Here is a 71689-nt window from a genome sequence, read left to right as displayed (position 1 = left end):
CAACTTGTAGGGTAGCTGCAATGTATAAAAAAAGCGTATCTTTGTCGTTAGGCGGGGTTAGAATTAACGGAGATGATAAAAAACTTTTCAAGTCTTGAAAAGCCTTCTTTGCTTCTTCCATCCACTCGAACCGGTGGTGTTTCTTTAGCAGCTTGAAGAAAGGTATCTCTCGCTCGCCCATCCTGGAGATGAATCGACTAACGGCTGCTATGCATCATGTCAATTTGTGAACTTTCTTCAGTGCTCGAGGTGACTGCATCTGGTCGAGAGCCTCGATTTTGCCTGGATTAGCCTCAATGCCTCAACTTGACACTAGAAAATCGAGAAGCTTGCTGGATGGAACATCGAACATGCACTTCTAGAGGTTAAGCATCATACTTCCTGAGGTTGTCGAATGTTTCCTTGAGGTCATCAATCAATACATCTTTGTTTCTAGACTTGACTACAATATCATCAAGATAAGCTTCAATATTGCACCTAATCTGGGGCTGTAAATAATTTTGAATACACCATTGATAAATAGCGCTAGCACCAAAAGGTATCTTTACATAGCAAAATACACCAAAGAGAGTAATAAAGCCATTTTTTTCCCCATCCTCTATCCCCATGCTTATTTGGTGATACCTCGAATAGGCATCTAGAAAATATAGGAATGCACAACCTGTCATAGAGTCAACAATATGGTCGATGCGAGAAAGAGAAAAAGAATCCTTGAGACTTGAGGTCGGTAAAGTCGACACACATCCTCCACTTGCCGTTGGTTTTCTTCACGATGACAAGATTCGCGAGCCATGTAGGATGATGAAGCTCTCGAATGAAGTTCGACTTTAGGAGTTTGCCGACCTCCTCCTGGATGGCTTGCTTTCTGTCCTCTATGAATCTTCGCTGCTTTTGCACCACAGGTTTGACACTGGGTTCCATAGCTAGTCGATTCTCGATCACCTCCCTAAGGACTCTGGGCGTACCGGACGATTGTCATGCAAACACATCTTGGTTCACCCGGAGGAAAGTGATGAGTTTAAGTTCCTATTTGGGGTCAAGGTCAGCCCCTATCTTGACCATCTTAGCTGGCCCAAACATGTCGAGGGGTACTGCCTTGATACCACCAACAGCTTTCTTATCCCTGGCGTCGTCGTTGGTCTCACCCTTGGCGGCGAAGACAGACTTGGAAGTATCAGCGAAAATCACGAGGTTAGAGTCCTTAGCACCATACTTGCTCTTGCCAATGGCTTGACGCCTCTGACGTTTAGACTCTATGTCTTTTGTTGTAGCCACCGTGCGACAGAAGTTCTCGACCATCTTCAGGCTTTGCTTGTCGCAAATGATCGCTGCACGTTGATCTCCCTTGATAGTTATGGCCCCTTTGGGACCTGAGATCTTGAGCGTCTGGTACGTATAATGTACCACAGTCATGAACTTGCCCAGCATTGGGCGGCTTAGGATCACATTGTATGTCGTCTCGAAATCCGTAATATCGAAGGTTAGCTTCTCCGTGTAGAAGTTGTTAAACGTGCCAAACATGACTAGTAACTCGATCTGACCAAAGGGCATGGTCGATGAGTTTGGAGTTATACTCCCTCCATTTACTTTTACTTGTCACTGCCTTTTTACTGTAGCAAATTTAACCGTACATTTTTTTTCTAAAAAAATTTATAGATACTTCAAATTTTTGTATTATTAGATTTATCATGCAACAAACTTTACTGGTATTATATATTTTTAAGTATTTATAAATCTTTTTTAGAAAAAAATGCATGGTCAAATTTGCTATAGTAAATACAGAGTTACAAGTAAAAGTAAATGGAGGGAGTACCATGGAAAGGCTCAGCTCTTGCCTTGAGCTTCGACCTTGGGATTCCCATCCTGTCTAATGTCTTACCGAAGATGAGATTGAGTAAGCTACCTTCATCAACCAAGGTTCAAGAGACCTTGATGTTAAGGATGGTAGGCTGTCCCACGACCAGGTACCAACCCTTATGTGAAAATGCAACTAGGTGGTTAGCTTGATCGAAGGTGATCAGAACCTCTGACCCCTTGAGGTATCAGGGATGCCTAGTCAGAGCCAGGGTAACCTCCCTTTTGACTGTCTTGTACTGCCTCTTGGACTCGTACGTGGCGGATCCTCCAAAGATGTGTGCCAAGTTATGATCGACCTCGGAATTCAGGCTCGTCATCGTCAGCATATGGCTTGACTTGTTTGCTATGGTAGTCAGCAATAGCAGCCTTGAGCTTCTCTTCATGCTTTTTGTTGATAACTTGACACTCATCGAAGTCGTGCTGGTTGGACCGATAAACGGGACACCACTTCCCACCACCACAGCTTTTACCCTTGTTGTCTTTGGTGTTGCATGACTTGCACCCCTTGACCACGGCTATGGTCTTGTCCGGATCCTTATGCTTGTCGCCGGATTTGCTCTTCCTCCCCTTGTTCTTTGAAGACTCGAGCTTGTCTTTGCCAGATTGAAGGTTTTTGTCGTGTGCTTGGGCTTCAGCGCGCTTCGCACACTTATCGTCCAGTTTGAAGAGTTCTTTGACCGTATGGATTTTTTGGGTAGCCAGTTTCCCAACCAGATCTCTGTCCTTGACGCCTCTCTTGAAGGCGATGATGATCGACCCATCGGAGATATCCGGGATCTTATTACGCCTGTCGCTAAACCACTGGATGAAGTCCCGAATTGATTCGTCCTTGCCTTGGTTCAGTTGATGGAGATCATCGTTGGTTCCTGGGCGCTCGAACGTGCCCTGAAAATTGGTGATGAACTAAGCCTTCAACTTGGTTGGTATATTGGGTGGTGGTCGCCGCTGCTAGATCCTCAAAGATTCCTACACCATTATTTATCATGGCATTCGAATCTCTCGCGTTCTAGTCAACAGGTGTGTCGTCGACTCCTCTGGCCATGAACACGAAATGATTTGTTCAGCTAGTTTGGCCGTTGATGGAATTGTCATCGATACTCTTGTGACCTTCACCATCGCTATTGGTGTCTATGAACCGAAGAATGTTGGGCTCCTCAGGATCCCAGTCAAGGTGTCCCACTTCGTGGTATGTGTCCAATAGGCTGGACTCAACGATATTGATATGGATCAATTTGCATTGATCGCCCCATCAGTATGCAATAGTTCCAATGATCTCGGACCCGGCCGGAGGCGATGCGAAGGTGACTGCCGCCGACATGAAGTGGTCGTAGAAGCCGACGTCAGAGAATCCAACACGGATGCGTAATTGAGACATGATTGACCATGAAAAACAGATGAAGACCTCTAACTGGCGCCCCAACTGTCGAACATGAATGCCTGACAATATATATGTAATTAAATAGGGGTATCTTCGAGATCAGGTTTCGAGCAGAAAATAAGACACACAATGTATATAGGTTTGGGCCCCCTATTGGAGTAATGTCATATGTCTTGTGTGGATGCTGTTGCATATTGATTATCTAGAGTACGAGCAATGCGCTAGACCTATTACCATGGAGCTGATTGGATCAAGGCTAATCTAAAGTTGAAGTCACCGAGTATCTCCAATTGCTAGGGTCTTGATGTCGCTTGCCACAAGTTGCCTCTCTCCTTCCGGGGGGTCTGGGTCTACACTTTATATGAGAGTCGAGACACCGCCTCGAATCCGGTCGTAGTCTGTAAGGAGTTCTTCATCTTATCAGCCAAGGCAAAACAGATGAATCTGATTTGGATACTAATTGTACTTGATCGGGTTACCTTCATGATATATATCTTCGTGATCTCCGAGTATATAGGGTCCCACAGCTTCGGATCAGTAATATCTAGAGTTATTAAATATTTCTACGATATACCTTATCTGTATACGATGTACTCTTTATATATATACCTTATAGTTAGATATTCGATACGACTTCAAACCCGCCTTTCAGTGACAGGAGTGGTACCCAAAATTCTCATTGGCATGCAAGGAAATTGTCAACAAAATTAACCTCAAACAAAATTGTACAGCTAAGTTGAATACTTGACTTGACTTTTCTACGTGCAAATGCATGCATCCATCATTACTGACGTTAGCACACGCACAAAGCCAGGAGCCAGACTTGATTCAAATTCCAAATGAACCCCCCACAACGCGGAATTGTTGATGAAGAAATAGATATTCCCTTTCCTTCCTTGCTTCGTCCCCAAGCACATCCCGCTAATCAACCCACGTGGAACTCATCCCCGTAGAGCAGCTCTAGCGTATATTCGTTTCAAGAATTGTCACTACGGCTCAGATCGTTGCAGCGTATAAACATAGAAAAGTCAACGTGAAACTTTCTCTCTTCCCTATCAGCACCCTGAAAAAATCAACCCTGAAGCTGCTCTTATAAAGATACGCCCAAACCCATCCAGTGATCCACACCACACGGTACGACCACCAAAATACAAAAATCGAATCACCAGTACTCTGATCCGACTAGGGGAAAAGCACCACACGTGCGTTCGGATGGACGCGCCGCAGCTCCTCCTCGCAGCGCTCCTCCTCCTCTTCTCTGCCGCGCTCCTCCTACTCTCCGCGCCGGGCAAGCGCCTCCCGCCGGGCCCGCCGTCCGTGCCGTTGCTCGGCAGCGTGGTGTGGCTGACCAACTCGCCCGCCGACGTGGAGCCCCTGCTGCGGCGCCTCTTCGAGCGCCACGGCCCCGTCGTGTCGCTGCGCTTTGGGGCGCGGCTGTTCGTCTTCGTCGCCGACCGCCGCCTCGCGCACGTGGCGCTCGTGGAGCGCGGGGCGGCCCTGGCGGACCGCCCGGCGCTCGCGTCGGTCAGGCTCCTCGGCGACAACGACAACACCATCACGCGCGCCAGCTACGGCGCCGTGTGGCGGCTCTTGCGCCGCAACCTCGTCGCCGAGACGCTGCACCCGTCGCGCATGAAGCTGTTCGCGCCCGCGCGCGCGTGGGTGCGCAGCGTGCTCGTCGAGAAGCTGGGGGAGTCCGGGCCCGAGGCGCCGCCCCGGGTCGTGGAGACGTTCCACTACGCCATGTTCTGCCTCCTCGTGCTCATGTGCTTCGGCGAGCGCCTCGAGGAGCCCGCGGTGAGCGCGGTCGCCGCCGCGCAGCGCGAGGAACTCATCTACTTCGCCAAGGACATGTCCATCTTCGCCTTCTTCCCGGCGGTCACCAAGCACCTCTTCCGTGGGCGGCTCGATAAGGCGCGGGCCCTGCGGCGGCGTCTAAAGGAGCTCTTCCTGCCCCTCATCAACGCGCGCCGCGAGTACAAGAAGCGGGGCGGCGAGCCGAGGAAAGAGACAACGTTCGAGCACTCATACGTGGACACCCTGCTCGACATCAAGCTCCCCGAGGACGGCGACCGCCCGCTCACCGACGACGAGATCATCCACCTCTGCTCCGAGTTCCTCAACGCCGGGACGGACACCACATCCACCGGGCTGCAGTGGATCATGGCCGAGCTTGTCAAGAACCCGGCCATCCAGGAGAAGCTCTACAACGAGATCAAGACCACCACCGGCGACAACAAAGAAGAGATCTCCGAGGAGGACGTCCACAACATGCCGTACCTCAAGGCGGTGATCCTCGAAGGCCTCCGCAAGCACCCGCCGGCGCACTTCGTGCTGCCGCACATGGCGGCGGAGGACATGGAACTCGGCGGGTACCTGATCCCCAAAGGCGCAACGGTGAACTTCATGGTGGCCGAGATGGGCCGGGACGAGCGGGAGTGGAAGAACCCGATGCAGTTCTCTCCGGAGCGGTTCCTCCCCGGCGGCGACGGCGAGGGCGTGGACGTGACGGGCACCAAGGGGATCAGGATGATGCCTTTCGGAGTCGGACGCAGGATCTGCTCGGGGATCGACATCGCCATGCTCCACCTGGAGTACTTCGTGGCCAACATGGTGCGGGAGTTCGAGTGGAAGGAGGTGGCCGGAGACGAGGTGGACTTCGCCGAGAAGAGCGAGTTCACCACCGTCATGAAGAAGCCGCTTCGCCCGCGCCTCGTGCCCAGGAGGACTCAAAGTACCAGTACTACTCGCAGCAATGGCGAACGCTGGACAAAAATCTAGCGGCCGCACGATGATGGATCTGACTACAGACTACGACAGGATAAACTATGTCTCCCACGTATAAACGGGTTGTACAAATAAGATTCGTTCGACCGAATTTTAGCTCCGACATTTATATAGGATTTAAAATTTATATAATAAAATAAAATACTTTAAATATTTATTTTTAGTATAAGATAAAAATAAGATATCTTAGTCAAAGATATTTAAACTGTCTACAGCTCTAGCTTAAAAATTAGCTTTAAGTGATCAGATTTAAAAATAATTAGAGCTAGAACATTATCAAATAGAATCTAAAGTTATACATAAATAATTGAAAAAATATGCTGAGTACATAGAAGAAAGTATCGAACATGGCACTTCACGGATACACTAAGATCATATTTGTTTGTTGCTTCTGTTTCTAGTTTTTCCAGTACGAGAAGCTCAAACAAACGTGGTTGCAAAAAAGTAGTTTATAGAGAAGCCAGAAGATTTTTCTGAGAAATTTATATACTAAGAAGTTAGCTGAGAATAGATTTTTTAAAAAGTTATACGCTAAAAAATTAAAAAATTATTATAAAAAAACAGAAGCAACAAACAAACCAACCTTTAGAACACGATACACAAAAATTTGCACGGGCGCCATCTGCGCATGAAAAACAAGTAGGAATGCAAGTTTTAGTTTTTTTTTCGATCGACCCTAAAACTCATTTAATTAAATTGAAAATTTATCCTATCTAATTATTATTTTTTAAATGAACTAAATAACGGCTCAGTACTACCCATGAGTGGTAACACTTGCTCGTCTACAAAGTACCCGTACGGGCCATGCTGGGCTCGGTCATCCTCAACAAATCTCAACCGAGGCCAGCTTCGTTTGGATCAGCCCAAATCAGACACATCCCGGCTAGCCGAGCACATGGTTGGCCCTGCAACGCGTGGGCTGAACCAACCACTCCGACCCGATCGTGGTAGCTTAAGGAGTTTTTTTAATATATTTTTTAACATAAATAATTAAATAAATAGATGTATAATAAAAAGATTTATAAAAATAAACGACAAACCGTCTTCTCATATACTTACCGCCCCTGAGAGAACGGTAAGCTCTCACCTGTACGTGCTGACGCTTACCGCTCTCTAATTGGACGGCTAACCCTTACCGCCTCTTTAGAGGGCTGTAAGCCCTCTATGAAATGTCTCTAATTCTCCTCTTATATTCTCTATTTAAATTAGTGGTATTCTATTACTCTAAAAATTATATAACTTTTTATACATATTTCATAATATATATATACAACCTATTTTAATTGGATACGTCCAAAAAAAACCTGTGTAGAATTTAAATTAAAATTCTCCAAAAAAATACTACTTTAATAACTTCTAATGATGGTTAGGCCTCAAATAAATTTCCAAAAAAAATTAAAAAAATTCACTAATATTCTTCTTATGTGATAGACTAATTTCTAAAATTATTTTCAGCCCTAGTTTATATAGTGGAAAAGTGAGTTCCTTTGTAATACTGTATGTATATGTGTTTTATCATTTCATATGAAATTCTTCTTTTAATTCAATTTGAATTCAAACATATGAATACATAAGATGATAAAAATACATATAAATAGAGTATTACAAAGGAATTTACTTTTTCACCATATAACCTAGGGTTGTAAATAATTTTAAAAATTAGTCCATCACATAAGAAGAATATTAGTGATTTTTTTTTCCAGAGTTTTGGAAATTTATTTAAGGCTTGTTAGAAGTTACAAAAGTATCTTTTTTTTGAGAATTTTAGTTTAAATTCTACACAGACTTTTTTAGTAAATCCAATTAAAATAGGTTGCACATGGATTATGAAACACGTAAAAAAGTTATATAATTTTTAAAACAATAGAATACCACTGATTTAAATAGAGAAGATGAGAGAGGAATTGGAGACATAAATAGTACTCATGCCGAGTACTATTTATATGGGGGCTTACCGCCCCGTAAGAGGGGGTAAGGGCCTAGCCATCTAATCAGAGTGCGGTAAGGGTCACCATGTATGAGTGGAGTGCTTACGGTCCTTAGGGGGCGGTAAGGGCTTAACCACCCTTTAAGAGGACGGTGGACATTTATTCTGGTAAATCTTTTCATCATGCATCTATTTATTTAATTATTTTTGTTAGAAAATATAAAAAAACTCATAGCTTAAGCTGATCTTATATATATATATATATAAACTAGTCTGTACTCCCGAAAGTACATATTCTCTACTATGATATACTACATAAATAAACTAGAAATATTTCTTTATCACTATGAGTATACTTATATACTCATTCTAAGATACTCCAATTTGAATTAATGAAAAAATTGAAAAAAAAATCTAGCAATTTTAATAGATTTTGATAATACTTGAATGATCTTATATACTCATATGTTCTATATACATACCACTTATCACATAAGATACCCCTATATTATGAAATAGATATGTAAAAGTATATACTCGTAAGAATACCAAATATGCTTCCTGTATTTATCAGCTTAAGCTCGTGTAAGACACCGTCAGCTCATGGCCCATATACATGTCGGGCTTATGAGTATGTAAATGTCGGGCTCGTGTGCGACGCCGTCAGCTCATGGCCCATATACATGTCGGGCTTATGAGCGTGGCGTGCCATCAGCAGTGCGGTTTCACGTTGACCGCTCCTGGTTCCGTGTAGAGGCTGCCGCTGTACATCGGACCGGGACGCCTGAGACGCTGCCTTCCCTAACTCCACGCTCTGCAAGTGCAGCCAATGGTTGCGTCCGGTCACGGACAAACATGTCGGTCCTGTACTCCTGTCCCTACATCGCGACACGTGCTGCTGTGTTGCGGATTAATATTTCACTCAAATTTTTACTCAAATTTCGAGAATTCTATAGGGAAACGAAATATTTAATTTCCAAAAATTTCTTTTACTAATCCGTAAGATTCACAGATAAAAATTAATTAAAATTTCAAAATTTTGGTCTTCTCGAGGATGAACGAAAAAATTGCTATGTTGCGTCATCCATTTCAGAAGCATGCATATGCGGCGCGAGGATGCATGGCCGTGCCTGTGAAAGACGCCGCTAGGATTAAAATTTAAACAAACGCTGCGCCTTCGTTTTCGCGTCTGAAAAGCTTGCACGCTCCTGCTGTAAAGAGGGCCATACAGCCTGACTGCATCATCCATCCTTTTTGTTTCGGTTCGTGTGTTGTGCTGCGTGAACCGAGTTCGAACGATCACCACATCAATTCGCAGTGGCAGCGCTCAGCCGATCGGCATCCACGAGAAGCTCATATCCCATCAGTCTTCATCACGTGAAGAAGAGCCACATGAAGGCTCCTGTGCTCGGTTTGTGTCGTACACCAGAAGAGAATCAATAGATCAGACTGAAAATAAAAAAAGATGAGTTGACTAATAATTATAGTCGAATAGATGAAAATACAGCAAGTATGTTTATGCCTCCATACAATATTGTAACATAAAGCACACCTTCTATGCCACTTTAGGGCTCGGAAACTTTTTATAGTCCATTACCAGAAAATAATTTTAATGCTTCTCAACAACTTATACCATACATGCAACTACGTATGGGTTCGTATCCTTATGATTCATCACAATCCTACGTTGCTAGACCGTAACAACCAGTTAATGTGACACTTAATAGGTCTATGGTCGAGCTATATACATGACGTGAAGATTTTAGAAAACAACTGGTTAATATTTTCAGAGCCTATAGGATCATCTTCTTATGACACATCACAACTACATGCTTTTAGGCCACAACAAATTAGTGTTACACGAACTTAGCCTACGAGCGAGCAACATACAAGGTCTGAAAGTAATAGAGAGCATTCTAATTTCCATAGTGTAAATAAAAATTTAGATTTAGGTTCAAAGGAACAAAGGTTTGCCGCCGTTGAAAATGTGTCGGGTAACACTAGTTATCTATATAATAGAGAGGTGGTTTTGGTTGAAAAGCAAACTAATGTTGATACGGGTCATATTGTTTCTAACATTGGTTTGGCCAAACACATACATGCTTTGGGTACAGGCACTAGTACGTCCATAGATGAACGAATTGATGAGAAGAAGAGAGATGGCATGACCACATTAGCTATGGCCAAATAGCGTATATGCAGTTCGGACAAGGCAAAAACAACATAAATAGTAAAAAATGCTAGAATTACTGATATTAGAACTACACAAGAAGCAAAAACGAAGTTGACATTCAAACAACTTTTGGCTAAATATGTGCATAAAAGGCCAACCAACGTAGTTGTGGTCGGACGTGGGGATCCCATAAACAATCACAATATCACCGGTGTGCATCTGGTCATCAAAACCATTGACCATCATATCATCGATTCTTATCATCTATCCCGCCAATGCATGTGCCATGGGCATCGCCTCCAGATATGCTTGATTATCATTTATAGTTTTGGTATGTTCCTTGGTTGCCATCCTGTGAGTCTTTACATGCTAACTTGATGTTGCCAAAGTAACATATAGGTGATCGGCTATCACAGCCGTATCGCAGATATCATTATTAAACAATGTATTTAAAAAGGCCGAAATTGACAGGGGGAAGAACAACATCAAGTGTTTGAAAAGTTGAACTTATGTATATATATTCATGCTGTTTGCTATAGATTGTATTTCGGCTATATATGTTCGACAATATTTTGTTCATGCATATTGATAGGAGCTCATACGCGCTACTCAGGAAGCAAGGAGAAAAAAAGAAGCAAAGAAGCTTCATGTATGGGACATGCACATACACATGCTAAATAGAGCTAGAGTGCATGCATGTACATGCACTCACGGGGAACTCTCCAAAATACGTATCCACATATACAGCTTGGCAAGGATTGAAAGGCAGTCGTTCTTTACCCACCAGTCAGTTGGCATCTACGTATGCGTCCAATACCAGATGAGCATCGAGAAGCCACCGAGCTTATTGACTCGCTACGCCATACGGATCTCTCGACGCATCAATCCGATTGACTCACTCGCACGCCATCAAACGGAGCAGCTCAACCACCTCAGAGAATCGCGCTTCTGCTGAACAGAATAGCGGCGACGCTCCCTCACGATGCCCTCTCCCCACTGGCTGCCCTAGCTGCTGCCTATAAAAGGACCTCTTCTCTCCACGTCCTAGTGGGGAGATCCACTTTCGTTCACACCTGTCTCCATTCACGTCTACGCGCACACAACATCTTGCTATCACCACTTCACACGTCGCGGGAGCCTGTTAATCTTCGATTAGCCGACGTCCCAGATGGTCGACCGACGACTGCACATGCGTGCGGATCATCGGCCGGAGCTTGGAGGTCAATTTGTCAGGGACCGGAAGGTAGAGAAACCATCTGCTAGTAACTAGACGTGAAGAGAAGCAAGAAAGCAAGAAGCAGAGAAGGCTAGAAAGATGAAGATGTCGCTGGATCCACCATGACCGAGCTCAAATCCACCACACCGCCGCAGGTCCTGTCAAGCCCAAACCCCAAAAAGTGCTGAGGAGGGTAGCACAGAGCTTCTCCACGTAGAACTTGTCGTCTCCCTGTCGGATCGAGTGCGTCGTCTTCTTCTTCCCCAGCTCCGTCTAGCTTTCCGCCACCCCATCACTGAGCTGCTGCATTGTAGCTCCTCCCTCCGTTCGAGTCCACGGTGAGCTCCACCTCGATCGGTGCATGCGCGAGTGCGTGCCCGTTTTGTCTTGGCCTATCACCGGCGCCTCCCTCCTCATGGGCCGAGTGTCGCCGCGCTAAGGTTCACGCCGCCGGCCGAGCTCAGGCTGTGCCCGTCGGCCAAGAACCCCTCAGGTAGTTTTCCATCCTGTGTTGTTGCTCCAGATCTCTCCACTGGAGTAATTGTAATGTTTTAATCTCATTTTTGTCCGTATACCTGCGATTGTTAGTTTTGGACTTGTGATTATGCAATGTTTAGATTAACCTATGATGGACTAGTTCTGGACCTGTGATTACGCAATGCTTAGATATGTTAATTGGCATGTTTGAAGATCCGTATGCAATGTTTAGAGAAGTCAACCTAAAAGCTAGGTTGCCAAGGGTATTTTGGACAATTCACATAAAGGCTAGCTTCTCGAACAGCGCTGAGCTGGTTTATTTCTTTCGTGTGAACGCTCACGCACATCGAAGCTCATCAACTCACGTGTGCTGGTGGGAACCGGTTCCTCTGACATTGGTGTTTTTACGTCAGAGGGACGTTGAACTCGGCTGGAACGTTCGACGGGAATCGAACGGTGGGATAGCTCCTGCGCTCGCTCGCTCGGTTTGCTCGACCCACGAACGTCCTCGCTGCTCGGTTTGCTCGGCCCAGTCAGAGACGAGGCAAAAAAATGGGCGCGAGACGCCGTGGGTTCCCTCGCTCGTGCCTCTGCTCACTCGCTCGCCCGGGAAAAAAAGGTCTGACTACTCTGTTGGTGTGAGGAGACGATCGCTGGACGGCTACGAGCAACGAGCTTCGCTGCGCTCAAATATCTGTTAGCGTGGGTAAGTCTCAACAGTGTGCCTCTCTTCTGCTGTCTTCCACACCGATGACTATTAATCGAACACACCTCATGAGGTTGGCTTGGACTTGATCAAACTTGCCCCTTTTCTTATGGAAGAATCAATGGATTGAAGATCCGGGTCATTTGTACCATCAAAACGAATTGAACAGTGCTCAGATGGAAGTAGATAGGTGTGTAATACAATTTCATACTTGTTCTTTATGAATATGTTTGGTAATATTTAATTGGTCATCGTAGCATGTGTATGCAAGTTTTCGGTCAGCATGTCTATGCAATAATCTTATACTTGGTGGCATTTTTTTTTTTACAGAGAGAGCCTTGTGTCTAATTTGGTACCTCACGTTGGTATGGAATTCGGAAATTCAGATGAGGCTTGGATGTTTTGGCTTAGCTATGGAGGTCAGAAGGGCTTTGAGGTCAGAAAAAGGTACACAAACAGAAGAAAGCCCGATGGCAAGGTTACATCATGTAGATATGTTTGTGGAAATGAGGGTCATCGAGGAAAAGACCAAAGAGATCATTTAACAAAGTGTCCTCGAGCTGAAACAAGAACCGACTGTCAAGTCCGTATGGGTCTTGCAATGGACCGAAAGAAGGGAAATTATAAAGTGACAGAACTGGTTCTGGAACACAATCACGCCCTGCACTTGCCACAAACCTTACACTTGATGGTGTCACAAAGAAAAATTTCAGATTTACAAGCTTTTGAGATTGAAACAGCCAACGATGCCGGAATTGGGCCAAAGGCAGCACATGAGTTGGCAAGTCGCCAAGTTGGTGGATCAATTAATCTTACCTACACCCTTCGTGATCACAAGAACTATTTACGGAGCAAGCGCCAACAAGAGATGGCATATGGTCAAGCAGGTAGCATGCTTATGTTTTTTCAAGACAAAATTGCCGAGAACCCATCTTTCCAATATGCATTGCAAATGGATTGTGAAGAACAAATAGCAAACATATTTTGGGCTGATGCTAAAATGATCACTGACTATGCACATTTTGGTGATGTTGTTAGTTTTGACACTACATTTGGAACAAACAAAGAGAGCAGGCCTTTTGGTGTGTTTGTTGGATTCAATAATTTTAGAGAAACAATAGTTTTTGGTGCGGCTCTTATGTATGATGAAACATTTGAGTCCTTCAAGTGGCTCTTTGAGACCTTTCTAAAAGCACATAATGGGCGGCAACCTAAAACAATGTATACAGATCAAGATTTTGCAATGGGAAAAGCAGTTGGGGAAGTTTTTCTAGAAACATGGCATGGACTGTGCACCTTTCACATTATGCAAAATGCTATCAAACATCTAACTCAAGAGAAGAATGAAGAATCAAGTATTCTCTCATATTTTAGTGCATGCATGTATGAGTACGAGGATGAGGCAAAATTTGAAGAGGCATTTGACATGATGAGGAAAAAGGTGAGCAAGCAAACTTGGTTGGACAGTATATACAAGTTGAAAGAAAAATGGGCTGAATGTTATATGAAGGATGTTTTCACACTAGGAATGAGAAGTACACAATTGAGTGAGAGTCTGAACAATGACCTGAAAATTCATTTCAAATCAAATTTTGATATCATTCGATTTCTTAAGCATTTTGAAAGGGTGGTGCAAGGAAAAAAAATAATGAACTGAATTCGGAATTTGATTCAAGGAAAAAATTACCTAGAATTAAAATGAGGACACCTATGTTGTTGCAAGCTAGCAAGCTTTACACACTTGTTATATTCGAAGCTTTTCAAGGTGAATATGAAAGATCCATGGCAGCATGCACCAAGGCATTGGATGGAAATGATGAATATCTTGTAGCAATTGCGAGTCTTGAGGGAGATTTGACCTTTGAGGAGGAGTATAAAGTTATTGGTGATCCTTTGGAGCAAACAGTTGTATGCAGCTGTGGGCAATTCAGCAAAATTGGGATATTGTGTGCCCATGCTCTGAAAGTTCTTGATTTGATCAACATCAAGTCACTGCCGACTCAATATATATTAACGAGATGGACACGGGAAGCGCGGAATGGAACAATACAAGACAACCAAGGAAGAAACATAATTGAGAATCCACGATTGGATGTTATGCTTCGCTATAAATTTCTATCCCACAAATTTCTCAATTTGGCACATCGAGCTGCCAGCTATCCAGAATGCAGCTTGTTAGTAAACAATGCACTTGACTTGCTTAGCAAGCAAGTTGAAGAACAAATCAATGCATGTACTAGTACTGTTGATCCATGTACAGTTTGCACAGATGTTATGCCCCCAAATGACTTGTTGAGTAATGCACGCCTAAAGAAAAAGGAGGTCCGCGTAAGAGTTTCAAAGCGAAAAAGAACTTGGCTTGATAAGAAGCGCAAGACTAGAAAAAAAGGACAAAGTAAAAAGAGAAAAAGTTCAATGGTATTATTTCAAAAAAAAAATCTGCATTTCAATGTTATTATTTAGTCATATGTTTTTTTCTTCATCTTTTGATATTATTTTCCTGGAAGGAACAAGAGGCTGGGGAAGAAGCACTCTATGTTGGTACAACAGCACAAGTGGCAAATGATAGTGCTTCTAAGGTTAAGGAGGAGTCTGGAGAATACACAGTCCTTAATAGCTTTACTCAACTCTTGACGGGACCAATCAATGATAATCTTCTTACCGAAGAATTATTTTAGCAATGGAGTTGTGTTCTGGACAACAACTCAAGATTTGGTGCAAACAGTTCTGGAAAACTTTTGTTGGATATATGGTTCTTTTTTTTTTTTTTTAGATGCTGCAATAACCTTTTGTATAGTTTGCTTAGTCCTATATATAGATGTGGACTGCTTGCAGCACTGAAGTTGCTTTTGGTTTGATACTAGCAGCACTGAATTCCCTTTTGTAAGTATGTATTCCTCACTGTCTCTTTTAACTATTTGTTTGCTATTATGGTGTAGAGAGAATTCATGACAAAATCTGGATTGATCAATGATAGAAAGCAAAATTAGTTGAATTATGTAATTCTTTAAGAATTCTGCACAATTCAAGATAAGTATAACAGAAACAGTCATGCACTGTGAGTTTATTGGAAAATAAGTTCTTGCAAAATATCATAAAACAAAGTTCTCCTATCACACAATGCAATGTGAGTGTATTGTTTTCTCTCCTCCTGTATGAACTTGTTGAAGTGGAAAATTAGTTGCATCAATTTGCAGCAGCAAAATGTTTGCAAGTGTTAAGTGTTCACTGTCCAGACATTGCACATCTCAATTGACAACTTGAAGTCATCGCACTTCTCAATTGACAACATTCAGTTATTACTGAATCAATTCAAAAAACATTCAATCATGAGATTCTCAATTCACAAAACATTCGGCCACTACATTTCTCAATTCACAACATTCAGTCACTACATTCTTAATTTACAAAAAAAAAATCACAAAACAAATATTCAGACAACATTCAGACACAATGTTTCTATAAGCAGAACTGATGCAAATGCTCCAGGTCGTCGTCGCGTCTGATGCAAATGCTTAATGTCGCTGCTGCATCTGAAACTCGGCGCTTGAAGCTGCTACTGATGCAGGTTGCGTCCTCTTGCGTCGGATCGGGCTTGAGGGCACGGCGGCTCGCGACAGTGTAGGCTCAGTGGATCAATGGTGACGGTCGGCGGTGCGACGGTCGGCAGACCTCCCGTGGCGGCGCCCCTGCAGCCACCGCAACTCGTCCCGCGGCAGCGCCAGCTCCGCCGTGGACGGTGGCGCCGAAGTAGACTTGGTATCCCTCCCACGCCTCCTCCGCCGTCACGCCGCGGAGTCGGCCTCGCCGTCGCCCGTGGCCCAGCTCGGGTCTAGGGTGAAGCCGACACGGTGGCGCGGGAGATGGGCCGGGGTGGGCATCCGCCGAGCTCGCGCTTAGGATCAGGGCCGGAGAGGGGTTCTCGGGGGCAGCCTCGAGGTAACCGAGGCTGCGGAGCTTCTCGGAGATGCGGTGGAGCGTGGATTTGCCGAGAAGCTCCAGCGAGAGGGAGGCAGAGGCGTGGACTGGACTTGAGCGGCGCGTGCGGTTTGGAGGTGGAGGAGGAGGAGAGGGAGAGGATAAGTCACCGTTCGTGGGCCGAGCAAACCGAGCAGCGAGGACGTTCGTGGGCCGAGCAAACCGAGCGAGCGAGCGCAGGAGCTATCCCACCGTTCGATTCCCGTCGGACGTCCCAGCCGAGTTCGACGTCCCTCTAACGTAAAAACACCAACGTCAGAGGAACCGGTTCCGTGCTGGTGCCATCTACTCCTCTTCTCCGAGCAAACAGGGATGTCCAGCAAGCAGCCATAGTGTAATTTTTTGGTTGTATCGCTACGTGCGGTTTCGCACCTAGGAAAAATCAATAATTCAAGTGTTGCGCAAAATTTGTGCCAACAGCGAGCTCGTGGCTGCCCGCGGCCGGTCCGCCAGCGCAGTGCCGGCACCCACGAGCGCGGCGTGCGCGAGGCGCCGGTCCGCCACGAAGATGGTCAACCGCGACCTAATCTGGAGCGTGGCGATTGGGCCGTACTTCTTGAACAGCCGCAGGAGGAGTGGCTCGACGTCAGCCGCCGAGTGACGCAGCCACAACAGGTCGCCGAACAGCGGCACGGCTGGCGGGCCAGGCGGCAGGGTAGAAACAAAGATTTGAACGATTTGATGTCTATTTTGCAAGATAGAAACAAAGATTTGAACGATTTTATCTATAGATTTGTCTCTTTATTTTTGGGATTCACCAAGGTATATATATTTTCCTAGCTTTGAAAATGTTTTATCTTTTTGTTTGTAGGTTCCCATAACATGATCTATTCCTCGAAAGAGCACCACTTTTTTGACACGACAGAACACCCACAGATATTCGAAAGTACATGACTGAACTCTACAAACGACCTGAATATACTGACAGACAACGATCGCAAACAATGCTCATGACTACAGAAGAATACAACAATTGGTGGACTAATCCCAAACGATCTAAGAATCTTTGCAGATTTCAGATAAAGCAGAAAAATGACATACGACTAACAAGTGAATTGTCAGATGAAAGCATGCGTTATGTCTACGCTAGTAATGTCTATATAGCACAGAAGTTCAGGGTTAACCAATGTGAGCTTTGGACAAAAAAGATATCTATCACATTAATACACCACAAAATCAATCGAACACTTGTTCTGACTCTACATCTTCGCCTCCAGAAGTTATCGCCACGGTTTCTTGATTCTTAAGGATAAAATTCCCAGGCAGTTTGAATCGTGAACCGTCTCTATCCAATTCACCCTGGTAGGCCATTCGAACACGAAGATTCTACTATGGCATGCAGACGCATTACTTATCAAGATCGTTCATTTATATTAACTTTCGTGCTGGAGGGATATGTGCAAAAAAAAATTATACGGTAGATGAGAGAATCAACGAATGGATAAGTACTAAGTAGGAGAGATGGATGGCCATCGGCCGAGATAAGCCATGCGTACGCAAGAGTATGCGGAGTTGCATTTCCCTACGTGATTCCAAGAGAATATCCTAGAGCTCGAGTTATCATAACAGTAACCGCATTGCCAACCTATGTATATCTACATCCGACAAGAATCCACAATCAGACCGGCTTCATAGCGTAGCTAACGAACAACCCCATATGTTCAGACGAGCTGATGTGAACATGTTACAGAAACTTCTGTTTTATAGTGCAAAAAACTGTGTAATAGTCAGAAAAACCTTGCAATCCTGCATTCTCCAGGACTGTCAAAACTTGGGTCTGGTTGGGAAGCAAAATGAACTGCGAAAGTTCATCCACGTTCAATTGGTTGCGATGATAGCAGGTACATTATCATAGAAACACAAACGATTTTTCCTCTTATCAATATAATAAGTAGCTCTCCTTTCGGTTCGTTTAAAAATAAATAAATGCAAACGATTTGTTAAAGCCCTAACCTGATTGTGAGGCTCAGCTCTGGTAATAACAGTGGGAACTGCTTCATTCCACTATAGATGTCCGAACGGTCTGCAAAGTATTAACAAAGATAATCGATCAAGTTATACATAGAGTAAAAATGATTTTATTTTCAGTGCACGCTAACTTTGTAGACTTTCCTTTGATAAAGGACATAGCATAGTCAGATCCTTAAAATACAATAAATGATAAGCGAGTACATGATAGAGCAAAGATAAATGTCTAAAGTAGAGTCTGTTTAGTAAGTAGTATGTGGAGGTAAATCGAGCATTCGACGTTCTTGGGCGCCCGATTTGATTGACAAATTTGGCGAGCTGATATGCATTGATCTAGGAGAAAGTCTAGTCAGCCACCTTTTCGATGCAGATCACGTGACCTACAGCTTGGCCTCGAGAATCCATACATCCCTTATCAGTGTATGGAGAGCTATCTATCGAGGGTCTTTGAAATAGTTCGAATTATTTCGATAATAATCCCCACATCTCGGCAATGAAGAGAATGGATTCAACTTTCTTGATGCCTTGCTAGCTTGTATTTGTGAAGGATATGTTAATCTAGGTCAAAGATACTTGTTAGAATACCTTTGAGAGAAGAATGCAGGAACAAAGCCTCCCAGAGTCCTTTTCCTCCATGAACAAACCAGATTTCGACATGATACTCATTAGCATTAGTTAACCTTTCTCATAAAAATATGCTTCACACGCTCATAATCATCATTGTTCAGTCTAAAGGTTCGTGATCAAACAGTTTACCTTCGTTAGAAGCAACCTCTCCATCAAAAGAGTAGTCATCAAGGTTGATCCTGATACAGATCTTAGAATCTTACAACCCTACGATACTACGAAGTCAAAATAATACGGATCTCATCATATATCCTAAATTCATAGTATCATGACCCTAGATAAGAGTTCTATATAATCCTACAAAATCGCTAAGATCCTACATAGGATCCTGATCCTAACAACTAACTTTGTCAACATCTAAAATTAGATAACATCAATGCATAATTAAGTTTGATTAGTTTAATCTGATATGTTTTATTAGTTTGTATCTTCAGAACCTATGTTTAATGATGTTTCATGCTTGTTAAATACTTTTTTAATATAAAAAATAAATTAAACTTTAAAAATAAAAATCACATAGGATCGTGATCCTACGACCCGATCCTGCTTGGCAAAAAAAATGATCCTACCTAGGATCCCGATCCTTTCTTCATGGCTTAGAATAAAAAACAGAACAAAGTTAGAGTAGCAACATAATAATCAAGAAAGTATACACAAGAGATGAAATGAAATGCCAGGGGCAGCCTCAATACCACCCACCAAATGAAAATTCAACACATAAACATTGCTTCACAAATACAAAGACCAAGGGCGTCATAAATAAAAGAAGATTGCATACATTTACTTTTTAATGTTTAGTTTGCAAGTTAAATTGGTAAAACTTGGTTGGCTACCTTTACGGTTGAGCCGGATGTAGCGTTGGAATTCTGTTTTAGGGCCAACAATGTAATCCATTATATCTTTAGATTGATATTTTCCTACCTGAAAGATAAGGATATAATGCATGCAGAAAAACATCAACACAAATGTTGAAGCATGACTCAACAAAGTGAACACAGGAAAACAGGAAGTCACCAACCTTTGGTAAATTGGATACTGCATTTGCAAGGAGAAGAGCTTTCCTCAAGCGTAGATATTGTGTTTTATCATATGCTTCAACACTATGCTGTAAAAAAGACATAGTAGTTATTAGAAAATATAATAAAAAAAGTTGGTGGTTGTTCATTCTATCTCTTATCAAAAATGCATTTGGCACTACTACTCGCATAATAACATCATGAATAGGAAGTGGAAAAAATGAAATTACCTTCATTGCCAAAATATACATCCTTATTGAGCATGACAATGTTATATCGGAAAGTAATGACATAGCTAAACAGAGTTTTACCATTGAAGGAATGGCTCCCAGAGAAATAAGGATGGTAGGCCATAGCATCCTGCAGCCATCATCCCAAACCTAGCTTTATGGCATCCATAAAAACAACCCAGGAATCCATCAACAAATAAGGATGCATAACGACACAACAATCCATCAACTAATTTCAATATATCCGCAAAATTTCCAATGAGAACATATTTGGGCCTCAAATACTCCACAATATCCATAAAAACAACCATTTGTTTTTTCCTCCTTCAGCGGATCATCATGCTTTCTAAATTGGTTAGATCCACTGATGCCTTGGCATGGAGCCCCCACATATAGCATCCACCGAGTCGTTTGGAATTAGATAAACAAAATGAAATGGCACATCAACAAAAACTCAAAAGGAACCACAAAAACAGTACATACTTACAGGCAAGGGCAAAATATTATCCCTACATCCTCTTTCTACAAATTCTTTAATACACTCTGGGCAGTCCTTGAAATATATATTAAGGATATGGCACTGTAGAAAAAACATAACATAACATAAATATGGTAAATAACAACAACCGAAGACCATCCATTGGCTCCCATGTATCATAAATCGAATTATATCTTTTTCAACACACCTATAAATAGTTACAATCTTCAAACAAGGTTTGCATGGACATTCATTTCCTTTCAGATTGTATGCACATGATTGAAGTAACCAGTGTAGAATAATAAAAATCAGATAAATCTAAAAGAAAATTCAAATATCAAAAGAAAATATTTACCAAAAATATGGAATGTCCTGAGAGTAGAGTACCATCGTATATGTATATGTTACTTTGTACAGTAGGTTTAATAACCTTCATAAGGTAAATAAGGCATGCGACAGATATTCTAGGTAGTTCATCGTGTTCTACACATAAACTGTTTCTAGATTAGGAAAGAATCATCCAGATAACACAATCCGAGAAGGTTACGGTCGAGACTTCGAGTATGGTATTCCTTTCTGACCCAACTATATAAAGGGGGATGGGTGCGTCGAAAAAAGAGAAGCGAAGAGGAGCCATAAAAAACAAGATAGAAAGAGAGCCAAACAGAAACGATACGAGGTCAGACCCACAACAGATTCAAGCCACCATCAGATTAATTCGACAAGAGCTTTAGAATTTAGAATACAAGAGGACTCGCCGAGAATCATAAGAGTAGATCTAGACACACCTCTATTTCAATTGTCTTCTCCTGAGATTAAATAATGTAGCACATGACGTAGAATTATTATCCTGAGATTAATCTCATGTCCTCCTTTTCAATATGCCCAATTGACGATCATTGGATAATTGACTTTATTTATCATTGACACCTTCCCAACCAGTTGTTCTCCACCATCCGTGGCAAAACAGCGTGTCAACCACATATGGGTTCAGACCTGCCTTTTAGTGACAGGCGTGATATCCAAAATTCTCATTGGCAGGTAAGGATGTCAGTGGGCCATGTTGGATCGGCACCCCGTGGGTTTCAGACCTAGCAAGGGCGGTTTCATGTGTATAAATTACCCCGCGGGACCATCGGGTCAATGCCTCGATTTGGGTTGGTGTGAGGAACCGTCCAAATAGTATTCTAATTAATCATCAGGAGGATCATTATTCATAATCACAACCTCGACGATTAACCAGAATACCATTCCGGTAGTCCCGGCACGTGTTTTGTGCCCAGGATCGGAACACATGCCTTCCAACTCAAATATCACAACACAGTTTAATATAGAGCAAATAATTAAACTGGATTACCATTATTAAACAAGCAACTGCTTCCACAATTTACAACAAAAGAGGAACAACAACAACTATGCAGCGGAAGAAAAAACCTATACAACAAAAGAGTATGGAGCCGTATGCCCTTAGGCTCCATACCCAAAAGCGCCGGAGTTCGGAGTAGAAGGTGCTACTCCTGCCCGCCACCCTGATCGGCAGGCACAAAGTAGCCGAACACTGCCTCTTCTTCGCCGACCTGCGAACCTGAAAGCAACTTAAGGGCAGCACCCTTAGTACGAAGGTACTAGCAAGTCTTACACAGTATGAGTATATATATATTCTCGACTCCAAGGATCATGCATTTAAAGCTGTAGCAAGGATTAAGACATGTTTAAGTTCATTAAGCGGTAAGCAACCTAGACTCTAGGTGTAAGCAACTGACTTAACCAACCACCGACTCAAACCCTGCCAACCAACTGATCAAAACAGATATATAACAACAAGTGTATAAAAATAAACCATTCCCACAAAACCACCAACCACATACCGACCAAGCCACCCCAATCCAACCATGCCACAACCCACATCGAAACTCTACGACCAAAACATGGTCGCTCGGTGGAGATAAGCGATAGCGATGCTCATGACCGAGAGCGCGGCAGCTCGAACTGATTATACACCCTGCAGGGGATACTCCTGGACCCACACGACACAGGGACCATACGGCTTGTGCCACCCGCTAAGATGCGCACAAGGGGGTACCCGTGACAACCTTTCCCAACCAGGCCCAACCATGTGGATCAACCATAGCTCGGCGAGGCGGTATTAGAACTACTCCCCGAGCAAACTAATACCGCTAAAAGCCCGGACTCAAACCGGACTCACACCGTCTATGACGAGGCCCACATGACCACGTCTGCGAAGGTAATCAGCTCGCCTACCATTATATCAGCATGTGGTGAGTAAGGTATGTGCTAAAGCCGACTACACCGATGATCGGTGCTTAACCGGTGCAAGCGGTCTACGGTGTCCGGGTTCCCTCCCCGAACTGCCTGAGGACTCCTCGTGAGCAGATGACACCCCTACCACCGCCCACACCTCGTCTCAACTCACCACTCACCAAACCGACTCATCATCAACACAACCATAAGTGTGAACAAGTAATAAGTCCTAGGCTCGCGACAACGGTGGACGCCGTCGTCGACTTCTACCGGAAAGCCTAAGTACCACTAAGCATAGCGAACTAAAATTAGACCTCGATGACACCACTAGGCTCCTAGGAACAACACATGACACGTGACCGAAATGGGATAATGCATCGGCATAGGTTCTACCCAACTCAGTACCCGACACATGCAATGTATACATAAGCGTAGATAACATATTAAATTTTTAAGTAGACACGGTGCAATATGAACGATGCTTGCCTTGCTGCCCTGGATCAGAAAGGTGGGACGCCTCACGATCGCCCACGGCCTCCGGGATCGACGGATCGGCGTTCACTACAGAGAGCAACGCGTGCAATGTAATGAGCATGTATGAAATGCGACCATGTAAGAAACATATGCTCCACAATACATGACAACATTATTCCAAGATCGTACTGTCCAAACCAGAATTTTCCAAGTGGTCTCAAAAAGTTTGAAGTTCCTACGAATTAACTACGAATTTTACAAGCTATCAGCTATCAGGAAAGCCTGATAAACCGTGCTCGGGGTGCTCGGGTGAACAGTACCCGGGGGTGCTCGGGGTGAACAGTACCCGGGGGTCCTCGGGATCGACCGCGCTCGGGTGCTCGGGTGAACAGTATCCGGGGTCCTCGGGATCGACCGTGCTCGGGTGCTCGGGGTGAACAGTACAGGGGTGCTCGGGTGCTCGGTGAACAGTACCCGGGGTGCTCGGGTGAACAGTACTCGGCGCTACAGTAAAATCAGCCTCGCGCAGCTCCAGAACAGCAGCCATTACGAAGGGAAAAACTGGGCTAAACTAACCTAGGAGTCTCTCTAAATCAAAAGTAAAAATGCCTAGAAGGGTGTACAGGGTCTAGACTTTGCTCAACTGCCTAGCAACATGATTCCTAACTCAAATCCACATAAATCCTCATTTGTTCCCAGACTGTAGAACTTTAAGAACTTTGCAACCCTAGTTCCAGATTCAAGATCTATCCAACCAAAAATGAGCATACTTGCCATGGGAGCCTAGCAGACTCACCCAAGGTCCTTTGCTGAGGTTGGTGACCGTCAGTTGAAGGAGGAAACGACGGAAAATGGCTTGGAGAAGAGAGGAAAAACTGCTGCTTCCTTGCTTCTCCCAAAGAACACCAAACAAGTTCAGAACCAGCTCGAATTCTTTCGGGGAAACTGAAAATGAATTGGATGGACGAGTAGTCCTTGAGCTGGTGGTCACGTGAGTACCACATACGTACCTTGATCTTGCTCCCAGAGGTAGGGATCCAAAGGGGGGAAAAGGGAGCCTAAGAGAGAGAGTGAGAGAGACAGCCAACTCCAACTTGCTTCCTCAAAAAGCCTTATATGGTGGAGTGGGTGAGGAGTACGTATGGGCAAGTTTGAGGGGAGAGAGAGCTGTTGCCCACTTATAGAGAGATATTTTCCACCCAAGTGGGCCCCATTTACCTAGAGGAAAGTCCAGACTTGCTTCCAGCTCCTTTATTTCTCTTAGTTTTTCCTTCTCCCACCTCATTGACTCAAAGTGAAGTGCTCCAGTGACCCCAAACTGGAACATGAAGCTGAAATTGCATGTTTTAGGATTAAAACACACAATTATGGATTTCGGGACGTGACAGTTGGGTCTGAGGCCGGGGCTTAATTTGCACCCACGAGTGCCCTACGGGCCCTGAAATCCGTCGAAATCTAGTCATCCAGTGGGCATGTGGTCGGACCTAGGCTCTCCCCCATGAAGGCCCCTCGTTGATCGTCGTCGTTGCGACCCAGATCCGACCCTTGTCGCTCTTGGTGGCAAGCAGGTTTGCAGCGTTGAAGGCGTCGATGTGCAACTTTGCCGAGTCGCCTGAGCTCTGCGAGGAAGCACTTGGAGATGGAGGAAGGCGGGGGTCTTGGATGCGGAGAGGAGGGAGCAGAGGGCATCGTCTGTGGGGAGAAGGTGTTCGAAGAGGAGGTGGTGGACGAATGTGCCGTCGAGGAGGACCTTGTAGGGCTCGCGGAAGCCAAAGCAGGTTGCATAGAACTTCACCGCCTTATGGTGCGTCAACTGCTTCTTCACCCTCATCTTGACCGCTCAGTTGGGAGAAGGAGGTGGCGGCGAGGAGGAGCAGCAGCGCTGGATGGCGGAGTCACGTTGAGTGGGGGCGGTAGGGAAGGAGAGCGAGCTGAGCTAGGGTTTTGTGGTTTGGGACATTGCGCGATGCTAGGTTGAGCAAAGTTGGACCTTGAGGGAATCACTTATAGGCTGCGGTTGAGCCCATTTTGAGTCTAATTTTTGCCAAAATCGTAGCCTTCCTCTCTTTGAGATGGGCTGCAAAGTTTCAATTGTTGGAAGTGAGCCAGTGTTCATCGAATTTTGAGTCTCCGTCAGGACTAAGAGTGATTTTGCACCCAATAAAATTTTTGAGACTAGGTTAGATTCGCTCCACCCAACCTGACCCGGCCTAATTGTCACCCTTATTGGCATGCAAGGAAATTGTCAACAAAATTAATCTCAAACAAAATTGTACAGCTAAGTTGAATACTTGAGTTGACTTTTCTACGTGCAAATGCATGCATCCATCATTGCTGACGTTAGCACACACACAAAGCCAGGAGCCAGACTTGATTCAAATTCCAAATGAACCCCTCACAACGCGGAGTTTGTTGATGAAGAAATAGATATTCCCTTTCCTTGCTTGGCTTCGTCCCCAAGCACATCCCGCTAATCAACCCACGTGGAACTCATCCCCTTAGAGCAGCTCCAGCGTATATTCGTTCCAAGAATAATCAAGAAGACTCCGGCTCAGATCGTTCAGCGAATAAACTCATTTCCACCACGGCCAGTTGAAACAACTAATAAATGATGGCATGTAGATTGTTTTTTTATTCTTAGCACCGCGTGCAAAACCTTAAAATTATCAATTATTTATAAACGATTAAAGTGATCCATTATTCGTAAACGGAGGGAGTACGTTGCTTCTCAGCACCGTATGCTGCATTGTGACCTGCTCTTATAAAGCGACGCCCACACCCATCCTGTCATCCACACCACACGGTCCGACCACCAAAATACCAAATCGAATCACCCGTACTCTGATCCGAAAAGCACCACACGCACGTGGGGATCGACACGACGCCATGGACGCGCCGCAGCTCCTCCTCGGCGCGCTCCTCCTCGTCCTCTTCCCCGCCGCGCTCCTCCTCCTCCGCGCGCGGGGCAAGCGCCTCCCGCCGGGTCCGCCGTCCGTGCCGCTGCTCGGCAGCGTGGTGTGGCTGACCAACTCGCCCGCCGACGTGGAGCCCCTGCTGCAGCGCCTCTTCGAGCGGCACGGCCCCGTCGTGTCGCTGCGCATGGGGGCGCGGCTGTTCGTCTTCGTCGCCGACCGCCGCCTCGCGCACGTGGCGCTCGTGGAGCGCGGGGCGGCCCTGGCGGACCGCCCGACGCTCGCGTCGGTCAGGCTCCTCGGCGACAACAACAACACCATCACGCGCGCCAGCTACGGCGCCGTGTGGCGGCTCCTGCGCCGCAACCTCGTCGCCGAGACGCTGCACCCGTCGCGCGTGAAGCTGTTCGCGCCCGCGCGCGCGTGGGTGCGCAGCGTGCTCGTCGAGAAGCTGGGGGAGTCCGGGCCCGAGGCGCCGCCCCGGGTCGTGGAGACGTTCCACTACGCCATGTTCTGCCTCCTCGTGCTCATGTGCTTCGGCGAGCGCCTCGACGAGCCCGCGGTGAGCGCGGTCGCCGCCGCGCAGCGCGAGCAACTCATCTACTTCTCCAAGAACATGTCCATCTTCGCCTTCTTCCCGGCGGTCACCAAGCACCTCTTCAGCGGGCGGCTCGATAAGGCGCGGGCCCTGCGGCGGCGCCTGAAGGAGCTCTTCCTGCCACTCATCAACGCGCGCCGCGAGTACAAGAAGCGGGGCGGCGAGCCGAGGAAAGAGACAACGTTCGAGCACTCATACGTGGACACCCTGCTCGACATCAAGCTCCCTGAGGACGGCGACCGCCCGCTCACCGACGACGAGATCATCCACCTCTGCTCCGAGTTCCTCAACGCCGGGACGGACACCACATCCACCGGGCTGCAGTGGATCATGGCCGAGCTTGTCAAGAACCCGGCCATCCAGGAGAAGCTCTACAACGAGATCAAGGCCACCACCGGCGACAACAAAGAAGAGGTCTCCGAGGAGGACGTCCACAACATGCCGTACCTCAAGGCGGTGATCCTCGAAGGCCTCCGCAAGCACCCGCCGGCGCACTTCGTGCTGCCGCACAAGGCGGCGGAGGACATGGAACTCGGCGGGTACCTGATCCCCAAAGGCGCAACGGTGAACTTCATGGTGGCCGAGATGGGCCGGGACGAGCGGGAGTGGAAGAACCCGATGCAGTTCTCTCCGGAGCGGTTCCTCCCCGGTGGCGACGGCGAGGGCGCGGACGTGACGGGCACCAAGGGGATCAGGATGATGCCTTTCGGAGTCGGGCGCAGGATCTGCTCGGGGATCGGCATCGCCATGCTCCACCTGGAGTACTTCGTGGCCAACATGGTGCGGGAGTTCGAGTGGAAGGAGGTGGCCGGAGACGAGGTGGACTTCGCCGAGAAGAGCGAGTTCACCACCGTCATGAAGAAGCCGCTTCGCCCGCGCCTCGTGCCCAGGAGGACTCAAAGTACCAGTACTACTCGCAGCAATGGCGAACGCTGGACAAAAATCTAGCGGCCGCACGATGATGGATCTGACTACAGACTACAACAGGATAAACTATGTCTCCTACGTATAAACGGGTGTGCAAATAAGATTCGTTTGACCGAATTTTAGCTCCGACATTTATATAGAATTTAAAATTTATATAATAAAATAAAATAGTTTAAATATTTATTTTTAGTTTAAGATAAAAATAAGATATCTTAGTCAAATATATTTAAACTGTCTACAGCTCTAGCTTAAAAATTAGCTTTAAGTGATCAGATTTAAAAATAAGTAGAGCTAGAACTTTAGCAAATAAAATCTAAAGTTATACATAAATAATTGAAAAAATATGCAGAGTACATAGAAGAAAGTATGGAACATGGCACAATTGAAAAAATATGCAGAGTACATAGAAGAAAGTATGAACATGGCACTTCACCAGATACACTAAGATCATGTTTATTTGTTGTTTCTGTTTCTAGTTTTTCTAGTACTAGAAACTCAAACAAACGTGGTTAAAAAAAGTAATTTATAAGAAGCTAGAAGATTTCTTCTAAGAAAAATAAACTAGAAATTAAGAAGTTAGCTGAGAATAGATTTTCTGAGAAGTTATACGCCAAAAAATTAAAAAATTATTAAAAAAACAAAAACAGAAGCAGCAAACAAACCAACCTTTAGAACACGATGCACAAAAATTTGCACGGGCGCCATCTGCGCATGAAAAACAAGTAGGAATGCAAGTTTTAGTTTTTTTATCGATTGACCTAAAAACTCATTTAATTAAATTAAAGATTTATCCTATCTAATTATTTTTTTTAAAATGAACTAAATAACGGCTCAGTAGTACCCATGAGTGGTACACTTGCACGGCTACAAAGTACCCGTACGGGCCATGCTGGGCTCGGCCATCCTCAACAAATCTCAACCGAGGCCGGCTACGTTTGGATCAGCCCAAAGCAGACACATCCCGGCTAGCCGAGCACATGGTTGGCCCTGCAACGCGTGGGCTGAACCAACCACTCCGACCCGATCGTGGTAGCTTAAGCTGATCTTTTATTTATTTATATATATATATATATATATATATATATATATATGCGTTCGTTTTAAAATTTTGCTATTCTACACTCATTTTATCTTTTCAACAAGTGATATGTTTTTTAAAACTAAAAATACAGCGTTCCAATACTTTAAAATTCAAAACACTACCAAAATGGTTATAAATTGTTTTTAAAAAATTGTGTGTATAGAATGCTATATATATATATATATATATATATATATATATATATATATATATATATATATATATATATATATATATATCTGAACTAAAAATGCTATTTAACACTCTGGCCACACGCGCCCTCCGACCCTAACCCCTGAACCACCCCGCCAACCAGACCCAGCTCATAACCGTAATTCATTTGTTATTATAATCATATATTTGTTCATTATTTTATGGTTGGACGTTACCATTAAATGCATCGTTTCCTATAAGTAAATTCTTATTCATTACGACCGTACATATGTAACCTCCCCATTAACAGACACGTTGCTCCCCAGCCTAGCTTGCAACTATAATACATTAGTTATTGTAACCGTATATAGGTTCATTTTTTTACCGCTAGACGTTACCACCATCCGCAACCGTAAAAAACACAGAGACGCTTCCCACAACCATAAAATCTCGACCATCGTGAATAAAAAAATGAAACCACCCCCTCTTTCCTCCTATTTCATTCCAGTTTCTATCCCATGTCTCTCTCCTATCCAACTCTCTCTTATACCCATGGCTCAGATCTTGATCTAGATCGGCGGCGGCGGCAGTAACGATGGATGCCAAGAAGGCTATGATGCACGCAGATGTGGATGCTGGATGCACTGGTGGCAGCCCCCATGGGAGGTCGCATCCGGCCTCCCTCCCTCGTCGAGTGTTGCCCGCGCATAGGGGAGTGGCAGGCATGACAAGATCGGGCATGAGGCGTCTTCCTCTTCTTCCAACTAGTAGGACAAGCACCGTGCAGGCCTTGCTGGCTACCCTCACAATGCGAAGCACTGGCAAACGTCCTTGATCCAGTAGCCATCAGTGCGAATCTGAGTGAAGGGCATGGATATGAGTGGAAGTGGCTCGCCCATGTAATGGATCTGAGTAGAGGTGACTAATTAGGTCTATTGTTTTTGTTAGTTTTCTGTAAATCAGGCATGGTTTCTTGATCGATCCATTACATGTAGTTGTTGGCTAGATTAGTCAATTTTGGGCTTCTTTATTGGAGCAGATTCTAATGTTGTATTTTATCTCTGTTTTGATCTATGCAGTAACTGCAAATGTATAATCCAGTGGGTCGGATCTTCTCAGCACAATCCCCAACACTGCAGGCTTTGTTGCACACCTATCCTCTTCTCTTCCTCAGGCAGTCATGGTGACAGGGACACCCACGACAAGGGTGATGATGGCGGCGACAATATACTACAGTCATACATAAAGATATTAGCGTAGAATTTAGTAGTGCTAACTATAGAATCCAATATATGTACTAATATCATCTATTAGTAGGTATTATGTAATATTCATTATTATTATAATACAGAATTTAGTAGTACAATTCCTGAAATCATGTATTTGAAGGAACAGAATCAGGTGCAGGAACCATGCAATATTTCACTGTTATGCGACATGGATAGCATTCTTTGTTTGAAGCAGTATGTTCTCTGATGTAACCATAAAAGGCTTGTCATTATACGGCTTGCAATACGGAATTATATGGTTAAATTCATAAAGTTTACGGTTACGAATACTGGGTTTTTACGGTTGCGAGCTCATCATATTGTGTTTTACGTTTGAGAGGTGCTCGCCAGAATTCAATACTTTAAAAATCTGGGACTAACACTGTGTTTTACGGTTATGAATATCAATTTTACGGTTGTGGATAATAATTTTACGGTTACGGGTGATCGCTGGAGCCTTGCTACGATCGGGGCGCGGTAAGGTCGGGACGCTAAATAACTATTCTTAGCGCAACGCTAAGAATAGCAACGCCATATATATATATATATATTGTATGTACTATTTTGCAGGTATGCTCACTGTAGTTTATGTCTACGCACACCCCATAAGTTGTAACTCACAGTGTTTAGAGTTGTAACTGGGGAATGTGTGTAGTGCGCATAACAAGTTGTAACTCACAGTGTTAGCTTCTCGTGTTGCAATTATACATTTATGGACGTGAAATTGTAACTGGTCTACCTAGTAAGTTGTAACTCACAGTGTTTCGAATTGTAACTAGGGGATGTACGCAGTGCGAATAACAAGTTGTAACTCACAGTATTAACTTCTCGTGTTGCAATTACTACTTGTATTTCTAGACGTAAAGTTATAACTGGTCTACCTAATAAATTTTAACTCACAATATTTAAAATTGTTACTAAACGATGTGTACAGTGCGAATAGAAAAACTTCGTGTGCGGCGCTATTAGCTCATGGCCCATATACATGTCGGGCTTATGGCCCTTTTCGTCCGTTCAACGATTGAATTTCTGCGGATCTCATGGCACGTGAAACTGGGAAACGAATTCTACGAGACCCGGTCTGATACTAATCTGAGAGACCTTCACTCTTTATGTGACATGTGGCTAGTCACAATCTCAAAGCGATGTGCTCCTAATTCTATCTCAATCCTGCTAAACGACGTCGTTTCTCCGTTAGAGCCTTACGGCGTGAGTTGAGCGCGGCGGCGAGAGGATTTCCTCGATCGTGTCGATCGCGTCGCTCACGGCGACGGGAGGATTTCCTCGCTCGCGTCGCTCGTGGCCGGAGGGAGCGCTTCGTCGATCGCGTCGATCGAGTCGCGCGCTGCGGCGGGAGGCAGCAGCATCTCATCTTCGATCGAGTCGAGCGAGCTGCTTCAGCCCATCCTCGCGGCCACAGGAGGCAGCAGCATCTCATGTAACTGTCAGTGGTAGTGTCTAAAAGTTTTGTCTAGCTCTTCAGGTTATTTGATTAGCTTGGTGCTAACTCCTAATGAATCAATTACTTGTGACGCCTATCAATGCAATGTGAGGTGTATTTTGGTTGCTGTTCTCGAGCTACACCAGTGGGGTATACACAAGAACTTTGTGGCAGATCTTCAAAATGTACATGATGGTGTAGGGCCTAGTTCAAAATGGGTTGATTTTCAGTTGTCAGATATGTTTCTTGCCTGCCTTAATACAGCAGGTTTTGTTGCCATTTGAAATGTGAAAACTGGAGGTGCCTTTGAGGAGCACTATGCCCATTGTAACAAATTCTGTATAACTGAAGATTTGTTTTTTAATGTATAAGTAAAGATAGTTGTCTCGTACTTAGCATATAGAACATAAAGGAAACGTCTGCTAGCAGTTTACAATAACCAAAAACGAAAAAGGTACAAGCAAAGATGCTCAAATAATTTGACCATGTAGCTTTAGCAATGAACCAGCACACAAAGCTCCTTGCTTCCATCGAGCTGCAAAGTGCAGGGACCATTTCATTCATCAAAATGTAAGCGTCGAGAAGCGGGCACTTCATGTTGAGCTTGAAGTAAGAGATTTGTAAATTCTCCTCCGATTGGTGGAACAAACATCATAGAATTATCTCCAAATGGCATCATATTATTTATCATTAGTGGAGCAGCAGTAGCAGTAGCATTTGAGTTGAATGGTCCCTGAACCAATTCAGATTGCTGTGAAGTTCCAGATAAATTTTTGTTTGATGATTGCCTTGGATCCTCTGCTGTATACATGTGAAGGAAATCAATTGGACATAGCAGAAGATGGAATATGCCAAACAATTAAGCATACATACCTTTCTTTCTTGTGTTTTTAGCAGCATTTTTCTTTCCACCTTCGAGTACATTTTTCTTTCTTTTAAGGGTCGGACCTCCTTTATGTGGAGGCACTTTAAATGATATGCGCGCTTCAGCAACCTCTTTTGTACACTCCAGAAAATATTGTGGAGCTTCTTTTTCATTCAAGTTTACCTGGCTCAATAAATTTTCGACTTCTACAGTCAACTTATCAAAACCATCATCCAAATGTTGAAGAACCTTTTTCGAAACCGCACATTTTAATGCAACCGATATCATTTTTCGAGATAGAAGTGCACTCTGAGATGATAAATTATCACTCTGACATTGTTTGTGACAAGAAAAAATCCCTCTTTTTGCGTACTTTGTCCATCTGCTCGATATGTACCCAGGAGGCAAAGTGATAATATCGTTGTGGTTGAAGACTTTTAGTACATGCTTGCATAACATACCTGCATAGTTAAAAAACTATAAGAGATAAATAAATATAATTAGATTTGGGAACTTCTCCAACAGATGCACATACCAAAACAATTGTACTTCTTGCAAGAACACAACACTTGCATATCATCTGAATTAAATATAACTGTAGCTTCATCCTCGCTTCGATCCATAGACATTATCTTGTACGTGCTTGTTGTCCCTTCACTATTTTGCAATGTGCATGATAGAACAAATTGCTTTTTAAATTCCTCCTCAAAAATAGTATACATATTTCTTGTATATGATTCAGCAGCCGTCTTCAACAAAGGCAAGTTACTAATACAAAGAACCGGATCTGAATTCCGTGATTTGTAGTCTTCATATAACTCATTTCCACGGAGACGTGCAGCACACTTATCATATTCTACCAAGAGTTCTGAAATGGAAAGTTTCCTACGGAAAGTTTTCTTGAACACATTATTCATACCTTCACTCCTTTGAGTGGATGTCATGTCTGCACAAAATGAATCATGGCGGTAGACAGTGGCCCATTTCTCATGCAATGCATATAAATTTTCCAACCATGAATTATTTTCAAGGTTGTAAGTAGTCAATAACTCTTGCCACTTCATGTTAAAATGTGCAACTGATCTTTCTTCATATATGCAACTCTTAAAGTCCTTGAGAAAATCATGATTGTTGGAGATTACATGACTGAGATGTTTTGCAGCATTCTGGTATATGTGCCACAGGCAAAGACGGTGGCTTGAGTTTGGTAATACAATCTTAATTGCTTTTGCCATTGCAGCACATTGATATGTGAAAATTGTTTCAGGTTGCTTCCCAGACATTACTTTCAAAAAGGTACTAAATAGCCAAATGAACGACTCGGCACTTTCATTGAATAACAGTGCAGCTCCAAAAACAATAGTCTGCCTGTGATGATTTGTTCCAAGAATTGGAGCAAATGGCATCTCAGACTTATTTGTTTGAAATGTAGTGTCAACGCACATGACATCCCCGAAACAAGCATAATCTATAATTGCATGACCATCGGCCCAAAAGAAATTAGATATTCGACCATCCTCTTTATCTAATTCCACGGCATAGTAAAAAGAAGGATCTTCAGCTTGTTTATTCTCCAGGTATTCCAATAGGGTTTGTGCATCTTGTGTTTCCAAGTATTTTTTGCGCTCACGACCGATGAAGTTATTGCAATCCATTTTTAAGAAATTCACATTCTCTGCTCTACCGGACCACCGTTGAAAAAAATCATATATTTCAGTTGGCCTAACTCCTGCTTCACGCATCTTGCTAATGATATGTTCATCGGCATTTGACATACGTCGTTGTGATCTAAGCATATGTGCCTTGTTTGGACTGACAAAACTGTGATTATGAGCAAGGAAGACTTTTTGCATCATCCAAATACCATCCCGGGAAATATAGAAATGAACACGAGCATTACAAGATGACCTTGTTGTAGCACGTTCTTTCTTTGGTTGATATATCTGACTAGTGTTCTTCTGACCTTCGTTACTGCAAACAAAGTACTTGGAAGATAATGTGCCATCTACACGATGTTTAGTATGGCTCTTCCTAATACTGAACCCGATCTTTCTGGCATATGCATTATAGAACTTGTATGCATCATCCTCTGAATTAAAGGTCAAGCCAACTTTTGGCACAAGTTCACTAGAAACATTTTGATCATTAACCTACACCAAAGGTATATATCAAATCAAGTGTTACCGTGGTTCATAGCAAAGTACTTCATTTTATATAAATCACTTACCTCCAAATTTGCAGGAGCAACTTTTTCAGATTTATCATCATCAGAGTTGAAATCGCCATCACCAACCTCAAAATTGGGACATGAGCTTTCGCCCACATCACCATGGATAGGCAGCTGTGACATACGAGCACACCTGCCCACGACAGTATAGCAGTTAAACTGGAGAGAAACAAAGCAGTCGCCAAAGCAGTACCAATTCATTCATCACAACAGAGCAAATGTGCAAAGGGAAGGGTCCAACGAAGCGCTCAAGAACAGCAACCAAAATACACCTCACGTTGCATTGATGGGCCTCACAAGTAATTGATTCATTAGGGGTTAACACCAAGCTAATCAAATAACCTGAAAAGCTAGACAAAACTTTTAGACACTACCACTGACAGTTACATGAGATGCTGCTGCCTCCTGTGGCCGCGAGGATGGGCTGAAGCAGCTCGCTCGACTCGATCGAAGATGAGATGCTGCTGCCTCCCGCCGCAGCGCGCGACTCGATCGACGCGATCGACGAAGCGCTCCCTCCGGCCACGAGCGACGCGAGCGAGGAAATCCTCCCGTCGCCGTGAGCGACGCGATCGACACGATCGAGGAAATCCTCTCGCCGCCGCGCTCAACTCACGCCGTAAGGCTCTAACGGAGAAACGACGTCGTTTAGCAGGATTGAGATAGAATTAGGAGCACATCGCTTTGAGATTGTGACTAGCCACATGTCACATAAAGAGTGAAGGTCTCTCAGATTAGTATCAGACCGGGTCTCGTAGAATTCGTTTCGTGAAACTGCAGGTGCGCAGCCCATCCACCTCTGCTGCAGCACCCCCCATCGAAAGCTGTGTGGCGTGCCATCAGCAGTGCGGTGCACGTTGATCGCTCCTGGTTCCGTGTAGAGGCTGCCGCTGTACATCGGACCGGGACGCCTGAGACGCTGCCTTCCCCAACTCCCGAGGCAGGCAGAGGCAGGGCACGCTCTGCTCTGTGCAGTGCAGCCAATGATTGCGTCCGGCCACGGATAAAAATATCGGTCCCGTCCCTACATCGCGACACGTGCTGCTGTGTTGCAAATTTCAGTTTTTAGTGGATAAACGAAAAAAATTATAAAATAAAATTGAAATCCCTATGTTACGTCATCCACATCCGAACAATGCAAATGCGGGATTGCATGGCCGTGCCTGTAAAAGACGTTGCTGGGATTAAACAAACGCTGCGCCCTCGTTTTCGCGTCTGAAAAGCTTGCACGCTCCTGCTGTAAAGAAAGCCATACAGCCTGACTTGCATCATCCATCCTTTTCGGTTCGGTAGCTCTCGTTGCTTTCCTTAGAAAAAAAAAACATGTGCCGACCTCTGAAACATGCGGTAGAAAAATGGCTACCACTCCGTACGGCGTCACGCTGATCGGATATGGAGCAACATGCTGCACTTGCATGACGTCATCCGCCTTCTCCGTAAAATGGCCCTGTGACTGCGTAAGAACTCAAAAGTGTTCTCCGTCCGGCGGTCGCTCGGCCCTATCCAGTACCCAGTCGACACATCCCTTCTCTTCTCGCCATAAACAACACCCGAAACGCAGCCAAAACCCAGATCGGAGCAGGTGCGCCTAAAGCAGCCAGGCAAAGGGCAAAGGTGGAACCTGTTAAGAATTTTGATCAAATTAGCATAACTGTTAATAATAGTTATTTGTTCGTGTCCGTTAGAGAGATGTTTCCCCAATAACACCTGTTTATCTCTCTCTCTCACACACATATGTATATATATATATATATATCATTAATCAATGAAACAGTGATCGATTTTCATTCTTCCAATTCGAGTCCTGCTCTATACAATCTAGCTAATTCAACACCTTATCAGTCACTTGACCTACACGACTGCTAATCAATCGGCCACACACACAAAGCGAGGCAAAAGCAAAGCGGACGCAAAGGCGCGCCCCCTTTAGTTTGTGCAGCCTTGAAGCCGTGGCAAGCCAATGAGCCCATCGCATCGCATGTGCGCCTCGCCATCCACCGGGGCGCGGCGTGGCACGCACACCCGCGCCTAGCATCCACCGCGGTGGCCCGGCCCGGCAGGCCGGCCGGCCGGCCACATGGACGGAGGCGGGCGCGGCGCGCCATCATTGACACGCGGGTCCCGGTGGTGGGATGATTGGGCGATCGATAGGCAGTTGGGCCGGGAGTTATTTTGCTGTATGGAAGACGCATGCATGGGCCCTTGTATTCCCGTATTAATTTATGCTCGTATTTTGCTGTTGTAGTTTTTTTAAGGAAATATTTTGCTGTATTAGTCGTTGTACAGCTTTTGTGTCCTCAGTGCAACAACTCTTTCTCTCTCTCGCCTTTTCTTTGAAATTTAGCAGCGAACCGCAACAACTCACGAACATGTACGCCATATGTACAGAGTCAGGTTCGCATTGTGACAGTGCATAAATACATAATGGAACCTATATACTACTCGCATTATGGGGAGTGGTTGGATACGTGCGAATAATCCTCGCTGCAATTCCTTGAGCATTTTCTCCCGTTCCAGGTGGATGGATGGATGCACGAGTGCTGGACTGGTCGCGCGTTCCCAAGATCCAGCTCGGTCCGTGGAGTGGTGTCGGAGCTAGGAGCGCAAGCGAGCGATGCGTCGGAGCACGTGACGGCACGGGTGGCACGTGCTTGCGAGCCCAGCGCGCCTCGTCCCCGAGGCAGTAACGGATCCAAAGTTCAGGTGTCTTATTTAGTGTGTGTTTGTTTAATTTTTGGATTGTGGTTTTTAGTATTTACAATTTGAAACTGAAATAAATAGATATTTTTTATAATTCGTTTGTTGAATTGTGAGAATATGATAAGCTAGTTTTTCTTAATTTTTTTAATTATGAAAGTCTATTTTACTAACTTGTCTATAGAAGTTTTTTAACAACCTACAATTTAAAAACTTTTTATAATTCAATTTTTTAAAATTCAGCTTTTTATAATCTATAATCTACCCACTGAAACAAACATAGCCTTATTAGATGAGTGAGTGTCATATAAATTATTATATATACTAAATTATTTTATTAAAAAAATAAAAATTTAACGTTCTGTGCACACAGTAGATATAAGCGGATCCGCTGCTGCGAGGCAGGTCCGGTCCGACGGGCCTGGGGAGCTCGGCGAGGTGGCATTCCGGGGAGGCACGCGGACGTCAGCCGAAACCCAGCAGCACGATCGGCTCGGAGATCCAGTCCAAAGGGGCGAGGACCGAGGAGTGTTGTGCCAGGCTGCCGGTCCAACCCGGCGGCAGGTGCGGGCCCACCTGCCATAAATCGCCTCGTCACTCCTACCATGGAGTCAGAGGTCCAGCGCGGTGACAGGGAAGAGTGCACGCTTTGTACAGGATACATCCGTCAGGCAGCATGCATCACTCACTAGCAGTACTATCCTGGAGCAGCAGGAATCCTCTCTTTTTTTTTATACCGCTGTAGTTGGAGAGTAGCAGCACTCCAGTAACTCTGGAAAATCTGATCGTTCACTGAATCACTGGCGGTAAACCCACATGATTATGCCGCAGTAAACTATGGCTAATGTTAGCCATGTTTTTTATACAAGATTGGACGCACATATGCACATATATCACACTTACGCGCACACACTTATATGGGTGTCCTAACTCATGACTAAACAAAATTGTAGATATAATTTTATATAACGCTAACACGCGTTTTGACCACTGGATACATCAACATATACATGTATTATTCCTTTATGTGAATTAATCCTAAGAAAAATATAAGCACTTATGCTAAATCTAAAATTTAAATTCGGATGAACTGTTCCACTACGAGAACCCTAACCAATGAAGATATAGTCAGTTATTAGCCATGTTTGGTAAGATAAATGAAGGCTACTTAATTAAGACAATGTCCGCCTCCGCGGCCCCGCTCACGGTCACCAACCTATCCTTCAGCTTGCACTAGCACGCACAGCAAATAGAAATAGGACTGTGCGAGTAACGAGACGAGCCTGGCTTCGTCTTCGTAAACAAACACTGCATAAAAAATAGATATAAAAAGAGTAACAGGGTGTAATATAATCTGTTATTTACGATACTAGTGACGGTCATAGGATTGTAGTTGTTATCTGTCACTAATAAAGATTCAGCAGTGACGAATTATTTTACACTGTTCACAGAGAATAAGTCACGATTATAACTCGTCACTTACCATGACTCATTATTGATAGATCATTCTAACCAATCATTAGTGTCAAATCAAATTGTGACCTGTAAATAATGATCAACTTATGAGTGACAGGTCATCTTAAGCATTAGTGACAGGTCAAGTTATGACACGTTATTAATAATGACTTTATTTTTTTAGATAATAAAATAAAAGCTATCTCGCAGCTAGCTCTGTAAAAACAATAACTCATCACCTATCATAGAGTTACAGTTAATATCATACAAACCTGTAATAGGAATAACCAAATAATAAAAAGCCACCATAATTATAGTCTTAAGAGCGTGGTATACCGTATCATCTCTTTATCATGCCTCCTCACTTCAGTGCAACGGTGCCCAAAAGTGGAGGTAATATATTCATTGTACTAAAAATCAAAAACAGAATGACTGTTAACAAAGTATTTTAACTAAGTATAACGATTAAAGAAGTCAGAATACCAAGGGCGAAGTACTTTGTGTACAAATTGAATAGGGCTTCTGACTTATGAATAGGAATAATAAGCATGATACTATATTTTTTATATATTTTTTATTTTTCTCACCTTAGCAACATTAGAATATAAATTATTATACATTTATGCTCAAATTTGATATAAGACATGACGGCTATGGACACAAATGCGCTTGCCAAAAATAATGTAGAAACTTCAGGGACGCGAGAAATTAATCTTTCAAGTTATTTTTGGCCTCAAAAAATTCGCTGAACCCATCCAAATCAGGGAGAAATAGATATAACTTTTTTTTAGATATCTATGGTAAAAAAAATAAAATTGAAGTCTATACGTAAAAATTATGTCTGTTTTACCAAAGGTATTCCGAGTCACCTATTTGAAAGTATAGTTATATTACTTACTTTAATTTTGTAGCTAATTTGGGTCAAAATGAACTGCCCAATTGAAATTTAATTGCACTCCGTGATTCCAAAACCTCGAATCGAACTATTAAAAATATTTTTTATTAAACTCTGAAGCAAACTGTAATTCAAATTAGTAACATGATCATTAAGTGATGGGTCACTCTTTTGACCCGTCACTGTTCTAACCCGTCACCTACAATATTCAGCAACAAAAGTTAAAATGATAAAATATCCACTTCATATTACAACGACACGATACCTAAGGTTTTAAGAGTGGCTCGTGCGCGAGGGAAGATCGTGGATTCAATTCAAACGGGACGCAAAGACTGAAAACCATTTAAAAAATAGCATGGCATGTGTGGCATATGCAATGTGCCCTTGTGTTAGGGTGGCTTGTGAGGCATATGCTCGGGTGATTTTTTTTTTGATTTTTTATATTAAAAAACATGAAAAACATTAATTAATTATAAGTGATAAAGTCATAATAGTGATACGTCACTTATATTCAGTCATTAATGATAGGTCACTATTACGACTTGTCATCTATGATTTTTATTAGTAACAAGTTAAATTGCCACCCATCATTTATGATTTTATTAATATCGAATCATTAATAATCACTCATCAATAATATGTTCAAAGTAATAGATACATAACCCGTTACTAATAACGAATTCATCTATTACTTTTTTTTTCAAGTAGTGAATCATCAGAGAATCGACACGCATTGACGGGGCCATCGCCCCTGTGGCCTGTACTCCCTCTCTCTTCTGAAGCCGTTTCTATCATCGTCGACGTGATGTGTTCTCTTCTCCTCCATCGGCCGCCGGCCGTCTCACATGGCATGCGCCCGCGCCCTCGAGAGCAAGGTCCGGATTGATCAAATAGTATAGTGATCGCAGAATGTTATTGGTGGACGGGAGGGGACCCTTCTCATGGCCACAATGATCGGTGCACTGGCCGGGAGCCATGAATAAGGTGAGGTCCAGAGCATATGAGCTACGACGCATATGCTATCATCCTTCGCCCAACGCGACCCATATGGCTGGGACGTGAATCATTCATTCATAGGCGATGTGGTCATCAAGGCTTGCATATGCATATGTTTTGTTCTTGGTTTCTCCTTAATTAACTGAGATGATTGTGTGTATCTTAGCTACGCAGAGATTATAAGCGAATTTTTATATAGCTATATTTTTTTAATTTAACGATGAGAGTCAATAAAACTTGTATTATCGAAAAGTTGTGCATATGCATATGCAGCTTTCCTTGTGCCTGGAGAAACGCATACATGCAGGCGACAATGGAGCTCATGCATTATCTGGAGCACGTTAGCTCTCGAGTGTTAGGCCTGTGCAGCAATTATATATGCTCTCTGGGAAATGCAGTGCCCACTGGTTGATCAATATATTTAGCTAGTATCTACTCGCTCTAAATGAAATAAATATATGTCTAGCACTTGATTATCGTTAACGTCCATGATTAAACCAACGTGATTGTTGTTTAACTAGCTGTTGAGAGGTAGCTTGATTGTTAATGTCTTGGCTGATCTCTGAGAGTGACTGATCTTTGAGAAGATAGTTAATAATCTGCAATGTTGGTTTGTTCTTCACATGCAAGAGTACCATATCTATGTGGTCCTATATGCTGATGGGTTGACCTATGATCAAGCGACCAATGCAAGATATGCAAAGAATGTAGGATGTTGCCTAGGTCTTCCTCTGTCTCCCGTTTGGCTGTCCACAACCATCTCCAACTGTTCATGCCAACCACAGCGTTGCATGTGCCATGCTCCTTCTTGGTTAATCTCCATCATGCATGCACATATCAGTGTGTCTCGCATGTTAGGGGAAGATGGTTCGATCAAAGATTGGAGGAATTATAAGTTTGTTGATCAAAGATTGAAAGGGGTTGATGATAGCTAGCTCCTTTAAGGCCATCAGAAAACTTTTTTTATGTTTTTTCTTCTGTGCATTACATGAGGATATATATAATCTACTCCACATGTGAATTATTTGCTTGGTAAGTAGCAGTTGTTTTAGTACTCTGTTTTCTGGTGCCGCTGGTTCTGGCTTTTTGCTTTTGTTGTTGTTGCTGTTGCTGTTGCTGTTGCAATGGCAGCTAGTTAACCTCGGCACATACATGTCAACCTCATGCTGCTGGCAATGGCATTTGGCATGTGCTATGCAAACTCCATGGATGAGTGACGCAAGCTAGTAGGCAGATGTGACATAGTAGTAGTTTGTTTAGTTGGTTGATTAACCAGCTGATCTTTTCAAGTACTGCATGCATGCAAAAGGCCTCATCCTTTTTCTTCGATGCAATCCGTGAACCGGTAGTACAATCTGGATTAGGATAGTTGGTGTTCCTGCTGCTTTTCGTGGACAACCTGTACTTTGAGCTGATGATACCATGCACGTCTGCCTATTGTTTTCTTGAAAAATGATGCATGTTGTTTGTTCACTGGCGCTGCTTTCTTCATATATCTGTTGGTAGGATGTACCGGTCTTTGTAGGAGAGTTAACAGCTTAAGGTCCCCTACTCTCTGGTAGAGGAATGAGAGATAGGAGAGAAAAGGATGGAGAGGAATGAGATAAAAGGCCCTAATATTTCATTCTGCGTCCGCCACTGGATATATATAAGATTCACTAACTTCACATTATAAGAGCACGTGCATCGGTTACTGCTAAGAGGTAGCCATAGGAGAGACAAACTCGATTCCGTGCCAACCGATACAGCACCCGAAGCTAACGGCAGAAATCGTAGCAGCAAAGCAAAAGTTTATCCCGGTGCCGAGCAGCGGTGGTTTTGATGACTCAGCTAGAAACAGAAAAAATCTGAACGATTCAACAATCAACTATTTTGCATCAGATTTCTTTTAGTTTGACGCTGTCTACCGAATCTCAAGCTGGATGTTTTCAACTTTGTATCCACGTGAGCCTATTGAATAATTTTATTTCTAGTTACGTTGTATTTTAGTCACATTCCAAGTCATTTTCTTTATGTAAAACCAGATTAATACTTCTTCTCTATTTTGTAGTATCATGAAAATATATATTATCAATATATGGATTTATATATAATTTAGAATTTGAAAAAATAATAACACCTTAGTACTTATGAATGAGCGTTAAGGAATACCACACAAGTAATTAAGGAAGAGATAAAACTAAGTAACTACTCTTAGTACCGAATAGAGGAGTAACGGATGCACGTGCCCTAAACGCCTAACGACTTTTGCGGTACTAGTAAGCAGTAAACATGCAACTGCAGGGCCAACAGAATCGTAAAGAGACTACAGTTCTGTTGGAATGCATGTGATGTGCTCCTGATTAGGGTATCAAAATATGGAGGAATCGTAAGCAACTTGCAAAGTAGCAACATTCTCTTCATTCTAAGAAAAGGCGATTGCTGTTATCCACAAAATTAATTGTAATTATTCCAGCTGCATTGGAAATCTTTCTCTCTCTCTTTAATTTTTTTTTTTTTTTTGGTTTTGCTTCGCTTGTAGAATCCTGTCCAATTGATGGAAACAATCATATCATCTGACCGCACATTGCTCCCCCCATGCATTTCGCTGCACCTTGGGGTGCATGTGGGTAGAGCTAATTTTCTTTTTCTCTTTCTCTTTTTTTTATTTTTAAAAAGAACCATAAAGGTCGCTCATAACGACACGATTATTCTTAGAAAATTTCCATCCGAGTGCACAAAGAAAATAATTCATCCTTTTTCATGGCATAAACCTAAATGCTACATTCCATATAAACAGTGACAGACAAAGGGAAGTAATGGAAAAGGACTGATTTTCTTCCTCCTCCGCAATCACTTCGTCTCTCTTCTTCTCTTGTAAAAAAATAGAAGAGGTTACAGGAGAGTGGTAACCGGTATAGGCCCGCTCCCTGAAGATCCGACATGCAAAGATAATGGCATTATAAATTTGGAATATGAGGAATCGCACTGGATATGAGCTCTCCTGCTCGTGGTTGCAAATTATTGTGGGGAACAAGGAAGAAGTGCAGGTTTCTTATCGGGAGGGCTCTGGCGCAGGCATAACAGCATATGATCCAGTAAACAATCCAACCAGGCGGCTCGAGTCTTTTCTTTTCTTTTTTTCTAAACAGGTGAGAGCAAATTTAATTTAGTTTAGCATCCTAGTTTGTTGTCACGCTCCCGTATCTCGTGGATCCGGATCCCCTAACTTTACCCCTTGAAATCATAGGGAATAGTGATATGTGAGATGATAAATAGTGATTTGTTCGATTGCTGTTGTAGCATATGGTATCGTAGCATCCAGTCTCACATATCCACCCAAGATCCGACGGTTCACGGTGAAGTAAAGTCACTCCGTCGTGAAGTCAAAGGATCCTGTTCTGTATCTCGTATGATGATATAATGTCTCAACTGTTTCAATTCTCATGCACATGCAAATTATTCAGAGAGCTCGATCGCAAGCTTGGAAGTAGGGATTTCAATTTTATTTTACAGTTTTTTTTCGTTCACAGGCGAAAAGATCGAAATTCATAAATTTTCGTTAAAATTTTGGTTATTTTCGTCCGTGGGTCTCATAGGTCAGTGAAAAAAAATTCTAGAATTGAATATTTTGTTCTCCTCTGAAAATTTCAAAATTAGTAAAATTTCGATAAAATTTTAATCCCTGTTTGGAAGAAGACAAGCTTGTTATGCAACTTTTCAAACGAGGACAGCCTGTGTCATCATCTTGCAGGATTTGAGAAAAAAAATCTATGTTGCAAACATGGCGTAAAATTTTATGAGTCAATACTCCGGTGGTCCTCTTTAAAAATCTGCAGGAATTTCGAAGCAAATTAGTGATGGATGCTCGTTCATTTAGGTTTGAAGGGTAATTTGGTCAGTTCGTTTTGAGGAGGGTTTTTTAGCCCTCGCTGCTGCCGCGCTCGCCCTCGCCGACGGCGTCCTCCTCGGCTCCTCGAGCTCGACCTGCTCTGCCCCGCCGCCCTGTCCTCCCTTCCTACTCGCCATGGTCCCGCCGCACGGGATGGCGTAGCACGGCGGCGCACAGCTCGGTGCCGGAGGGCGTCCCATTTTTCACCCAGGTCGACAGCTTGGTTTTGAATCTGCTAACACGCCTAAGCTACATCTTCTTCCAAGATTATTAATTTATTACCGTGTAACGAGGTCAGGTAATTTCGTTTCAAGAATAAGGTCAGGTAATGGTTTACGTCGAGGACCAATAGGACATGCCGTGTGGATAGGACAGTATAGATTTAAGATTAACAATCCCCAGCCTCTCGCTAAGCATGATGTCACGCCTGACTAAGATCAGATCTGAAGATAATTTATCCTACCAGGTGAGATTATACACTTCAGACTGCGTGCAGCAAGCTTCACTTTGGTGTCTGACATGACTCTCAGTGGATTGGAGTATTTTGCGCCACCCCAGATTGACTGTCGACGGTTGAGCTTGCATAGCACTAATCTAATCACTGTTACAAATTTAGTACGTGTAACTTTTTTTTGAGCTCGTATTTAATTGACCTTAAACCATGGAATTTGGATCAATTTGGGAAGAATTAACGGTTCTGGTCTTAATAAGGATAGATGTGGCTATGCACACCCCAGAACCATACAAACCCTATCCCTGCACACGCCTCTTCCTGAGCCAAACAATCAAAATACCCTATCCTCTCTCTGCCCTTCTCCACTACCACTGAGCCACTACTAGCTATCCTAGTAAGAGAGAGAAAAGAAGAACAACAAGAAGAAGAACACTGTCAGATACACCTATCTAGCATTGGCACTGCAAGATGGCTCTGAGGCTGTGGGCTAGCTCAGCTGCCAATGCCCTCAAGATCTCAGGAACTGGAGCCAGGGCTGCTGCCCCTGCCTTCTCCATCTCCAGATACTTCTCCACTGGTAGCCTCTCTAGCTAGCTGAAGTATAACTCTAGATTTAATTGTTTCTTTTTTGGAGAAAGGAACACAGTTTTTTTGTTCCTCGAGTTCTCAAAAAGGAAGAGATTATCAAGATTATTCTCGTTCATGTACACTCTTGCATTGTGCCATGTTACTCTTTCATTTGTATTTATACGTAATTTATATATGGGCTGGTCCTTGTAGTACATGTGGTGGTTGTTTCAAAAAGGGAATGGGGAAGCATATTTTTTTTCAGTTAGGACAGAGAACTCTTGCAAAAGATCAGAGATTGTTATGGTGAAAGTTAGCTTGGATAATGCATTCTGTGACGATATAGTCTGTAAATTAAGCCATGCTTATGTTTGATGCGTTGCAGTTCTTGATGGGTTAAAGTACACATCCTCCCATGAGTGGGTCAAGAATGAGGGCGCCGTGGCCACAGTTGGCATCACTGACCATGCCCAGGTAAACCAGCAACATATTTTCCATGCCTTTCATGTGCAATACTAGTCAATATTCTTCTGTTAGGTCATCTCTAACAAATACTCTAAAAATTTATTCTCTATAATACCATTACAACATCCTCTAATATTATTACAGTATCTCCTATTTTTTTCATCTCCAACAACTACTCTATTTCCTATATTCCATTACTTTCAATCTCTTCTCGAACCCACGGTCATCTGCTGTACACAATAATGCAGCCTCCTCATTTCCCCCGCAAAAATATGGTTCCTCTCTACTCTCCCGTTTCCCTGTAGCAAGTGAAACGGATACTGCTAGAGATCAATAAGGATCGGTTGGATCTGCAAAAATCACGGCACAGGAATACGGATAGGCTTTGCCGATCCTGCTGGAGGTAGCCTTAGCTGAAGAAAATATCCATTTAAAGAAAAAAAATACTTATGTAAATTCTACCTTCAATCACAGATTAGCGTCTTTTTATTCATCAAGCCAATCTAACATGTAAATTTGACCACTAATTAACAATTTATTATAAATCCTAATAAAATTATAACATTGTTAAGTATTTTCGAAATGTTGAGCTACTGATTTCCATATGCAGATACAATATTCATAAATACATTATTGGTTAAAATAAAAGCTGTATGCTACAGTAGTGAACAGGTACAATCTGCTACCTGCACAAAGAATGTTAAATAAAGGGCAAAGTACAAATACCTCCGACAAGTCACTTTGAATTGTAAATACCCCTACAAGTAATATAATTATATTTATCAATTTACAAGTCTAAGCATGTTGCAAAATCCCCTCTTTAGGTTCTCATTTAGGGTAAATGCAACTATTTCACTTGTATGGTTTTCAACTTAAAGTGACTTGCATGAGAGTATTTGCAATTTTCCCTAAATACAAAGATTTTTATTTTCCAAACTTGATTGAATTTGCTACAGGGTCACCTTGGAGAGGTGGTGTTCGTGGAGCTGCCGGATCCCGGCACGAAAGTCTCCGCGGGAGGATCCTTCGGCAACGTGGAGAGTGTGAAGGCCACCAGCGATGTGAACTCCCCCATCTCCGGCGAGGTCGTCGAGGTTAACTCGAAGCTGTCGGAGACGCCCGGCCTGGTACCGCCGCCACTCGCCTCGATCATCTCTTCGATCTCTTGACGATCTCTGCATACTGATCATAATGCTCGCGCTCTTGCGATGCAATGTCGTTTGCTGTTACTAGATCAACACGAGCCCGTATGAGGACGGGTGGATGATCAAGGTGAAGCCGAGCAGCCCGGCGGAGGCGGACGGCCTGCTGGACGCGGCCAAGTACACCAAGCACTGCGAGGAGGAAGACGCTCACTAGAGCACAGTGTTTTTGGTTGATCCATCAGTCATTTTTGCTCTGTTGCAAAAACTCAACCTACCGTCCATCTGCAGTAACCAAACCTCAGCTTTTCTCATGTGGTGCGTTCAATTGTTACTTTTTTAATCCCGAAGCAAGGTTCACATGGTGTTTCCTACTTCTTTTATCATAAATACATGTTATTTCGAATAAGATATGATTTTCAATGTATCATTGTAACCGTTATTTTCTAATATAATGTATTTTAAAATTTATTAAATTTATGATTTATAAAAATATTTTTCGAGTTAAATTTATGTATATAATTTTAAGATTTTCAAACTAAATATTTTAAAAAATATTATTAATCAAAATTTTAAAAGTTTGAATGAAGCTTTTTTAAAATGACAAACATTTATAATCGGAATGAGTATTTACACATGCCTATGAAATATTGTACGTGTTAGGCTGCGTGTACCTACCTCTGCAGAGGCCTGAACTTTTTTTCCAAAAAGACAGATATTATACGTGTGGGAAGGGAAGAAAAAAACCGCAGGCAAATTAACCTAACCGAACTCTCATAACCCGCTAACCCATCAGGCGGATGACCGTCGTGTCGACCGCTGCGGAAAGAGATGGCAGGCCAATTTCCCGGGAGGTCTGGGTGCGCAATCGCCGACCGGGATGCGCCACCGGCCGGTGCACGCGCCGCTCGCCCGTGACGGCTTCCCGGCGACGTGTGCCTGCGCAGCACCGCGCGCCGGCACGACCACGGCGGCGTGGGCCAACCGAGGGAGACTTGTGACTGCGCGCGCCAATAATAATATAATACATGTGTGCCAGTTCAAACAGAGAGAAAAAAAAATAAATGTGCGCAGTTGTGCGCTCAGTCTAGGAGCACATGTGTCCCTTTCAACAGCTTTGTTAAAGTCAAGCTCGCTCCTCTGGCTAAACCCATATACTAATCATTTTGCTTGCATTATTAGAGCTTGGATTTCTTTTCTTTTCACTTTTACTGGCATGGACAATGGACAATTTACCATTCTGCAAATGGGAATTATTCTGCTATATGTACTTTTGTTTCATCTATATATATTTTTATAAAATAGAAGAGTTATGATAGATCTGAACAATCATCACTGTATATCTTACATAATTAAACGGTTTATAATTAAAGCTGGTGCTCTCATATCCTTCCCTCTTAGTAGCTTTTAATCAATTTAGAAATATGTAATTAATAAACGCTATTAACATTAAAAATTATTAATATATTATTATTTTCTTCTATCTATAGGATGCATTATCAACTTTTGTTTTTCAAATATTTTTTCTATAAAATTATTTTGCCACCATCGTAATATTATAGATTTTATGCGTATAAAATACATATGTAGTTGCTAGTCTAATTTGAATTGAAGTGTAACTTACAGCTCTTCTGCTTGTTTCGTAAAAAAAAAATAGAACACATATTTTTTGACCAAGAATATGCTGAGTATTTTCTTATGGCAACTAGTACTGTATGGCCGTATGGGTGAGTATTATACTCGGTCAGAGAGGAGCATAAACTTTGAGTTGTCACCGAGAAGGGAAAGGCGAACATGTGCGTTCAAAAATAGGGTTTGAACGCTTATGCAAAGGCCCAATTATTAGTCCTGCACGAGCACTGACAGCGGAATAAAGACGTGTTAATATCCATTTATTTTTTAACAAGGACTACTAAATTTGTTTAGTACTTAGTACTAATTTCCCAACTGCGAACGATATAGTTGAAGGATAAATCTACGATATATTACCGAATAACTGTTTAATTTGTAATATGTCATTTGGTTCCTAATATGTTATCTGTTATGAGTATAATATGTGAAACCATAATCCACATATTAACAACATAATAATAACATTTAAAAATATATGAAAAGCTATTCAGCGGCAATTCATGACATCAGATAGAAGTAATTTTTGCAAAGATAAATCCAACACAAACGAAGATCTACTAGCTCCACTCTAAAACAACACAAACAAGTTTGAACAACGTGAGCAAGAGGTCATGAACATTCAATGGACTTTACATAATAGCAAAAGAAATTAAGAATCAACAAAATCTTAGAATCGTGTAATGGACGATCCTTATTTTTTCTTTTTTTGCATCTCCCAAACCGCTGCTGTTTTAGCATAATATGACCCGAAAATCCTCATTAGCACACAGAATCTGCCTTTTTCTCTCCTCCAAATCTTTTCCTAAATCGACGCCTTTTCCCCACGCTTTTTCCTTCTTTTTTGATTCGTTTTTTATATGCTCGCCTACTAATAACGCCTTTTCTCCTAGCATCCAATAGATGGGCGCCACGTGTGCGGCTGACATCACCACAAGTTAACAACTCAGCAAGCCAGATCTGAGCGCCTCGGAGGATGCGACGACTTCCCTCGTGGCTCACACCTTCCCGTTGCCGTCCGATCTCTTCCCGACGGCCGAGATGGAGGCGTGCGCGCTCTGCTCGAGGGTGCGCACCACGTCGGCCATGGACGGCCGGAGGCTGGGGTTCTCGCCGACGCAGGACGCGGCCAGCGCCGCCACCGCGGCGGCCTCCGCGGCGACGTAGGCGGTGCCCAGCCTCTCGTCGACCAGCCCGCGCGCGTCGCACGGGGTGCTGGCACTGAGCCACGGCTTGAGGACGGCGGTCAGGAGGCGGCCCTCCTCGGCGCAGAAGGCCTCCATGCCGGTGAGGAGCTCGAGGAGCAGGACGCCGAAGCTGTACACGTCGCTCTTCTTGGTGACAACGCCGGAGCGGATGTAGTGCGGGTCGACGTAGCCCGGGGACCCGAGCATGGTGTGCGCGGACGACCGCGGCCGGACGGCGGCGGAGAACCCCATCCCCGACGACCCGAAGTCGCAGAGCTTGGCGGACATTGACGCGTCCAGGAGCACGTTTGAGGCCTTTACATCGCCGTGCACCACCTGCGGCTCGCACCGGTCGTGCAGGTACTCGAGCGCCCGCGCCACCTGCAGCGCCACCGACACCCGCCGCGCCCACGGCATCGTCCTTGCGGCCTTGCCCCCACCGTGGAGCCGCTCGTGCAGGTTCCCGTTCGCCGCAAACTCCAGCACCAGCACGCCTTCCTCTGCATCGACCAAAGCCACAACATCTCAGCACGGCGCGCACCAGTACAATCTGCTTGCGCAGACGCCGGAGACAAACGCAAGAGAGCAGAATAGAGCAGAGCACCCACCTTGCTGGTCGCAGAAGGCGAGGAGACGGACGATGTGCGGGTGGCGGACGCGGAGGAGCGCGTCGAGCTCCTGGCGGAACACGCGGTGGAGGCGCTCGCTGCTGCGGTGGACCTTGACGGCGGCGAGCGTGCCGGAGAGGCGCGCGAGGTACACGGTGCTGAACCCGCCCTCGCCGACCACAGCCGAGGTGAACCCGGCCGTCATCGCCTCCACCTGCGCCAACGACAGCCGCCGCGGCCCGGCCTCATCCCCCTTCTCAACCTTCTTCTCGAGCACCCCGGCGCCGGAGTAGTCCGTTTCCTCATCGCCCTCCCGGTCGCCGGCCGCCGCATTGGCACCGCACCCGCAACAGAAGAACCTGTACCTCTGTTCTCCCATCTTCTTCAGGAAAGTTTCTTGCTTTCACCTAACCCTCACAGCAGGGTAGAAGAAGGGAGAAGGCAGCAGCAGAGGAGAAGACTTGTGAAGCCTTGGGGTGATGCTGCCTTTGCTTCTGCCTCTCTGCACTGTGTCTCTGTGTACTTGGGAGAGGTTTATTTATATACAGGTGGGTGTGGGGAATTCAGATTTGGTGGGGGTGTGAATTGTGAAGTGCCAATATCAAGTGGGAACTCTGGAGCAGATGAGGTATGCAAGGGAGGAAATTATGCAGCAACAGTAGGCCTGAATGTTCCTGACATGTGGGGGCCACATTACTCACAAGTCACCACTCCATTTATGCCTCACCTAATATGCTTCTTGAGCACATAAGTGGTCATTTTTTTCTCACTTTCCATTGTCTGTGGAGTTCGGTAGATTACAGCGAAATTATGTCATTTTTAGATGGATACTTGGACTAGCTAGTACTAGATTTTTTACGGGAGATCACCAATAAATATAATTTATCAAATATATCAGCTATACCAGATAAAATTCAAACAAATTTAAATAAAATTCAAATTAAATACCGATAATATGATATATTTTTTTCTACCACGATCCCTAGCTAGTAGCCTAGTACACCAATATATGGATGGTCGTACTTAAATAACATGTCTTTGGTGAGTACACCAATATATGTGTGGAGCTTCCACCGGATTAGGTTGCAGCATAAGCTTAATCAGTCCATGACGCCATTATATGCAAACCCAAACCCTGAACGGTTATAGTTCCTTCACGATCCAGGATGTCTCACAACCACCACTGATCGGTGATCGGTGATCGATCGACTAGGCAGGGTGAAAATGATGGCATGCTTAGTCTCAGAAAAAAAGAAAGCTTTTGGCATGTCAGTTGCTGCTGCAAGCTCCGATCAGTTCAAATCAGAAAAGAAGCCCTACCACTCGCAGAGAATTTTACTCCAGTCTAACTGCTACTATTACGCTCTTACGGCGGCCATTAGGTGAAAATTGAGCTCTCAATTTTGCTGTACGATGTGAGCGAAGCTTCCTGCCGAGCGAGGTGTCGGAGGCGAGAGAGATGGTTGGGTTGGGTTGGGTTTGGTGTGGCGTGCCGGTGCAGTGGCGACGTGGTCCGTGTGGAGCAGGAGGCGTGGGCACAGGGCGATCGACGCGTCTGCAGGAAGGAGGAGGCATCTGAGAGTCGTCGTGATCAATGCGTTTTGGTTGCTTCTGATGATGAAACTGGGATCGGGGTACGACCTGCGCGTATGTGTGTTTACTACCTACCAGTGTTCATGCATCTAGTCAGTGTTTAGTCCAGCATTTTATCCTTGTGCAAAATTGCAAGCCTTGCCGTTTGGAAAGCGGGGATGTTTTTCATAAATTACGCGAGAGTTCAAACTGTTTCTCGTGAAATTCTTGCGTTCCAAGGAGTCCTGGGCAGTGAAAAGCAGTAACTTTTTCCCAAGCCACATCAGCAGTGTAGCAAGTGACAGTAGACTAATGACACTTGTTCTTCCCTTTTACGCAGGACATTGTACACAGGCCTCAGGTTTCTTCTGGACATTGTCACTTTTGAGCTGTGTTATGCTACTATAGTGGTAATCCACGTACTGATGACATGTGACCAAGTTTCAAGTGTGAAGCGAACTCTCCAAGGGAGCATGGATTCCTGAACTTTTTCACAAGAACTAAGGGGCCGGTCGCATTCACTGAACTCGGCACCTCTGCATGGGTGCGCGTACGAGCGTTTTGAAGGTGAGATTTTTTGCGTGAAGCGAGCCACCCTCCCCTCGCTGGCCTGCTCTTTATGGATCGACGAAGCGCTCTAATTTCCCTTGCAATGCAATGGAACGCCATGGATTCTGATCCAGTCCAATAAGGCAAAACACAGAGAAGGTGACAAGCAGAAGCAGCAGCAGTGATAGCCAAGTCACTTGGGTCAAGAGAGCAACAAGTGGCTTCTACGGCTGCCTGTACTCCGTGTACTCGTTAAGCTGCCTCTGAATTCTGGAAAGCATTGCCGTTTCAGACACATTTGAATGCTGAAACTCGTGTAGGCTAACAAGTGACATCTGAGCTTCTGAATGGCGAACACTGAAATGAGCATTCATCGCGTGTTTTGGGCCGCCCGCCTGCGCCGATCAAGGCTCGACGGTGCGTCGGCGGCGGCGCAAACCTTCGGTGTGACGCGCCACCGATCAGGTCTGCATTCATCGGCCATTTTGTTTCTTTCTGGGAGGGGGACGTGCGGCTGCTGGCATGCTGCCTGTTGCTGAAACCTGAAAACAATAACCTGTACTGGAGACCAAAGGTCGCTGAGGCCAAGTCATCAAGGTACAGCAAGGTAGGCCAATAGGCAATCATTTGGTGCTGATTCGGACGGCTCACTGAACAAGAAAGATCACTTAACTGAATAAAGTAATCCGTCTAAAGGTTCTTCAGGGAGAGGATGCTGAAATTTATAGGCTTATTTAGGCTAAGTCTGAAACAGCTGGCTGGAATGTCAAGTAGAACAGTGTCATCGAGGACTGAAACTGCATGGCTACAAAGAAAAGAGATCGGTGTCCTTTGCCACTGAAAAAGTTACTCTTTTATTGTTATCAGGACCTGTCAGTACGATTTAGTGCTATGCGTATGTACAGCAAGTAACACAACTGCATTAGACCTCAATCAGTCAGGCAATTTGCTGGAGTACTTCTTCAGTCAGGCAAGTAACACAACTCGCATTTTTCAGGGACTTGATTCTGGCTGTTGGTTACTGCCTTGAAAATACTTGGAATAAGGAAGGTGCCGAAAGAAGTAGCACTGAAAGCAATGGCTGAAGCAAGCTTACATGTCACAGTTTGGTGAGCTGAGCTGAGCTCAGCTCTGAATTGCGCCTTGTGCAACACATGTCCAAAAACTGTCTTGTGCTCCACTGCTCTGCTAGCAGCATAGAGTTCAGACTTATGCGTCAGCTTATTTCCATTTGGTTGTGGCTTGTGAAATATAATATATGGCAATGCCACCATGCTAGTGACTGATAGACGGAGTTTTCCAACAACTTAAATGCATGAAAGCAGGTAGCTAATTTCTGACAGTGCAGCGCAAAGCGCTCGAGTTCTTGCTTCCGCAGTTAGGCAACTCACTAAACAACAGTTCGTTAGTGAAAACTTGTAGAGTTGAACAAACCAAAGTGATGCCCTCCATGCATGTGATCAACAAACATTCGGACCACCAACCTGTTGTTGTAGTTCACATCTCATCGAGACCAAAAACCCCAGCTCCAATACTGAAATCTCTCAGTCTTCAGAAAAAGAAATATTGAAACCATCCAGTCTTCAGAATAAAAGAATATTGAAACCATTCTAGTCATCTGAATAATGAGCGTTCAGGGTCTGCAAGGATTGGAATCATCGATCCATAGACAGACAGACAGAGACAAATATAGCTGAATGGGAAAATACGAAATGCTAGAGCTTGTGTGTGCTTGCCGTTCGATCGCAGGTCAGTTTTCGTATGTATAAAACGTTTCATCGCACTGATCACAGTTCACATCAGGATAATGGATCGATGTCCATGGCGAGTACAGGTACAGCGGCCGGCCGGGCCCGACGTAGAAGACGACGTCCTAACGTAATGACTACTCCTTGGCTCCCCAATCCTCTACACTTTTTTTTTCATCCAAAAAGATTTCAAGTTTCCTCAAGAAAGTTCTCATGTCCAATTTCGCAAGAACGTAACATTGCAGTCTCCCGCGGGCCACGCGGGACTTATCGCTGATGGCTCCTCCCAATTCCATCACATTTCTGAAAACTGCACCGCCCCAATCAATCAATCAGCAACAAAATCCGATTGATTAGCCACTCAAAATTATGCAAATATATATATCTCAAGTATCCGAGCGATGTGACGTGACCGTATCTATTCGAGCGAAATAAGAACGTGAAGCAAGCGAGAAGCTTCACGAGGCATTAGGAATTAAGACGTGTATCTGCAGGAGTGGGAGTCCTAGAGAATCAGACGATCAGTCAAGAACGATATTAATATATTGTACACCATAATCGACGATTAAATACGAAACAGTGTCTTTACTTGCCTTGACATGCACCGGACCAGTTCGAGTTTTGTGCAATGGATATGGATTCGAAAAAAAAAAGGGAAAAATTTAAGAAGAGTGTGCAGTGTGCTTGGAAGCTACGTGCGAGGAGCAAACGACGTCGCAACCGAACAGGACTACGTTCTGAGCTGCAACAGCTTGCAGTAAGCTAGTGCAAAAATATGGAGTAACAAACAATACTACCAATGGGTCCTATAGCTGTGCTGATTGCAACAGCAAAGTTGAAACTGCAAATATTCATCCAAAATATAGTCTATTCGTTTTAAAAAAGGACATTTAAAGTTTTGCATTTCGTTTTTGGCCATTGACTACGAGATTCGGAGTTTACGGGCGCACGAAACGATCGCTCGTGTGGTGGATTTTGGCTTGGGAAAAATCCTGTGCGTACGTGCAACAACCGGACACGGGTGTGGTTTGTTTATTTGGATCCGTTGCTGGTGCGAGCAATTTGTCGGCTGAATCGCAGGTCGCCGCAATTTGAGCCTGTCTGCTCCGTCCGATCTCCAGATCTTGGGCGCGAATTCGTACAGAAAACGTGTTGGCCTTCATGTATCGTTACTGCCACGTCACACTTGTGTGCTTTATTTTCTGCGGCAAACCGTACGTACTAACCCAACTTTATCTGAATACTAAATAGATATGTCGTCGAGTGTATTGTTCTTGTTCCTTGACCTAATTACTGGGACCAACGTTTCGGTTTGATGTGCAATAGTACGCCAGGGAAACTACGTGCAGGCAGCTCAAGAGTGTTCTGGAAACGTAATCTAATTAATGCTTGTGAAGTTGTGATGCGACAGGTTAGTTAACCACTCCTAATTAAGTCCTAATTGGTTTTTTAATTATCTCGCTAGTCCTGTTGAACTAGCATAATCTGCAGAAGGATCCCGTACGATCGAACGAGCGAGTGAGGCCTGGCAGTTTGCGCGGGAATCAGGAGGCAGAAGGGATGCTTCTGATACGCGAGTGTTCGTCTGTCTAGAGTCTTGAGAGTTTTGTCGCCTAAATCAACGGTGCACAGAAGCTCGTGCAAAAGCCATGCGTGCATGGTGTAGCTTCAAGTCATCGTGGCGCTTGCCACCTCCTCTGGCCTTTGCTTGGGGATTCATATTCTGATTACTACTTTCTGAAATGAGGTGTAGCTTGCAATCATAGCTATTCACAAGAAGTAAAAAAAAAACAAGTTGTTCATGTACATTACATGATAATAGGAACACTAGTGCAAAAAATAACTGGTTAAGTCAACAATGCACTTGCATCCGGCGACGGAGAGGCCACCGGGAAAGAGACATACAGCGATGATCGGGACGTGGCGGCGCTCCGACGAGCCACGGTGTGGGTGGTTCCGAAAATTCAGCGACCACCTTACGAATGGGCCAGGCTGAAAGAAATCCCACTTCTGTTATGGGTCGATAATACCCGAGTTAAAACGGATTTATGGGCCAGCCCACAAAAGAGAGCTGTTGGTCGAATTTTTTTTATTTATATCTTTTTTTTCAATATTTGCAATTTTACATGATCATTTAAAAAAATAACAAATCTAACCTACTATCGCCCGTGGAAGGGCGATAGCAAGGTGTCACCCATCCAACAAGCGACACCTTGACGTGGCATGTTAGTGTGCCGGCTTACTGATGTGGTGCAGAAGGTGTCGCTCATTAAAAGGGTGATACCTTGTTGTCGCCTACTGAAAGAGCGACACATTGATACCTTCCAAAGGTTGTCACCCAACGAAGGGGCGACATCTTTCATGGATTTTTTTTTTTGGAAATTATCTTAGATAAATTTAGTTTTCTTTACGATATTTTGTACAATTGTAATATGACATCTTTTGGTGTTTTCGAAGTTTTTAAAAGTTCGTCGTCATTCATTGTTTTTGAGATATTTTTTATATGTGGATATGTCGAAAAATGATGGTCGAACACAATGATTTTTTATGTGTGTATATGATTATTCTGACATATCCATGTACCATCTCTAAAACTAATACCTTAGGGAATGAAAAAAAAATATGGTTACAACATCAAGTCTACTGAGTATAACGTGGATACAATGAAGGTACTACAAGGTCAAAACTGCTACAATAAGATAGCAATTGAATAAATAAGTAGAGTGTGAGGAACCATCTAAATTGTATTCTAATTAATCATTAGATCGATCATTTACATAATCACAACCACAATGATTAACCAGAATCCAATTCCGATAGTCCCGGCATGTGTTTTGGAACCAAGATTGGAGCACGAGCCTTTACAACATGCTTTATCATATCACGACATAATAAAGGGCGAGCAATGAAATTATATTACAAGTCTTTAAGTTATTATAGTTTTTCATCCATTAACAGAAACGAACGCTAGGAGGATAAAAGAACAGTTTTACCTCCTAGATGTTGAGAAACTACGCAGCAGAATACATATAAAGTCTATTACAACAAAAGATAGGTGTAGCCTTTTGCCCAGAGGCACAACTCCAAAACAACATCACCCGAGTAGATGGTACTACTCTCACCCGTCGCCAACATCGGTGGCCGTGAAGTAACCGAACACTACCTCTCCTCACCTGCACAGCAAAGTAACATGAGTACGATAGTACTATCGAGACTTAATCTATAGTGGGTACATATAATAACCCGACTCCAAGAGTAATGCATTTGGATGAATTAGCAAGAAAATAGGTCACAAGGTTAAGTGATTTCATATGCAAAAGTAGAATTTGACTCAAGGTGTGAGCATCTACACTTACCCAGTAGTACCCTTCTATCCTGTGATCAACAACACAAGCATACAAGTAACCTGAGCATCTCAACTCGACATCAACCATCACCACATCTCGATATACCAAACCATCATCCCACAACGGAACTCTATGACTGATGCAAATGGACAGAAGCGTGCTCATAACCGAGAGCACGACAATTCAAATTGTTCTTACACCCTGCAGGGGTATATCTTTACTCACACAACTCGGGCCCATTCTCTTGGCCCCCGAGATAACCTTTCTCACACCCGGAACTACCCACTTGCATATGCCCCTATAGCACCGGGGTTACCGTGAGCGTGTCCTGGACACTTCCGGCTCCCTGCCACCTTGCTACTCCTCATTCTTTTTTCTCTTACGCGTCATAAGGCCGCAAGGCAAGCGTCAGCACGATGTACGATAATCAGCCCATTCGTCTATTATCCGAATATATGGTAGTACGGAAAGTGCTAAAGCCAACTGCAATAACGGTCGATGCTTAATCAACTCAGGTGGGCCTATAGAATCCGAGACTCCGTTCTCGAGACATCCCTATACCCCGCCCGAATCTCGCCTCATCCTCACGATCTCAGACATCCCAACGCTATTAATAAAATTGTGTACATTAATAAGCCATAAGCTTGCGAATGATGGTCGAACATCTTGGATAACTTTTAAGTTAGATAACAACATTGTTATACCAAGGTGACAAGGATAGGAATTATCAACAATTCAAGGTAGAAGTAATGCGTCAATATAGATTCTACCCACATACCTGACACAGACTCGCTGACATGCATAACATACATAAGCGATAATTTATCAATTCAGACTTCACATGATCCAAAGTATAAGGTAGAATATTCTTAGATGCTTGCCATAGTGTTCAGCTTCACAATTAACAGTCGCAAACTCTGGATGCTCTCGATCACACCCGCGTCACGCTCCAGTCCTTCGTTCTCTAAAGAAGAGCAAATGTAATGCGATGAGCATGAATGAGGTGCAAAGATATATGCTACACGATGCATAACAAATGAGGATATAGTACAACAAGCTAAGAGTATAAGGACATGCGAAAGAACAAAGAAGTCTCCGATCTAAACAACTTCTGAATTCTGAAAGAATTGCGAAAGTTCCGGATTAAGGTCGGAACTTCCGAATGGTCAGAACATCCAGGTAGTACTACGAACAGGGGTCCTCGGGTTGGCAAGTTCTATTTAATTCGAAAGTTTCGGATTAATGTAACACCCAGTTTTAAAGGAACAAAATCAGGTACAACACATGTATGTCAGGATCAAGTTTCATACATGTGTTACATCATTAGTGTATCATCACAGTACCATTATTACAATAACGTCATAACTTATTACAAAAGGACCAGAGGGTCTAGAAAAAAAATACAATGGAAAAGCTAAACTCTGACGCTAGAGGGTCTTCCATCTTCCACAGACGTCAACCGAGAGAACACCAGCCTAAAAAAGGAACTTTGGGTCGAAGTCATCTCCATCAAAGAGTTCAGCTTCATTGATGACTTCTGAACAACAATAGAATGCAAGAAGGAAGCAACGGGCGTGAGTACACAATGTACTCCGCAAGTGTAGAGGAGCATGATATGGGGCTTAAGTCAAGAAAAGGTTAGACACTGGTTTACTGCACTAAGCAACCTTAACCTATAACTTCAACAACAGGCATCCTATTTACTAAGTATGAAGACACCACTTGAACAAGAAGAACAGCTCATCGGATTCCATTCAACTACCAAGACTCACCAGTTAATTCCATTACCCAGCTTCCCGACCATCCATACCAAAACCCTGATCCCAACTAATCAAGAAGAAGTCCACGCCGCTCTTGGTCATGAGCATGACTGATTGATCAGTTTGATACTCTATAGAGTTTACCCATCTTTCCCCACGGGTCGTGATTTCATCACCCGCATTACCAGGTGACAGTCTCCATATTTCTGTGCCGACCAAACACTTACACACTTCCTATGGTGTGTCACCAGGAGATCACTACAGGGCCTTTACAAAGCTCCCGCCGATCCGCAAGCACACAGTGAGATTTCACCGCTAATAGTGATTCCATCACTGCAGAAGCCATCTCTTGTGTCACTCAACCGTCTAATGGTACTCACAAAATCAGAGGGGTGGCTTCAAGAACCGGTCCTTAAGACCCCGTACGGGAACAGACACATTCCCACCATGCAACACAATACATGCGCCTTCTTGCACCATCCTCAAAGCAATCATCCTGTTAGGATCCCTATACCATGTTGCTACAAAAGATTACCACACCCGATTCATGTTGCATAAATATTAGTCAAGTTTTTATAACCTAACCATGACAGCGACTAACATATCAACCCTTGTTTCCTATGACTCAATCTACGGCGACAAGGATAATCAAACAATTACTAGTAAACCCTATTTATAGGTTTTCAATTTAGACAAGCATGCAAGAAGGATAAACAATTAATATAAATATTCTAAAATAGGTGCAAGATATTCAAGGATACTTGCCTTCAGCTGAGGGTTGCTCGAAGTCTTCAAAAGCTTGGTCTTGCAGGTTCACGAACAGCTACACCTCCTAATCGGCATACTGGAAAGCACACAAAAGGAACTACTAAGAATAGTACATTGAAAAGTAATAAAACTTGGTAAAAACTCTATAAAAATATTCTACATGCCTCTACGAGAATTTGAGCGCTAAAATCGTCCAAATCGGAGCTACGAGCAAAAAGTTATGAGGGTTTGAAGTTCTAGGGGGTTTTCTACAAATTTACCTATTAACCGAGAATAAACCAATTATTTTTATACTTAAAATATTATTTGTTGCGCATGCTGATGTCATATATAATATTTGAAATATTTTTGTTATTAAAAAACCGTGTGGACCGGGTCCACATTGCTCGTGAACCAAAGGGAGACCCTTGGTCCACGGGTCCATCGTGGACCAGAGGCTTCAGCGGGGCTCGGCACGACGATGGGTGGCTGGAGTTGGCCGGATAGGGGGCTCTGGCGGCCGGGGAACTCTGGCGAGCGGTGGAAAATGGAGAGGGAGCACGGGCGAGCTCACCCCGAGCAGAATTGAGGTCGGAGCGGGGGTGAGACGGCCGGGCGACGATGACGGTGGCGGTGGAGGTCGGTGTGGTGTCGAGGATAGGGCTCCAGCTACCGAATGACGACGAGGACCCGCGGGATATCCTCCAGAGAGACGGTTAGTTTGGCCGGAGACGATGCGGAGGCGCGGGAAGAGCGGCGGCGGCGCAACTCACCGGAGCAGAGGAAGAAAGTAGCGGTGACGGTGCTATGGGCAAAGAGAGGTGGCGAGAGAGGGTGGATTGGGTGCAGAACCTCACCATGAAGTTGTACGGAGGCTTAAAAGGCGCGATGGAGAGCGGAGCTACCGGGCGACAGAGAGAAATGGCCGTGATTTCGACCATTACAAGGAGGGGAAAGGGCGCGGGGAGGGGTGATATTGCCAATGGTCGGCGGAGGTGGAAGAAGAGCCGGGGCTTGCGGCTCGGTGACGGCTCGGCGTGGCTCCGCGCTGCAGAGAGAGGGCGGCCAGCTCAGGCGAACGGGGAGGCCGGCTTGGGCGAGTGGGTTTGACCCGAGAGAGAAAGGAGGGGGTGGGAGAAAGATGATGGGCTTCGGCCCGACGGGAGAGGGAGGGGGAAGGTTGTCCGGGCCAGGCCAAAAGGAGAGGAGGAGAGGGGGACAGAGAAGGGTTTGGGCCGAGTTGAGAGAGGAAAAATGGCCCGGTTAGGTTTAGGAATTATGAAATTTCTTTTCTTTTGATTTTTGAACCATTTTCGCAAATCGTTTTTAAACGAATGCCTTCTAGCGAATTTTTGCAAATATTTTCCACACATAAAATCCTATTGCAACTACTGCAGCATGAATGCATCAAACATGAGTATAACCTATGGCAAATTAAATTTAGAAATTAATTTCTTTCTAAAATTAAACAAAATCTAAAACTCCTATTTAATTCTAACAAAATTTTAAACTATTGCGAAAATTTGAAAGTTAGGGTGTTACAATTAAGGTCGGAACTTCCGGGTGCTCGGAACTTCTGGGTGTGGTTCCGAACGGGGCTTCTCGGTTGGCAAGTTTTATTTAACTGGAAGTTTCGGATTGAGGTCGGAACTTCCGGGTTCTTGGAACTTCCGGGTGGTACTCCGAATAGGGTTCTCGGTTCGGTTAACTCGCATTGAACCCGGAACTTCCAGTATAAGGCCGGAACTTCCGGGTAGGGGTTCTCGAGATAACTCGGTTTAATCCATAACTTCCGGTTTAGAATCCAGAACTTTCGGGTTCTGGCAGACGCGAGTTCTCGATGATATCTTTGGTGATTCAACTTGCATGCTAAACCCCAACCCACATAAGCATGTATTGGCACTAAAGCATGAATTCTAGACCTAATTTTCCCACTCTACAAGCAGGAATCACTAGCTCTATCTCATCAGAATTCCTCATACTAGCTCCATTTCAACAAGAACAACGGTGCTTCACAACTTACTTGCTCTCAGCTCATAAACCTATCCGAAACTGAACTAAAAATGTGCATTCTCACTATGGGATTCTAGGAGACTTATCCAAGATCCTTGTGGAGGTTGGTGACCGTCAGGTGAAGGAGAAATCTGCAGAAAAGAGCTCGGAAGGGAGGAACAATGCTGCTGAAAAGTCAGAGAAGATGGGTGATGAATTTGATTTGAAACTCCTCCAAATCTTCATGCATAAAACTGAAACTTGGATGGATGGAAAGCTAGGGAAGTGGGGAAGATAATGGTGTGACATGCATACCTCGATTCTTGCTTCTTGAGGGGAGATTTTGGGGAGAATGGAGTGTTTGGGAGAGGAGCTGCAGCAGCCCCTTTGGCTGTTCAGTTGGGAGGGAGAGAGTGAGTGTGAGTGAGAGTGAGGGAGAGTGATGGGGAAGAGCTGTTGGGGTGCACCCGAGTGGAGAGGGAGAGGTGGGCCAACTAGTGGGCCCCATTTCAAGGTATTTCATTTCTATTTCATCTGCAAAAATATTTCCTTCTCTCCTCATTTCTTTTTCTCTCTTTTATAAACTCAAACCGAGGTGCTCTAGTGCTCCGAAAATCCTAGGAAATTTTGTGCCACGATTACAAAACGAGACAAACCCTATTTTAAATGGATTCACCCACAACACCTATGCGGAACTAAAACTAAAAGAAAACTTGACAGTCAGGTATTTTCATAAAACTTCGCAAAGGTTAATCCACCATTAGAAATAACAAGCACTCAACAATTAAAAATGATGTTTATGATGCACGATTATGCTTAATGACATGTTTATGAGATTTGAGACGTGACATAGAGTAACCTAAAAGCGGTCCCGCTTGGGGACCACCCCCTGGTCGCATCCAGCCTGGGAACCCTGCTCCTCTGTGCTCTAACGTGCTGAGCTGAAGACGTCAGCGGGTCCGGTGGAACAATCGGCCACCCACCCCGTCCTGTTGGCGGTGGCGTCACATAGTCATCCTGGCTCGGATGAGTCCGTGCTTATGGAGCGCCAGGTAGCTGCAAAGCCCTGATCTCGTCTATAGGGCCGAAGAGGTATGTGTAGCCAGGGACCTAAGTACCGTCCCTGATCATCTCATGCATGAAGTGCATTGTCGCATCTACATCCTCGAGATCCTCGATCTCTACATGTGGAAAAAGGATGAAACTATTTTAGCAGCAATGAAGATTGATATTTGTAACAAGTACTTAGTCATAAAGTGGTTGTTGTACCTGATCTAGGGATGCGAGAAGAGGAAGGACTGGGGTTTGCGACTGAAGGTCTGGACGAGCTACCGCCGCAGTAATGGTCACCGACGCTGATGAAAGTCTGCCTCCCTGAGCTGCCGCCATACTGGGGATCACCGGTGCTAGTGAAATACTGCCTCACCGAGCCACCGCCGTAGTAGGGTCAGGAGTGGGGGTGAAAGACGGCCTCGAGGGCTCGATGTAGTACGTCAGACATACCGGTGCCTGGGGCAGGGCAGTGAATGTGGCGGAGTACGTTGTACATACCGGTGCCTGAGGTGGGGCAGTGAACGTGGTGGAGGGGCGTGACGGCAAAGGAGGTTACGCACGAGGTCCTGTCGAAATGTCCTCAGAGGACCTACAGCTGGCCATCTGGAGGGCCCTATGGACCTTCCAGCAAATCGGGTCGAATGCCACGGCCAACTTGCTCACAGGAATGTCCAGGCCACTCTGCAACCGCTCACAGTTCGTCCTTGCCTCGACTTCAATCTGGCGTAGTAGGTCCCTCTACGAACATAAGTTCGATTGGATTAGACAACTTTTCACTAAGCTAAATTGGTAGTAAAAGACAAGTTGCGTTGTCAAGAATGTACCTCATGTGAACGTGTCTGGTCCATGTGCGTTGGATACGTGTCGCACACATGCGCTATGTGGGACGGAGGCTCGGACGGCATGCGAGCCACGAACCAAGCCAAGTAGTTGGTGTAAGCCTCGTTAGAGTGAGCCCGGTCCTCCTCAACGACGTCATCGACAACCTGCTCCTATTTGATGACCCATGGCTGCACACGTGACACAAAGGTGCTTGTCGTATGTGCCCCCCTACGCGTCAACCTACATAAAGGTTAGCACATGACATATGCTGCGACAATGACGAAGTTCAAAGAGCAATAGGTCACATAAAGGTTGGCATAAGGAGCCACAATCCTACCACCATGAAAACCCCCAAATAGATCACTTCCACCACCGGCGCTCTCATCTCCTCGCCCTCTGCCACCATGCCTTCCGGCCTAATCAGCTTGCGACTTTCACACAACAAGTTTCTCCTCTAGAAGGCGCAGGTAGTGCCCATGCTAACAAGGCAGAACCTCTTAGGTTTCCTTGATCGAACCAACACCACACTATCCATAATAATCACCGAGGGCTCTTGTGATGCCGCTTGAGAGGTGCCGAACCCTGAGTATCCTTGCTGGTTTTAGCTTGGACCAGTGTGTGCTCGGCATGCTTCTATCCTCCATGACGGAGGAGATCCTTGGTCAGATGATCAGCCTGACCTTGTCCACCAAGGTGTGGGCTGCCCTACATGCCATGTTCTTGGCGCAGAATTAGGCAAGTGTGAGACAAATCCGATGCCAGTTATCTCAGCTAAACAAGAAAGGCATGATGGCCACTGAATATTTCACAATGTGAAGGGGTATGCTGACACCATGGCGACCGTTGGGCTGCCACTGTCCAATGATGAAGTGATCGACTATATACTATTGTCCATTTAGGGGGTTTTCCCTTTATTTTCTATATGCAAGAAAAGAAAATAAAAGAAATGGAAAAAAAAGGGGGAAAAGGTGGAGGGCAGCCGAACTGGGCCACTTCTAGGCCCATCTGGCCGAGCAGCCCATCCCGGCCTGCACCTCCTCTCCCTAACCTCGTGACCACGCCGCCAGGGGAGAGCACGAAGTGGTGCTAGATTAAAAATTAGGGCTGGTGCGAGGTGAAGCGCCAGGGGCAGCGCGACTCCACGGCTCCGCCCTATCTGCTCGTGCGCGCATCACACGGGGCTGTGGTGGCAGCGCCGCCTCGCCTTGGCTCTCTACAAATGGGACCTCAGCCCCTTTTCTTCTCCACAAGCAGCTCGTTCCCACCTCTCTCTCTCTCTCTCTCTCTCTCTCTCTCTCTATCTCTATCTCTCTCTCTCTCTCTCTCCGGCGAGATTCCAGCGTGATTCCAGCCTTCCCCGTCCGCATCTCGGCTCCACGCACGGCTTTAGGTGCATATCCCTTCGGTTTGTGCCCCCGCGCGCGCTCAGGGCCGCCGTTAGGCAGCGGCGGCTTCGATGGAGGTTCAACGCATGGCTCGGTGCTGGTCACGCTACTACCGTTCCTCAGCGCCGCCGACCCGGTTCCTGTCCTCGCTCTGTGTTCGTCGGTGTGCTAAGCGGCGGCGGTGTGGACGAGAACCTGTGAGCTCTGATGCTCCTATCTGTTGTCGCTGTGGTGGTGCTTAGGTGGGCTGGTCATCGTGTTGTGCCGGTGGTGTGCTGTTGTTGCCATCTTTAGGCGGTGATCCTCCGTGTTGCTTCACCCCTGTAGGTGTAGCTCTTCTGCTCTCTGGTTGCTGTCCACCCGATCAGGTGCTTGTGCCCCTGCGCCGCGAGGTGCACCTCTACTTTCTGGGTTGTTGTCGAGGACGTTCCCCGTCGACAGCAACGTTGTCTCAGTATCTCCGTTAAACCTCCGCCAATTGATCCTCGGACGTGAGTGGCGGAATAGTTTTTCTGGGACAGGATGTTCGCGTTCGTTGAGCATCCTATGTGCATTTCGTAGTAAGTATATAGTTGCCTTCCTCAGTTTATTTTATGTTATTGCGCAACTTGCTACTTGTTCAAGTCGGGTGTAGTTGCGTTAATGACTGTGGGCGGATCATATTGCTCGGTGATGATATGAGGCCTACACTATTATAGAACATGGCTTCGCTGTTGGTTCTAAACTGGTTTTCACTGCATATTTTGGAATCGGCAGTACACAAGTGGTGGGCCTTTCTCACCGGCAATGCCGGTCTTTTTGAAAAAGAAAAAAAAGTGAGAAAAAGATGACTGCCGCTTCGCCCAGGACCCACCGCGCGCGCTCTACACAAAAAAAAAATACGGCGGCACGAAGACGGCTACCACAACACACCGAGTACTACCCCACCGTGGATGCCCCTACCGCTCAGGCGTCGCCGCTCCGCCGCCACAACAAACCGAGTACCGCCCCTATTGATGGAAGCCTCGCTGGATCCTCGAGCTCTACATCGCGCTGCTCTCCTTGACCTCCACATGCCGCCGCCACAGAGAGATAGAAGGCGGTGAGGGTGGCGACCATGAGGAGGACGGTGAGGGCGGCGGCTGTGAGCTCGGGAGGAAGGGATGGCATCAGCTCTTGGGACGAACGACGGCAGCTGGAGAGATGAGGGACAGGGTGAGGTGGGCTGCGGCGGCGCTCGGGAGGAAGGGGCGACGACAGAGATAGAGAGAGGAGGGATGGAAGGGGTGGCGACAGAGATAGAGAGGAGGGATGGGGCGAGGTGGGCAGTGGCAGCGGTGCTCCTCGGGAGGAGAAGGGGATCTATGGGATCGAGGTATGGACCGGATGTGAGAAAGCGAAGACTTAGAGAATTTTTAGGCCGAAGGCGGATGTGGATGAGACTATAAAGTGGATTCAATTGAATATTCGGGTCCATCTCTCAGGTTCATTGTTGGTTCATTAAAAAAACCGGCACCCTATCACTGCCGGCTCTTTTCTAAAATCGAGAGTGATAATGTTTTTCTTACAAACAGGCAGTGAAAAATATATTATTGTTGGTTCTAATTAATCTGGCAGTGATGAGATGGCAAAAAGGACCATTTCTGTAGTAGTGTTAGTGAGGTAATATGTGACAGTCTATTCACATGGTTAGGCTTTAGTATGCTGTTGTTGTTAGCTTTAATCTAATTGCTTTTACTGTTAGCATTTATCTATTATATGCTTCTGACTAGATGATTACTATATGATCTATTCATCAATCCTTTGTTTAATGCATGTGATCTTGTTATGTGTAGGAGTATGTATTATTCCAGTGAGTAATCTTGCTATTGTCCTAAGCATTTGATTAATGTGCTAAAACCTAATTATGTGAACTGTATGACAGTCACATATACCAATGATCTGAGATGGCCTTTAGGCACTAGATGGCTACTTTTCGAAGTAGTAACCTGCTATTTGAGAGAAAAATGTTAACTAAACAAATATGTTAATGTTGTCTTATGTCATATGTTTTAATTGCCATATTGAGCTGCTTAATTTCTTGTATTAAGTACATACATGCTCATGATCATTTAAATTAATTTATTTGATGGCAATTTAATTCTTGCAAATGCTTCTTTATTCAGAATAATATAATTAATATATATTAAGTATATTAATTATTAATAGAAGCTAGTTGCTTATATGCCCAAAATTCCAGCATATGGTGGCCGGTCTTAGGCCAGAGTACGACGCCCTGATGGCGTCTCTCACCATCTTCAATGCTACGATCAGAGTCTCTCACCGTCCTCAACGCTCCGATTAGACTGAATGACTTTGATGCATAACTCCTTAGCTATGAAGCATGGTAGGAACTCCACACCATGACAAGCGATGTTTCCTCATCTACCAACAACGTGTCCTGCCACATCTACAACAACATTAGCTTTCGCTACTACAATGGAAACAGTGGCCACGGTGGCAGTGGACACGACGCGTAGGGACAAGGCTGTAGCTGTGGTTGTGGTAATGGAGGAGCCCGCAATCAACCTAAGTGTTAAATCTGCGGGAAATTCGGGCATGAGGTGTTGAAGTGTCGTCAGTGCTTCAATCATACCTGCCAGTCGGAAGATTACCACTCCAGCAATCCAGCATCCACTGGCCATGTCGACAACAACTAGTATGCTAGCCTGCTTCATCGGGCACATATGGAGTATTGCAAGGCGGTTTCTGCTCCAATGTCAGTCATTGACAAAGTAGCATCTGATCTTGGCACACCACTTGGAGAGGATGCCTTATTTAGATATCACAGCATGGTGGGCAGCCTTCAGTACCTCACTTTAACTCGTCCGAATATCTCCTTTGTAGCGAATAAGGTGTGCCAATATTTTTCTAAACTCACCGATATACATTAGGAGGTGGTCATGCGCATTTTGTGATATGTAAAAGCCACTCTAACTATTGGCCCGAAGATCTCTCAGCCTACATCAACATTTCTAAGTGTTTGCATTGATGCATATTAGGCTGGTTGTCTAGAGACTTTGTGGTGTTATTAGATCTAATTTAATATCGTGGAGCTCTTGCAAGCAACCCACAATTTCTCGGTTGAGCACTGAAGCAGAAAATAAAGCTTTGGCAAATCATGCAGCTGAAGTCACATGGGTGCGATCACTTCTTAAGGAATTACGAGTTCCTCAATTGCGCACACTAGTATTGTGGTGCGACCATCTTGGCACTACTTATTGACAGCAATCCTGATGTTTCATGCTCAAACCAAACACATTGAAGTGGACTTTCATTTTGTCCACGAGAAGGTTGCACTTGGTACACTTGATATTCAGTTTGTATCTTCTGCTGATCAAGTAGCGGATGCTTTCACAGAGCCCACCACTAAATTGACGTTAGAGCGATTACTACATAATCTCAACTTTGTAGTAACCGGTTGAGATTGAGGGGGAATGTTAAAGTAAATACCTTGTAGCATATCTGGTAATACATGTATAGTTGGTATCTACCGGATTTGTGGCAATTGTGAGGATCGGTTAAGATCAGAGGATGATCTGTTGTAAACTTGACATACAAGAAATGTACTAATATAAATAGAAGAGAAGGCCGGCTGGGATTTCCATGGCCACCACAAGGTTGCATTTACCAGTTACCACCCCACAACTCTAATATTGGTGCAAAATGCTCCCTAGGGTTTTGACTTGATGCAATGCCAATATCTTTGCTGTGATATGACCTCGAGTGCTACATGTAGGCTGCTAGCATGGAAATGTGGGGATATAAAATGGAATAATTGTACACTTAAGTTCATTATATCAAATTTGTCATTGAAATTCTCTCCACAAATCAGGCCAAACAATATCCACAATTCAGACAAAACGAGAAGTTTCATGGTTCCTAATACACACTTAACCCTATACCATCCCTTCCTTTCTACACTGGTAGCTTACACGAAACATTTGAGTTCACACCATGATACATCGTCGTTATGAAATCAATCAAGAACCCAAAGGGGTGCTTTTGCACTTAAGTGAAACTTGTAGGGTGGTAAATGCAACTATTTTACTTGTAGGGGTATCAATAACATATATTATCGAGCCAAGAATTGGCGTGCTTCGAGGCCCCTAGAGTACTGTAGCTACTATACATGTACTTCAAACGCACTCCCGGCCGTCCGATCCGAACACTGGCTTCGATTCCTTTCGCGCGCCCACAAACACTCCCCCACCGGCTCCTGCATCCTTCCCACCGTGCACTCCCGTTCCCCCCATTCTCCCTCCTCTCCGCCGCCACCGGTGAGCCGCCGAACCCCTCGGGCGCTTCCTTGCACGACGCTCCCCCCCCACCTCCGCCTCTCCCCAACTAGCCCGAGGCCACGACGACCCACCTCACGAAAGCCATCTATCGAAGCTGTTCTTCTCCATCGAACGATTCAAGGTTCGGCTCCTCTCTGTACTCCCAGACGTCTCCTTTCCCCATCCCCCCCCCCTCCTCTCTCTCCCAGTGTCCCCTTCCTCACAATCTCAGGTACGATCCGACTCACCATAGCTGCAGCACCTCATCTCTCTCAGACCTCTCCAACCGGACGAATACGTTCCTCATCCTCATTGCATGTATTGGGCACTCTTCAAAACATTACAACCTAGGGGGAAAATGCTGCTTTCCTGTATGTCCATAATATCCGGATTCAGCAGCATTTACTATGTATATGCACATATATTTTTGCCACATCACCTGTAGAGAACATCTTGATTTTTATTAAAGTGAATTTCTATGAAACTGAATAAATTTGTAGTGAATAATTTTTTCCTTAACTTATATCATGGCAACATATCGAGAAAGGTGGCTTCAATTAAAATAAATGAATGTGTTAAATATTAATAAATTCATAAATAAATATTGAGATGTCCACAATTAATGAACCTAATTTTTTTAGTCTTCTTTTGTCATATTCTGTGCAAAAAAAAAAACGGTGCGGCGTAGGCGCGCCAATCCACCTAGTTTACATATTAAAGTGACTTATGGGGTGTTTACACCCTGTCAAATCCCCATCCGTTTGAATCCTTTAGTTGCAATTTTAGTAAATAGGTGATGTGGTAATGAAAAAATTATAGAAAAAATTGCAAAAATCCACCTACAAGTCAAGAGGGGTTTCATAAACCCACCCGCAAGTCATTTTGTTATGTTCACATACCTGCAGATTGTTTTATGTTTTTAAATTCCTTTCTGACTGTGTTGACTGTCTATGTAGTGCTTGCATAGATCTATTAAGTAATCGGCAGCTCAATCATGTTAACCCTTTGTGCTGCATGGCCTATGCCTTGCACCTTTACAAGATCTCCATGGTCACACACAATCCCAAGCCCTTCATATCCATACATACTAATACTTAAAGAGAAAGAATTACAAGACCAGTTACTGAGCACAATGCTCTACCATGGGCCACAATGGATAAAAGAGAGACATGGTGAAATTGATAGACCACATAGGAGATACTTGCAAGTGTTACATAGACGGTCAATGTAGACATGGAGGAATTTACAAAACAAATGAAATTTGCAGGTGTGAGATTATAACAAAATGACTTATAGGTGGGTATATGAAAAACCCAGTGACTTTTAAGTGGATTTTTGCAATTTTTCCAGAAATTACTGAGTCCAAGTTCTGGGTTTCCTTTTTATCCCCGCCCGATTGTTCGCAAACATTAATTTATCAAACC

The 71689-nt window shown here is 44.4% G+C and overlaps 6 protein-coding genes across 6 annotated transcripts; 4 read left to right on the top strand and 2 right to left on the bottom strand.

The window, feature by feature from the left end:
* The first annotated feature begins 4333 nt into the window (after positions 1 to 4333).
* LOC133903955 (cytochrome P450 89A2-like) lies at positions 4334 to 6175 on the top strand. The gene has a single exon (XM_062345454.1). It carries the CDS (start codon positions 4448 to 4450, stop codon positions 6014 to 6016), a length of 1569 nt encoding a protein of 522 aa, XP_062201438.1. The 5' UTR covers positions 4334 to 4447; the 3' UTR covers positions 6017 to 6175.
* A 6393-nt stretch (positions 6176 to 12568) lies between these two features.
* Positions 12569 to 14178, top strand: LOC133904036 (protein FAR1-RELATED SEQUENCE 5-like). Its single transcript, XM_062345518.1, has 2 exons — positions 12569 to 12711; positions 12852 to 14178. The coding sequence occupies exons 1-2, from the start codon at positions 12698 to 12700 to the stop codon at positions 14176 to 14178; spliced, it is 1341 nt and encodes a 446-aa protein (XP_062201502.1). The 5' UTR covers positions 12569 to 12697.
* A 12107-nt stretch (positions 14179 to 26285) lies between these two features.
* LOC133903824 (cytochrome P450 89A2-like) lies at positions 26286 to 28170 on the top strand. Its single transcript, XM_062345282.1, has one exon. The coding sequence runs from the start codon at positions 26441 to 26443 to the stop codon at positions 28010 to 28012; it is 1572 nt and encodes a 523-aa protein (XP_062201266.1). The 5' UTR covers positions 26286 to 26440; the 3' UTR covers positions 28013 to 28170.
* A 4231-nt stretch (positions 28171 to 32401) lies between these two features.
* Positions 32402 to 33962, bottom strand: LOC133903906 (protein FAR1-RELATED SEQUENCE 9-like). The gene is made up of 3 exons (XM_062345386.1): positions 33335 to 33962; positions 32808 to 33260; positions 32402 to 32732 (listed from the first exon to the last, which is right to left on the bottom strand). The coding sequence occupies exons 1-3, from the start codon at positions 33861 to 33863 to the stop codon at positions 32491 to 32493; spliced, it is 1224 nt and encodes a 407-aa protein (XP_062201370.1). The 5' UTR covers positions 33864 to 33962; the 3' UTR covers positions 32402 to 32490.
* Positions 33963 to 45739: 11777 nt separating this feature from the next.
* On the top strand, positions 45740 to 47882 carry LOC133903296 (glycine cleavage system H protein, mitochondrial). Its single transcript, XM_062344604.1, has 4 exons — positions 45740 to 45971; positions 46347 to 46435; positions 47383 to 47553; positions 47660 to 47882. The coding sequence occupies exons 1-4, from the start codon at positions 45863 to 45865 to the stop codon at positions 47783 to 47785; spliced, it is 495 nt and encodes a 164-aa protein (XP_062200588.1). The 5' UTR covers positions 45740 to 45862; the 3' UTR covers positions 47786 to 47882.
* A 1916-nt stretch (positions 47883 to 49798) lies between these two features.
* On the bottom strand, positions 49799 to 51559 carry LOC133903295 (salt tolerance receptor-like cytoplasmic kinase 1). The gene is made up of 2 exons (XM_062344602.1): positions 50993 to 51559; positions 49799 to 50884 (listed from the first exon to the last, which is right to left on the bottom strand). Exons 1-2 carry the CDS (start codon positions 51369 to 51371, stop codon positions 50196 to 50198), a joined length of 1068 nt encoding a protein of 355 aa, XP_062200586.1. The 5' UTR covers positions 51372 to 51559; the 3' UTR covers positions 49799 to 50195.
* Positions 51560 to 71689: the final 20130 nt, after the last annotated feature.

Source organism: Phragmites australis, chromosome 21 (genome assembly GCF_958298935.1).
Source record: "Phragmites australis chromosome 21, lpPhrAust1.1, whole genome shotgun sequence".
NCBI classification, from domain to species: domain Eukaryota; kingdom Viridiplantae; phylum Streptophyta; class Magnoliopsida; order Poales; family Poaceae; genus Phragmites; species Phragmites australis.
The sequence above is the reverse complement of the archived record's forward strand: the minus strand, read 5'-3'. Positions and strand labels throughout refer to the sequence as shown.

Bases quoted from the DNA above. Each gene is read 5' to 3' on its own strand.
- LOC133903955 (XM_062345454.1), top strand. From the start codon at position 4,448: ATGGACGCGCCGCAGCTCCTCCTCGCAGCGCTCCTCCTCCTCTTCTCT.
- LOC133903296 (XM_062344604.1), top strand. From the start codon at position 45,863: ATGGCTCTGAGGCTGTGGGCTAGCTCAGCTGCCAATGCCCTCAAGATC. The intron at 45,972-46,346 runs GTAGCCTCTCTA...GATGCGTTGCAG, and splicing joins CTCCAGATACTTCTCCACTG to TTCTTGATGGGTTAAAGTAC. The intron at 47,554-47,659 runs GTACCGCCGCCA...TGCTGTTACTAG, and splicing joins TGTCGGAGACGCCCGGCCTG to ATCAACACGAGCCCGTATGA.
- LOC133903906 (XM_062345386.1), bottom strand. From the start codon at position 33,863: ATGAAGTGGCAAGAGTTATTGACTACTTACAACCTTGAAAATAATTCA. The intron at 33,261-33,334 runs GTATGTGCATCT...TTAACTATGCAG, and splicing joins CAAGAAGTACAATTGTTTTG to GTATGTTATGCAAGCATGTA. The intron at 32,733-32,807 runs GTATGTATGCTT...TGTATACAGCAG, and splicing joins TAAAAACACAAGAAAGAAAG to AGGATCCAAGGCAATCATCA.
- LOC133903824 (XM_062345282.1), top strand. From the start codon at position 26,441: ATGGACGCGCCGCAGCTCCTCCTCGGCGCGCTCCTCCTCGTCCTCTTC.
- LOC133903295 (XM_062344602.1), bottom strand. From the start codon at position 51,371: ATGGGAGAACAGAGGTACAGGTTCTTCTGTTGCGGGTGCGGTGCCAAT. The intron at 50,885-50,992 runs GTGGGTGCTCTG...TGGTCGATGCAG, and splicing joins CGCCTTCTGCGACCAGCAAG to AGGAAGGCGTGCTGGTGCTG.